The following is a 60,948-nucleotide window of genomic DNA, read 5'->3' on the forward strand; positions in this document are numbered from 1 at the left end:
GGGCGCCTCACTTCTGCTCTCCCCCCTGAACTCCTTTCAGGGCTGTTGGAAAGCAGCAGCTGCAGCAGCACATGTTTTAATCCTTGTAGAGGGAGATGGCAGGTGCCAAGTTGTAGTTGACACGACTTTTATTACCATTGGTTTCAAATCTGATTCTATGGGCTTCCAGTCAATTTTATTAGCTTCTGATAATGTTTCAGTAATTTCACACTAGATTTTGTCATTACTCTAAGGCTGTGTAAGAGTTGCCATAACTTTGATTTGGCGAGAAGCTGCTTCATTACCCAACCCTGCACATTTCCAACTCACTAAATTTTCTCTAAATTCTTGCAAACTGACCAGTTCTTTCCTCAGTTCAGCTCTTTTAGGTAGCACCTCAATAATGTAGCTAGTAGCAGTCAGCTCATCTTTCAACATTCTTCTACAAAACATCTTTGCTTAATGTTATAATTTTGGTAAGGAATTTTTTTTTTTTTTTTCCGGTACGAGGGCCTCTCACTGTTGTGGCCTCTCCCGCCGCGGAGCACAGGCTCCAGACGCGCAGGTTCAGCGGCCATGGCTCACGCGCCCAGCCGCTCCGCGGCATGTGGGATCTTCCCGGACCGGGGCACGAACCCGTGTCCCCTGCATCGGCAGGCGGACTCTCAACCACTGTGCCACCAGGGAAGCCCAACGTTATAATTTTGTTAATGACAGTTTCTGTCTTACAAATGATCACAGTCACAGTTTATGCCAAATGCCTTGCCTCTATATAATACACACCAGCATTTTTTCAGCTTCCACCAACAGTCTTCTTATAGCCTAAAGCTAATGCCACATATTCCAAGTTTTTGTTATGTCAGTAGCTCACATCTATGTTTCAATTTGTGTTTCAGTCAGCTATTGCTATGTAACAAACAACCACAAATCTCAATGTTATATGACAAGATTATGCAGTCTTCATCAAGTTCCCTTTACATCCTTGTGAAAAATAAGTCGATCATTTATGTGTGAGTCTATATCTGAATTCTACGCTTTTACATTGATTTATGTGTCTGTCCTTCCACCAACACTACACTGTCTTGATTAATGCAGTTTTATAGTATGCCTTGATATGAGGTAGTCCTCCAGGTTTGTCTTTTTCAAAATTGTTTCAGCTCTTGCAGTTCTTTCGATTTTTTTTCAATGTAAATTTTAGAACCAGCTTCTCAATTTGTACAAAAAATATCCCACTGTAACATTAGGATTGCATAGAATCTATAAAACAGTTGATGGGGAATTGACATCAAGACTCTCAACTCATGAACAAGGTAAATCTCCTATTTGTTTAGGTCTTTGATTTCTTTCACCTCTTTTTTGGAGTTTTCCGTACAGAGATCATAAACATATTTTGCTAAAGTTTTTGTGTTACAATGCACGAAATTATTTTGTATTTTTTGGTGTTATTATGACGTTGCTGTTTGCAATTTTCCAGTTTCCATGGGTAATATATAGAATATATACAGAAACATGATTGATTTTATACTATCAGTAAATTGAACTTATATTGGCCTAATATCCATTGACCTTGCTAAACTTACCTTCTAGCTCTATTAGCTTCCTTGTAAATTCTTTGGGATTTTCTCAGTATACAACCACGTCATCTGTGAAGAGAAACATTTTTATTTCTTCCATTGCAAACTGTATGTCTTCATGTCTTCAAGTCTCTTATTTATATCTACTTATTGCAATGAGTAGAACTTCCAGTATGATGTCAAATAAGAGTGGTGAGAGTGGACCTCCTAGCCTTGTTCCTGATCTTAGGGGTAAAACATTCGATCTTTCACCATTAACTATGATGTTAACAGGCCATTTTGTAGATGTTCTTCCTTAGTTTTAAGAATTTCCATTCTGTTATAAACTCCCTGAGAGGTTTTTTTTTGTGAATAGATGGTAAATTCTGTCAAATGATTTTCTGCATCTCTTGGAATGAGCATATGATTTTTTCCTTCTTTTGTGTACTGATGTGGTGAATTAATTCGTTAACTTTGGAATGTTCAGCTATCCTTGCATGCTGAGACAAACCTCACTTCATCAGGATGTCGTTTTTTACATATTGTAAATTGTTTGCAATTGCTAGTATTTTATTGAAGAGTTTTGGATCTTTTGTTGTGAGGGATATTTGGTCTGTAGTTTTCTAGTAATATCTGTTTTTAATATCAAGTGATGCCAGCCTCATAAAATGAGTTGGATAGCATTCCCTCCTTTTTTATTTTCTGGAAAAAATTTGTGTAGAATTGATATTGTTTTTTGAAATGTTTGAGAAAACTTGATGGTACAGCAGTCTGGCCTGAAGAGCTCTTCTTGGAAGGATTTTTAACCACATATTCTATTTCTAAAATACATATTAGATTATTGAATCTATATATTTCTTCATATCCATTTCACCTTTATAGTTATAAATGTCTGTAGGATCTGCAATGATGTCCCCTCCTTTGTTCCTCTAATTGGTAATTTATATCTTTTCTCTTTTTTTATCTTTGTCGATATACCTAGTCATTTAATAATTTTTAATTTTTTTCCAACGGAACCAGCTCTTTGGTTCATTGATTCTTTCAGTGTTTTTCCATTTTTTATCTGTTGCTATTTATATTATTTCCTGGGAATTCTGGAACAATTTCCATGAATCAACACTCTAGGTCACTGTGTTTAAAACTTAAAATAAATTGTGACTTATAAGAAATACTCTTTACATCATATCTTGATATGGGTACAAAAAGCCTACATACATATAATTACAACAAACTTTCTTGTATTACGTGTGATAAATTTCATTTTTCCCTAATTTAATTCCCTTCGGTTCCAACCTGGCTATATTCTCTTTTGTTAAGAAAAATCTGTTCACAGCCTGCTAACTATATTCACTGACTGCTAATGGTTAGTGATCTACAATTTGAGAAACTTTGCTGAAGATTATCCTGTTAACAGGTCATATATACCACACTTCGTGAAACTGGTTACTATTTCTTGATCCATGTCATTGATAAAAATAAAAAAACAAGATAAGATACATTATCTAGTCCAACAGCATATCCCTAGAAATCTATTGAGAGGTTGAAACAGAGCCATTAATGAATATATTGATACTTTGCATGTGTTGGTTTATATATCCATTTGACAAACACTGAACCCAGGTATCAATTTAGGTAATGTGAATACAGCAGTGAATAAAGCAGTCCTTTACCTATGATATTTCTATCTTAGTGGCTAAAGTAGTTAATAAACAGAATGTATAAATAAGTGTGTCAAGTGGTAATAAATGCAATGACGAAAAGTAAAGCAGGATAAACGAGAAAGACGTGGGATGCCAGGCTATTTTATCTGGCAGAATTAGTGACTATTTCTCTTAAAAGAGAAATGAAGAAATGAGAAATAGCTGGGGAATGAGTATTCTAAACAGGGGAAAGAGCAAGTGCAAAGGCCCTGAGGCAGGATCAAGGAGCTAGAGAGGAGAACATTGCGGGAGGAGAGTGGTAGAGATGGGAGCAGAGAGGTCGTAGAGTCTAGGCCATGGACGGCTTTACAGGCCTTGGCAATTACTGGATTTTACTCAAGAGAAAGGGGAAGCTACTGAAGTGCTTTTGCAGCTGAGTTACGTGATCTTTTAGACTTACATGCTAAAAGACTCAGACTGCTGTGGGGAGAGTAGAACACAGGGAAGATGGGGCAAAGGAAGGTATTGCAAAGGTCCAGGCAAAAGGGGGTGGTGACTTGCGTTAGGAAGATAACAACAAAGATGGTGAGAAGTGATGAATTCTGCTTCTATCTAGTAGGTAAGGCTGACCATACCTGCTGATAAATTGTATGGGGGTTCAAAAGAAGGGAAAAAGCCAACCCCCAGTCCCTATCATTCCATTTTATGTATTTTTATAACATTAGTTACCATTTATAATTACACTGTGTATTTTTTATTTCTTGTTTATTGTCTTCCTTAACCCGTAGATTAGGTATTGCATGAGATTAGAAGCCTTGCCTATCTGTTCACAGCCATATTCCAGCACCTAGAAGAGTGCCTGGCACTAAAGATGCTTATTACATATTTGCTTGTATGAACGAGTGAAAGGAAGGGAATTTGACATCCATATTGAGTCCTAAATATATTTTGGCCTTTTCACCTCTAATTTCACTTCTAGGAATCTATTTTGAGGAAATCTTCACAAATACAAAGACTTATACCCATAGACACTCATCAGAGCAACTGATGCTAATAGTGGAAAATCAAACACATCCTAATTGTTCAACAAGAAGAAAATCGGGGGCACTTCCCAAAGGTTTAAGGAAGACTTTGACCACTTTCAGGGCAGGACAGTGGATGGCAGGAAACAGCTGTCTCTGCCAGGGCATTAGCACCAGAGCCCAGCAGACCCGTGGACAGAGGACCATGCCAGCTGGATGGCAGGGTGATGTTAGTTCACTTCAAATCATGCATTCTAATCACAACTCTTAAAATCTTGAGGGTTTAATTTTAAAAGTTTTACAGCGGGCTTTGAGCCAGTTCCTGGGGCCTCACTGTTGTCAGCTCTCTTCACCATGGGCCTGTGTGGAGGGACTTAGGGGGAAGGAGAGAAGTAACTAAGGGAGGAGAAGTGTACATATAGAATGACACGAGGGAAAGTGAGTGCAGAGCTTCAGTTAAAACCCAGCTGGGCAATTTGCATCAGTGAATCTAACTCTGAGAAGGAAAAGGTAGTCTTAGGAAATGCTGTGGGAATATGGGTTTGCTTGGCCCCTCAGAGGTAACACTTCCCATAGACATTGCAGTATAGCTCATGGCAGGAACTCGGCATCTTCCTGTGGGAACTCGTGCTGCTGTGCTCAAACTTGACACACTGGCATGTACCATTTTACTAATTATTGAAACCTACACTTATTCTGAGTGCTGAGTGCTGGGGAAAATAAATGAGATATATAACCCCATTTTTTCCTCACCAAAGAAAGAATCCTCTTTTAAAAAACTTGCACACAACAGAGTTCTAGTATCCAATCTTCAGTATATTTATTCCCAAATCAAAGAATTTCTGAGCTGAAAGGTAATCTGAGCTATTTTGCCTCTTTATTTTACAAATAAGGAAAATGATGTCCAGAGAGTACCTCAAGGTAGTAGAGAAAAGAAGAGAATGCTTCGTTTTCTGACCCTTATTTCAGCTCTCCCTCCATGATTCTGTACTGTTTACTCATTTTTTAATGGATTTACTTATTCAACAAATATTTACTGAAAATTTATGTGCAATGCACTGGTTAGCCATTGGGGAAAGATAAAAAGGAAATGAATTATATTTTCCAGGGATGTGTACTCTGCATGTACATGTTCTTGTACTCATTCTTTCTCTCTTCCCTCTGCCTAACTCGAACACCAACTTTAGGTGCCCAAGACTTTGATCATTGGGAGCCAAATGCAGGACCTAATGCAAAGGGGAAAATGTAGTTACTATTTGGGCTTCCAGAGACTCTAAGATTTGGGTGGAATTCTTGGAGGAAGGGGCTGTGAAGTTGGCCTGGGGATCCTACAGTTGTGGGTATATCTAGTATAGCACTTGGGGATCTTGGCTGGATAGTAACAGAAAAGAAAGCCTTGGCTAAATTTTGCAGGAAGGAAATTTACTAGAAGCAATTTGGGTACTTCTCATAACTAATGTTATATATGGAGAACTGGGCCTGAATACCCTAGGCACCAAAATCTAGATGTTTGGAAGAGCAGCAAAAATGATGCCACAAGAAGAGTTTGGTTGACATGTGGCTGCTGTGGTCACTGGTCACTGGATGCCACCAACAGAATTAATTCCATACTTTACACTCCCTGTGTGTCAACTACTAGCTACAGGGTTGAGGGGAAATATATATGTATCTGGCATTTTTAGCACGTGTGTTGTGAAGAAGAACCTTGTCTTACACGGTGACTTGGACTATTTGAGAAGACCCACAACAAAATGAGGGTCCTAATGCTGAGCAGCCAAAAGAGAAAAAAACCCAAAACTCTAAAAAGTCTGTTTAAAATTGAATATAATTGAGTTGAGACCAAATAGGCAATCTGTATAAATTTAGTCAAATTTCCACTTTTTCATCCATAGAAGGTTTCTAGGTATGAATTAATAAATATTTTGTTAACAGGTTTATCCTAGATACCCAAAGATATATTGGGAAGTAAGGTGCTATGATTAGGGGGAAAGCTCCCAGATATTTTACTATAATGAAAATAATCTCTGAGCTAATTAGATATCTGTAAAAGAAAAACTATCTTTTACACATTAGTCTCTTAAATGTCAAGCATATAACAAAATTCAAATCCAATTGAATTAATAGAAGATCACTTAGGCTGACTTACGGATCATGTTCTATCTAATCTCTTTCCTTTTACTTGAGAACTACTTCATAATTTCCTATAGAACTAAATTTAATTTACTTGCCCCCCCTCTTTCAAGCACGTGTCAAAATTTCTCGCTCCATACTGGATTATTCACATCTTCATTGTAGAAATATTCTCTAGTATTTCATTATCTTCAAAAACAAATTTTTCTTAGTCCTTTATCCCTCTAGTTATCACTCTTTTTCTTTGCTTCCATACCAAGAAAAATGTGTCAAAAGTGTTTCGAATATGGGTTGTCTCAAATCCCTCACCTCCCATTCTCCTCGACCTGTTTTCTGACTCAGCCACCACCCACAAGGACCGACCCCAAAATTGTCTCCACGCTCGTTTTACGTGACTTCTTCACGAGCGTTCAGCAACATGAACTGTTGACATCTCCCCCCTTCTTTGCTATAAAAAACTATTTTCTTTTCCACAGTTCTGTGACACTGTAATAAATTTGGGCTTTCTTCTTATCTCACCAAAAGCTAGTCTTTCCCAATCTCATTTGCTTTCACTAAAATAGTGGCTTGCAGCGTACTAGTGTTCTTTTTCTTAAGGAATTCAGTGTGGCCTAAAGCTTTGAATACCGTCTATATTCTGATGAGTTCTAAATTTATATCTTCACACTGGACCTCTGCTCTGAAGTCTAGACTCATCTATCAAACTGCCTATCTAATAACTCCTCTTAATTTTGTACTCCAAACCTCTAAAGTCTAGACTCATATATCAAACTATTTCATGTTTTCTCTTAATCCCATACTCTCATTTCCCATCATCTCAGTTAAAGGTATGAAAAACACTGAGGGCTCATTTGCAGCAACGTGGATGGACCTAGAGATTTCCATACTAAGTGAAGGAAACCAGATGGAGAAAGACAAATATATAATATCACTTTTATGTGGAATCTTAAAAAAAAAGATACAAATGAACTTCTTTCCAAAACAGACGTAAAAAGCAAACTTATGGTTACCAAAGCAGAAAGGGGGCTGGGGGGAGGGATAGATTAGGAGGTTGGGATTAATATATATATACACACTACTATATATAAAATAGATAACCAACAAGGACCTACTCGATTGCACAGGGAACTATACTCAATATTTTGTAATGACCTACAAGGGAAAAGGACCTGAAAAAGAATCTATCTATCTACCTACCTACCTACCTATCTATCACCTATCTCTAAATTGGTGTGCACTAAACTTGAAACTAACACGGTATTGTAAATCAACAAAAAATTAAACAAATAAATTTCAACAAAAAATTAAAACAAAACAAAACCCACTGAGGGCTCAAGCCAAGAGCCTAGGTGTCATCCTCGATCTCTCTTTACCTGTCCCCATCACATCCACTTCATCACTATTCATCACTATTATATACAATCCCAAAATATAGAGGGTCATATTTTCTGAAAATAATGACTGTTTTCCCCTTCCTTTGCAGTCTGTTTTTCTTGTCCAAATGCATTAATAAAGACCTCCAAGGATATGCTGAAGGTAGCACTAAGAGTGAACATTCTTTTCACATTCTTGAGTGTAATGTGAGTGCTTCTGCTTTTTAACTACTGAGTATAATGCCTGCTAAAGGTTTCTGGTGCGTACACTACTTGTTATAGGAAGTTTCTACTTCACTGTCTTACAAAACGTTTAATCATGACTGTGTCTTGAATTTTTTAAGCTATTTTCTGTCACGATTGTAAAGTTTTTCTCTTACGATCTGTAAATTCAGCGAATGTATTAGGTATACTATAAATGCATCATTCTTGCATTCTTGAGATGGATCTGTTCCCCCAAGCTACCTTCTCTGGATTTGGAGAATTCCTGTGGTCACTCCTCTCTGTAAAGCACTTTGCACTGAGCAGGTTCTTGGTTTTCTTTTACCATGTGATACCATCTCCCTGGATCTTTTAGGGGATGCTGTGTTAGAATTTTAGAAAAGATCTGGTCTTCCTAGTAATCTAGGGCCAGGAGTCGAAAGAGGCTGGAGCCTGTGCTCAGTGTGCCATCTTGAGGACAGACAGGAAAGGACGGGATTACTTTGGTTGATGATATAAAAAGATTTGGGGATCATCCTGACTTAGAGGAATGCCCTTGATCCAGAATTTAACGGCATATAGCAGGACTAGGGGGAGTGATGATTCCGAGAAAAGAAAAACCTCTCCAAAATTAATGTTGGCTTGAAGTTCAAGTGAAGAGAGAAAAGAAACAGGTATGCGAAGAAGTGAAGACAGAGACCATAAAATGTCAAGACCTAAGAAATTTATTTTAAAAATGATTACATCCCTTGAAAGCTTCCATCTTCATTACCCACAAAAATTTTGCTAAAAACAAACATTCTCATAAGTACTGAATCTTGAATATATGAGTGGTTGGGAGGAGACCAATGGAAAGTTCCCACTCATCCAGTCTGACCACAAATATGACCAAAATTTTTGTAGCCGGGTATGAGGTGTAAAAAAATAGAGGAAAGGCTAAAGTCATATTACTGCTTCCTTCTAGAATAATGGAAGAATTTCTTTGAATTTCAGCAAATATCATAGGGCTCTATAAGATATTCATTGTGGACAGGCGTTGGGAGTCCTTAATCAGTCTTGTCAGCCAACAAATACCTATCCATAAAAAACTTGCGATGCGTCAGGAACTGTGCTATTTATTGGGGATAAAGTCTGAGAAATATAGACGGCAGCCTTGCCTTCATGAAGTGTGCAGTCTGGTGAGGGAAGAGAACATTAAACACACATTAAATGTGAATGTGATGAGAAGTATTGAGTGAAGCATGGGTGGTGTGGCTGCTGGTAAGCAGCGTGCATGGTCAGGACACAGCTGGGCATGGCGTTTCCTCTAAAAAATGACTTTTAGATTGAGACCCAAAAGAGAAGACAAAGAACCATTGTCAGCCTTTCCGACCAGATTCCTGTCTTTCCAAAGCTGGAAAATAAAACCCAAATTCTTTGTCTAGCCTCTCTGTCCAGCGGTACCTTTAAAAACAAGAGTGTATGGTTTCAGAATCATGGAATTCTAGAGGCGAAGGCTTTGGTGACTGTTGGTTATCTTTACCATCAGCGGAAAACTGGCTTGTGTTACCACTGTCTCAACTCATGTTATACTGCAGCTGCCCACTGTGAGTAGAGGAGAGGGATGTGAAAGCAGGAGGGTCTCTTCCAGGTAAATCCTTCCTGAGAAAAGGCAGGAGTCACATTGCTCCAATAGCAAACTGGAGAGGACTTAAAAACAGGGAAAAATTTTATTTGGACATTTCTGATGACAGGTAACAGGAACTCAGCTCAAACTGGTAGAAGCAAAAGGAAGCAATTTATTGATTCAAGGAACAGAAGAGTCTGGGTGTTGCCATGGAGCTTGCAGCACTACTAGATCTAGATTCTTGAACAATGTCCTTAAGGATATAGATCTTTGTCTTTGTCATTGTTTTTCTTTGTGTGGGTTTCATTGTCCGTCAGCCTCTCTTTATGCAAAGATGATATTACAAGGCAGCTCCTGGCTTAAATGGCTCATGGAACCTGTGATCTCAGAAAAAAAATTGTTCTTCCTCACCAGTGACTTTATTACTTATCAAAAAAGGACACTGCCTGGTTCTACTTAAGTCACGTGAACATCCGCAATCCAGTCAGTAGGTCCAGAGGATGGAGTACTCTGGTTGTCCATGGTCTTGTGCCAGCTCTATGGTGGGAATGCTGTGGTCCCTTGATTGACAACCCCATTCCAGTCATGGAGAAGGTAGAGGCAGCTCTCAAGAGGAGGCTTCACAGAACAGATGAAAAAGTGAGTAAGTCCACTAAAGAAAGGCGCATTTATGTATTTTTCTCCTTTGAGCTTACATTGGGCTCCTGTAACTAGAGGAAGAGTAGCTATGATCATATGTTCTTACAGTTAATCCAAATTAACTGTTCTTACAGTTAATCCTTGCTCTGCCACTTGGTAGCTTGTCACTTTGAAATTTAAGCATCCTTGTGTGCCAGTGAAGATTATATATGCATACATGGCTTAGCAGTACTCCATTCAGCATGGATTTGCAGCAGCATTAATCCTCCAGCACAGAAGATACCGACCAAAACGCAACCACGTGCCTTGCAAAGGTTTCATTGATATGCATGGAACAAGCCAATATTTCTTTTTTTTTTTAACATCTTTATTGGAGTATAATTGCTTTACAGTGGTGTGTTAGTTTCTGCTGTACGACAAAGTGAATCAGCTTTATGTATACATATATCCCCATATCTCCTCCCTCTTGTGTCTCCCTATCCCACCCCTCTAGGTGGACACAAAGCACCGAGCTGATCTCCCTGTGCGATGCAGCTGCTTCCCACTAGCTATCTATTTTACATTTGGTAGTGTATGTATGTCAACGCTACTCTCCCAGCTTCCCCTTCCCCCTCCCTGTGTCCTCAAATCCATTCTCTACATCTGCGTCTTTATTCCTGTCCTACCCCTAGGTTCATCAGAACTATTTTTTTTCTTTTTTTTTAGATTCCATGTATATGTGTTAGCATACGGTATTTGTTTTTCTCTTTCTGACTTACTTCACTCAGTATGACAGACTCTAGGTCCATCCATGTCACTACAGATAACTCAGTTTCGTTTCTTTTTATCAAGCCAGTATTTCTTTCGTTTGCTTGCCTTGGTCTATCTTTCTGACACTAACATCAGATTTTCTCAGATAACAGGTTTTGAATTGTCAGCAAATTGTTTGATCATTTCCCAAAGGAGCCACATGGGGTGTTTGGTAGGCCGTGTGGCAGCTCCCATCTGTAGAGGTGAAATGGATGTGCGTGGTCCTCTATGCTGCAGGAATAATTCTAAAGAATTTTGTGAAGTAGTAAATCAGCACCCCCTCCCCTATGCATATGAAATAGATCTTCATGAAGTTTAACCTATTATAACGTTAGAGCTTTAATTTCCAGGAACAGGTTTTCCTACTTGGAACAGGACCTGTAATAGTTCCTAACTCAGGGTCGCTGCAATCAGGAAATGACTTGGTCCAGTTAAAGCACTTGCTGGCTGGCACACAGTGAGTTCTCTATCACGTAGTTGTTGTTATTCATTTTCTTTTTCTTCTTCTTATTTATTTATATTTATTTTTAAATTTTAGTTACTAATTTTTGGCTGCGTTGGGTCTTCGTTGCTGCACGCGGGCTTTCTCTGGTTGCGGTGCGCAGGCTTCTCACTGCGGTGGCCTCTCTCGTTGCGGAGCATGGGCTCCAGGCACGCGGGCTTCAGTAGTTGTGGCTCACGGGCTCTAGAGCGCAGGCTCAGTAGTTGTGGCGCACGGGCTTAGTTGCTCCACGGCATGTGGGATCCTCCTGGACCAGGGCTTGAACCCATGTCCCCTGCATTGGCAGGCGGACTCTCAACCACTGCGCCACCGGGAAAGCCCCTATTATTCATTTTCATCAAGTATCTGTTGACCAACTACTGTGTTCAAACCATGCAGACAAAAGATATTTGTGAAACGTATGAAATAATTTTAGGATAAAGAGAAAGGTGCTCTAAAGGGATCCAAGGAAAGACATTCCTGAGGTTAAGTCTTTGGGTCTGAGCAGTTCCTGTCACCCAATAAAGCAAATGTAAAACACTAAACAAATCAAGAAAGAAATCTCTTAAGATTAAAAAATAAAACTAGAGAAAACATGGTTGAGTTATGCAAATTACTAATTTTGAAAAATCACTGTCTAATTTAATCTCTATGTTGCAAATGAATTAGGATATTCTGAACAAGACTGAGAAAAAAAATAAAGCTGAAATTTGGGTTGATTATGTGAGGATTAGATCTGTTATATCCAATGATCTGTTTTAAAGTGAACATTTCTACAATTCTTCACTCCTTTCTGTAGTGTGCATATGATTTCATGGGATTTTCTTGCTACTCAGGCAGACAGGGCAGGCTGTCAGCCACTTCTGGACAGGCCAGCCCCAGGCCTCAAAGGAAGGAGCCAGATTCTTCTGCCCCTTTTCAGAGAACTTCTTCACCACAGATTCATCTTGCCAGTGTTGTCTTTGGGGATGCCAGAGAGGGTCTGGTACTCAGGAAAGAGCTGGACAAATGCCTCCCACCCAAAGGCCTCCTGGAGCTGGGAAGAGAAGGAAGGGGCAGAATGAGGTGTTTGGTCTACAAAAGCCACGCCCCCCCGACACATACTCACATAAAATTACATGGTAATGCTTAGGTGTAAGCTATCTTTTAACACTGATTTAATTCTCAACAGTGGCTCTCTCCTTCTCCATTCTCTCATATGCTCATTCCAGTGACTGGTGTCATATCTTATTCTGCCTCACTCCAGTCTCAGAGATGGAGTCTGTGCTTGCACTTTACTTGGTCTCTAATAAATGGTAGTTACTTTTAGTATTATTATTTTTCTCCTAAGCTTAGAGGTAGATAAAGATTTTAATCTGACATAGGTGAGGATCATCTTGTGTAGCTGAAAAGTGGAATCCTTCCACTTGAAAACACAGATACCACCCAGATGTAAAGATATTTTTGTTCTTTGTTGAAGACTCGACTCTTAGTAAGTCTGCCACATTGTCTTATGGAGACAGGCAGATGTGTAAAAAGAATGCATTTTTTTTTTTTGTGGGTAGAGCTAGGATGAACTCAGACATAGGGAGAGATGTGTACTCAGAGTCAGTTCCTGGAAGGCCCTGTGAAATGGATAGTTGGGATTATAGAACTTGAGAGCTAGAAAGGACACAATCCTGGTCCATCATTTAGGAATCTATGACCCTGGAGAAGCACTGCCTTGAAGACAAGTTAAAGTAGAATGTCTCAGCCAACACCACTATCATTCTTTCATTATTGCTCAGCTGAGATCACAGACTGAGCCATTAGGAGATATCTAATACTAATTATAATCAACTTATTAAGTTAAATTAAATTTTAATTAATTGAATTGAATTAAATAACTGACAACCTGGGGTCACTTCAACACAATTGTAACATGGGGGAGCAAGTAACTAATATCTCAAAGGAACATATTCAGGGAGGGCTTCTTGGAGAAGGTGACAATGGTCTGATTTTGAAAGACGGACAGTTTTCTTGGTATATAAAGAAGGCAAAACTATTTCGGTGAGAAAGAGCAATATTTGCAAACGTACAGAAACATGGACCATGGCGATGTGTTCTGAAAACTGTAAACAGTTCGGATTTGCTGGCGAATGAGTAAGAAGGCAAGAATCTGGATCTCGAGGCAGGAGGAGAAGGCAGAGCCAGTTACTAAAGAGTGTGGCATTCTACCTGGAGGCACCAGGGAGTTACTGAAGTTTTAGTAGCTGAAATGTATGTTTTTTTTTGTCAGCACCTTTAGAAGACAGGTCAGTTGGGATCATGGATAGAAGCAGGGAGACTAGTGAAGAGGCTATTGGAATAGCTTGGATGACAGATGCCCGGGACTTGAATTTTGACCATGTGGTGGGAATGGAAGGTGAGGGGTCAGGGAGGTGGCCGCCTGGCCTGAATCCAGCCCCAAAGCTAGAGAGAGCAGTGAACGGAGTCTGCCCCCAAGGGCTTTGAATTGAACTTGTAGGTCAAGCTTCTGGGACACTGACTCTTTCATGCATGTGCTCAGACAGATTAGTTATTGCTAAGGAAAATGGAACAGTCCGGATTTATTGTGCGGCCTGAAGTAATCTCGGAATCTTTGGAATCGTGAACATCCAGAGACGGCGTGCGGTAGTGCCAAAGGCGCGGGGGTCTGGAGTCAGGACACCAAACCTGAGTTCTAGGTCTTCCCCTTTCTCTCAGTTTTAAGGTCGATGACAGACTGCTTATGCCCTTTAACCTTCAGCTTCTGCACTTGCCAAATGAGGATTGTGATAATGCATCCTTAATGTGTTTCATGAGGCTGGCAAGGATTAGATGGGGGAAACGGAAGGGAAGGCTTTGAAAAGCTGAAAAACACTACACATGTTACTTATTTTATAATGGAACTAGGACTTATCCACACTTGGGGTTTGAGTAAGAAGATACCATTTTGAGAAACTTGCTACCAGGTCACTTTCCCCAGCCTGTGTCCTCGTAATGCATTGTTGTAGTGAGGTGATGTTCTTGTCTTCTGAACTATAAAGATAACTCAGGAGAAACCACTCAATTTTGGATTTGGCAAAGCTGCGAGTCTACCTCAAGCTTTCATGGCCAGAACTCTGTTATCGTGCTATACTTTTCACAATGATTCCACCCACTTTCATTTATTTCCACAAAGTTCTGAGGTGGAGGGGAGGAGTAGGACACATATCATTATCCATTTTAGACATGTAAAACCTGAGCCACAGAGAGACACCACCATGCAGCCGTCTCCCATGTCCAGGGGGAGGCGGTGCACCCATGGCTGGTGGCAGTGTTGAAGGAGTTGTAGTGTGGTCCCCGTTTCCCTCCATTTCTGCTCTGTACCTGAAGATACGTTTCCAGAGCCGTCCACATGTTCCAGTCACTCAGGGGGGTTCCCTTGTCCATGTGCATTTTGATCCTCTGCTCCCGATTTTGAGGACTCAGACGAGAGTGGGCCTGATTCCCAGGGATGTCCAGCACTGTCTCACTCACATAGACTGACCAGAGGTTGCACATGGCCTCACTGGTATGAGAATGGATAATCCATCCAGAATGCTTCAAGTTGCGGCCCATCTCGTGGAAGAGACCCCAGATGCCTTTGGATCTTATGATCGTCTCATCAAGGAACACAGGCACTGACTGCACGTGGCACATGATGGGGTATCCAGACTGCATCCAACCTGAAGGAAGCAATAAGGAAGAAGAACTGAGGTGATGAACGATGTTCTTTGTAGATTATATCTCTCCCACTATCCCAGGAAGCCCAGAACATTTTAAGTAGTCCCAGATTAATCAGAAAAGCATCCGACTTTACCCTCTTGTCCAAGCTTATTTGTAGTCTAGCCGGTCTCCTTCCTAGTTTCTTGGACTTTTTCATTTTCATCCCTACTTGACCCCAGGGGTATACGTACATGTAATGTGACTATTAGTGTCATCATTCCTTTTTCTTTTTTTTCCATTTTTGCATGGGTGACTATTCCCGTGAATTGCTATGTGGGTGATGTGTTTCAGTGCCATGATGTCCTGTGTCTGCATTTGGGACTACGAGGGAAAACACTATAATTTCTCCCTTCTCTAATTTAGTCTTAATCCATTTTATGGAATCATTTTGAGAGCCTGAGGACGGCAATCAGACTTCCTCATTTTTCTCTAAATACCTACATTTACTCCAGGGTTGTTTTTTTTTTAACATCTTTATTGGAGTATAGTAGTTTTACAATGGTGTGTTAATTTCTGCTTTATAACACAGTGAATCAGTTATACATATACATATGTCCCCATATCTCTTCCCTCTTGCATCTCCCACCCTCCCAACCCTCCCTATCCCACGCCTCTAAGCGGTCACAAAGCACCAAGCTGATCTCCCTGTGCTATGCGGCTGCTTCCCACTAGCTATCTATTTTACGTTTGGTAGTGTATATATGTCCATGCCACTCTCACTTTGTCCCAGCTTACCCTTCCCCCTCCCCGTATCCTCAAGTCCATTCTCTAGTAGGTCTGCATCTTTATTCCCATCTTGCCCCTAGGTTCATCTGACCATTTTTTTTCTTTTTCTTTTTTTTTCTAGATTCCATATATATGTGTTAGCATACAGTATTTGTCTTTCTCTTTCTGACTTACTTCACTCTGTATGACAGTCTGTAAGGTCTATCCACCTCACTACAAATAACTCAGTTCTGTTCCTTTTTATGGCTGAGTAATATTCCATTGTATATATGTGCCACATCTTCTTTATCCATTCATCTGATGATGGACACTTAGGTTGCTTCCATGTCCTGGCTGTTGTGAATAGAGCTGCAATGAACATTTTGGTACATGACTCTTTTTGAATTATGGTTTTCTCAGGGTATATGCCCAGTAGTGGGATTGCTGAGTCATAAGGAAGTTCTATTTTTAGTTTTTTAAGGAACCTCCATACTGTTCTCCATAGTGGCTGTATCAGTTTACATTCCTACCAACAGTGGAAGAGTGTTCCCTTTTCTCCACACCCTCTCCAGCACTTATTGTTTGTAGATTTTTTGATGATGGCCATTCTGACCTGTGTGAGATGATATCGCATTGTAGTTTCGATTTGCATTCCTCTAATGATTAATGATTTTGAGCATTCTTTCAGGTGTTAGTTGGCAATCTGTATATCTTCTTTGGAGAAATGTCCATTTAGGTCTTCTGCCCATTTTTGGATTGGGTGTTTGTTTTTCTGATATTGAGCTGCATGAGTTGCTTGTATGTTTTGCAGATTAATCCTTCGTCAGTTGCTTCATTAGCAGATATTTTGTCCCATTCTGACGGTTGTCTTTTGGTCTTGTTTATGGTTTCCTTTGCTGTGCAAAAGCTTTTAAGTTTCATTAGGTCTCATTTGTTTATTTTTGTTTTTATTTCCATTTCTCTATGAGGTGTGTCAAAAAGGATCTTGCTGTGATTTATGTCATAGAGTGTTCTGCCTATGTTTTCCACTCAGAGCTTGATGGTGTCTGGCCTTACATTTAGGTCTTTAATCTATTTTGAGTTTCATTTTGGGTATGGCGTTAGGGAGTGTTCTAATTTCATTCTTTTACATGTAACTGTCCAGTTTTCCCAGCACCATTTATTGAAGAGGCTGTCTTTTCTCCACTGTATATTCTTGCCTCCTTTATCAAAGATAAGGTGACCATATGTGTGTGGGTTTATCTCTGGGCTTTCTATCCTGTTCCATTGATCTATCTTTCTGTTTTTGTGCCAGTACCATACTGTCTTGATTACTGTAGCTTTGTAGTATAGTCTGAAGTACAGGAGCCTGATTCCTCCAGCTTTGTTTTTCTTTCTCAAGATTGCTTTGGCTATTCGGGGTCTTTTGTGTTTCCATACAAATTGTGAAAATTTTTGTTCTAGTTCTGTGAAAAATGCCATTGGTAGTTTGATAGGGATTGCATTGAATCTGTAGATTGCTTTGGGTAGTATAGTCATTTTCACAATGTTGATTCTTCCAATCCAAGAACATGGTATATCTCTCCATCTATTTGTATCATCTTTAATTTCTGTCATCAGTGTCTTATAATTTTCTGCACATAGGTCTTCTGTCTTCTTACGTAGGTTATTCCTAGATATCTTATTCTTTTTGTTGCAGTGGTAAATGGGAGTGTTTTCTTAATTTCACTTTCAGATTTTTCATCATTAGTGCATAGTAATGCTAGAGACTTCTGTGCATTAATTTTGTATCCTGCTACTTTACCAGATTCATTGATTAGCTCTGGTAGTTTACTGGTAGCGTCTTTAGGATTCCCTATGTGTAGTATCGTGTCATCTGCAAACAGTGACAGCTTTACTTATTCTTTTCCAATTTGGATTCCTTTAATTTCTTTTTCTTCTGATTGCTGTGGCTAAAGCTTCCAAAACTATGTTGAATAATAGTGGTGAGAGTGGAAAACCTTATCTTGTTTCTGATCTTAGTGGAAATGGTTTCAGTTTTTCACCATTGAGGACAATGTTGGCTGTGGGTTTGTCATATATGGCCTTTATTATGTTGAGGAAAGTTCCCTCTATGCCTACTTTCTGCAAGGTTTTTATCATAAATGGGTGTTGAATTTTGTCGAAAGCTTTCTCTGCATCTATTGAGATGATCATATGGTTTTTCTCCTTCAATTTCTTAATAAGGTGTGTCACATTGATTGATTTGCGTATATTGAAGGATCCTTGTATTCCTGGGATAAACCCCACTTGATCATGGTGTATGATCCATTTAATGTGCTGTTGGATTCTGTTTGCTAGTATTTTGTTGAGGATTTTTGCCTCTATGTTCATCAGTGATACTGGCCTGTAGTTTTCTTTTTTTGTGACATCTTTGTCTGGTTTTGGTATCAGGGTGATGGTGGCCTTGTAGAATGAGTTTACGAGTGTTCCTTCCTCTGCTATATTTTGGAAGAGTTTGAGAAGGATAGGTGTTAGCTCTTCTGTAAATGTTTGATAGAATTCACCTGTGAAGCCATCTGGTCCTGGGCTTTTGTTTGTTGGGAGATTTTTAATCAGTTTCAATTTCAGTGCTTGTGATTTGTGTGCTCATATTTTCTATTTCTTCCTGGTTCAGTCTCGGAAGGTTGTGCTTTTCTAAGAAATTGTCCATTTCTTCCAGGTTGTCCATTTTATTGGCATATAGTTGCTTGTAGTAATCTCTCATGATCCTTTGTATTTCTGCAGTGTCAGTTGTTACTTCTCCTTTTTCGTTTCTAATTCTGTTGATTTGAGTCTTCTCCCTTTTTTTCTTGATGACTCTGGCTAGTGGTTTATCAATTTTGTTTATTTTCTCAAAGAACCAGCTTTTAGTTTTATTGATTTTTGCTATCATTTCCTTCATTTCTTTTTCATTTATTTCTTATCTGATCTTTATGATTTCTTTCCTTCTGCTAACTTCGGAGTTTTTTTGTTCTTCTCTCTCTAATTGCTTTGGGTGTAAGGTTAGGTTGTTTATTTGAGATGTTTCTTTTTTTTTTTAATTAATTTTTCTTTTCCTTTTTTTTTTTGTGGTACGTGGGCCTCTCACTGCTCTGGCCTCTCCCGTTGCGGAGCACAGGCTCCAGACGTGCAGACTCAGCGGCTATGGCTCTCGGGCCCAGCTGCTCTGCAGCATGTGGGATCTTCCCTGACTGGGGCATGAACCCACATCCCCTGCATCGGCAGGCGGACTCTCAACCACTGCGCCACCAGGGAAGCCCTGTTTCTTGTTTCGTAGGGTGGGATTGTATTGCTGTAAACTTCCCTCTTAAAACTGCTTGCTGCATCCCCTAGGTTTTGGGTCATCGTGTTTTCATTGTCATTTGTTTCTAGGTATTTTTTGATTTCCTCTTTGATTTCTTCAGTGGTCTCTTAGTTATTAAGTAGTGTAATGTTTAGCCTACATGTGTTTGTATGTTTTACAGATTTTTTCCTGTAATTGATATCTAGTCTCATAGCGTTGTGGTCAGAAAAGATACTTGATACGATTTCAATTTTATTAAATTTACCAAGGCTTGATTTGTGACCCAAGATATGATTTTAAAGTCCATTTTGTCTGATACGAGAATTGCTACTTCAGCTTTCATTTGCATGGAATATCTTTTTCAATCCCCTCACTTTCAGTCTGTATGTGTCCCTAGGTCTGAAGTGGGTTTCTTGTAGACAGCATATATATGGGTCTTGTTTTTGTATCCATTCAGCCAGTCTAGGTCTTTTGGTTGGAGCATTTAATCCATTTACATTTAAGATAATTATCGATATGTATGTTGCTATTTCCACTTTCTTAATTGTTTTGGGTTTGGTATTGTAGGTCTTTTCCTTGTCTTGTGTTTCCTGCCTAGAGAAGTTCCTTTAGCATTTGTTGTAAAGCTGGTGTGGTCGTGCTGAATTCTCTTAGCTTTTGCTTGTCTGTAAAGGTTTTAATTTCTCCATCAAATCTGAATGAGATCCTTGCTGGGTAGAGTAATCTTGGTTGTAGGCTTTTCTCCTTCATCACTTTAAATAATGTCCTGCCACTCCCTTCTGGCTTGCAAAGTTTCTGCTGAAAGATCAGCTGTTAACCGTATGGAGATTCATTTGTATGTTATTTGTTGCTTTTCCCTTGCTGTTTTTAATGTTTTCTTTGTATTTAATTTTTGATAGTTTGATTAATATGTGTCTTGGCATGTTTCTCCTTGGATTTATCCTGTATGGCACTCTCTTGCTTCCTGCACTTGATTAACTATTTCCTTTTCCATATTAGGGAAGTTTTCAAGTATAATCTCTTCAAATATTTTCTCATTTCCTTTCTTTTTCTCTTCTTCTTCTGGAACCCCTATAATTCGAATGTTGGTGCATTTAATGTTGTCCCAGATGTCTCTGAGACTGTCCTCAGTTCTTTTCATTCTTTTTTCTTTATTCTGCTCTGCTGTAGTTATTTCCACTATTTTTTCTCCAGGTCACTTATCCGTTCTTCTGCCTCATTCTGCTGTTGATCCCTTGTAGAGAATTTTTAGTTTCATTTATTGTGTTGTTCATCATTGTTTGTTTGCTCTTCAATTCTTCTAGGTCCTTGTTAAACGTTTCTTGCATTTTGTCTATTCTATTTCCAAGATTTTGGATCCTCTTTACTGTCATTATTCCTATTCTTTTTCAGGTAGACTGCCTATTTCCTCTTCATTTGTTAGGTCTGGTGGGTTTTATCTTGCTCCTTCATCTGCTGTGTGTTTTTCTGTCTTCTCATTTTGCTTAACTTAGTGTGTTTGGGGTCTCCTTTTCACAGGCTACAGGTTTGTCGTTCCTGTTGTTTTTGGTGTCTGTCTGCAGTGGCTAAGATTGGTTCAGTGGGTTGTGTAGGCTTCCTGGTGGAGGGGACTAGTGTCCGTGTTCTGGTGGATGAGGCTGGATCTTGTCTTTCTGGTGGGCAGGTCCATGTCCGGTGGTGTGTTTTGGGGTATCTGTGGCATTATTATGATTTTAGGCAGCCTCCCTGCTAATGGATGGGGTTGTGTTCCTGTCTTGCTAGTTGTTTGGCATGGGGTGTCCAGCACTGTAACTTGCTGGTCGTTGAGTGAATCTGGGTCTTGGCGTTGAGATGGAGATCTCTGGGAGATTTTCGCCATTTGATATTACGTGGAGCTGGGAGGTCTCTTGTGCACCAGTATCCTGAAGTTGGCTCTCTCCTCTCAGAGGCACAGCCCTGACGCCTGGCTGGAGCACCAAGAGCCTTTCATCCACATGGGTCAGAATAAAAGGCAGAAAAAAAGAAAGAAAGAGAGAAAGAAAGGACGAAAGGAAGGAAGGAGATAAAATAAAATAAAGTAAAATATATAAAATAAAGTTATTAAAAAATAATTAAGAAAAAAATTAAAAACAAACCAAAAAATGGACGGACAGAACCCTAGGACAAATGGTAAAAGCAAAGCTATGCAGACAAGATCTCACACAGAAGCATGCACATACACACTCACAAAAAGAGAAAAAGGGAAAAAAAAAAACATCTTTTCTCCCAAAGTCCACCTCCTCAATTTGGGATGATTCGTTGTCTATTCAGGTATTCCACAGATGCAGGTACATCAAGTTGATTGTGGAGCTTTAATCCGCTGCTTCTGAGGCTGCTGGGAGAGATTTCCCTTTCTCTTCTTTGTTCTCACAGCTCCGGGGGTTCAGCTTTGGATTTGGCCCCGCCTCTGCGTGTAGGTCGCCTGAGGGCATCTGTTCTTCGCCCAGACAGGACAGGGATAAAGGAGCAGCTGATTCGGGGGCTCTGGCTCACTCAGGCCGGGGGGAGGGAGGGGCACGGATGCGGGGCGAGCCTGCAGCAGCAGAGGCCGGCGTGACGTTGCACGAGGCTGAGGCGCGCCGTGCTGCGTTCTCCCGGGGAAGTTGTCCCTGGATCCCGGGACCCTGGCAGTGGCGGGCTGTGCAGGCTCCCCGGAAGGGGGGTGTGGAGAGTGACCTGTGCTCGCACACAGGCTTCTTGGTGGTGCCAGCAGCAGCCTTAGCGTCTCATGCCCGTCTCTGGGGTCCGCGCTGTTAGCCGCGGCTCGTGCCCGTCTCTGGAGCTCCTTTAAGCAGCACTCTTAATCCCCTCTCCTTGCGCACCAGGAAACAAAGAGGGAAGACAAAGTCTCTTGCCTCCTCTGCAGGTCCAGACCTTTCCCCGGACTCCCTCCCGGCTAGCCGTGGCACATTAACGCCCTGCAGGCTGTGTTCACGCCGCCAACCCCAGTCCTCTCCCTGCGCTCCGACCGAAGCCCGAGCCTCAGCTCCCAGCCCCGCCCACCCCGGCGGGTGAGCAGACAAGCCTCTTGGGCTGGTGAGTGCCGGTCGGCCCCGATCCTCTGTGCGGGAATCTCTCAGCTTTGCCCTCCGCACCCCTGTGGCTGTTCTCTCCTCCACGGCGCCGAAGCACCCCCTCCGCCACCCACAGTCTCCGCCTGCGAAGGGGCTTCCTAGTGTGTGGAAACCTTTCCTCCTTCACTGCTCCCTCCCACTGGTGCAGGTCCTGTCCTTTTTCTTTTGTCTCTGTTTTTTCTTTTGCCCTACCCAGGTACGTGGGGAGCTTCTTGCCCTTTGGGAAGTCTGAGGTCTTCTGCCAGCGTTCAGTAGGTGTTCTGTAGGAGCTGTCCCACATGTAGATGTATTTCTGATGTATCTGTGGGGAGGAAGGTGATCTCCACGTCTTACTCTTCTGCCATCTTGAAGCTCCTCCTATATGTTTAAGAAGTTACTTAGAATCAAATCCCAGCAGAGTTTATTGTTGTAGTTGTTCGCTTATTTGTTCCGGTGGAACGCAATGAGCTGATTCTAAAATTTAAATGAAAGCAACAAAGAACCAAGAATAGTTGAATGTTCCTGAAGGAAAAAAAAGGTAGAACAAATATCAAGATTTTTTGTAAGAATATTGCAAAAGCATAGCATTGTCATAGAGATAGAAAAATTAATCAACAGAAAGGAAGAGAGAGCATCCAGGAAGGCCCACCCATATACAGACACTTGACCCTGTAGATGAGAGGAGAGGGGGGGAGCTTTTTAATGAACAGTGCTATGATAACTGGGAATCCATGTTTTTAAAAACTGAAATTGTGTTTCTACTTCACACTACACACAAAACTCATTCAAAGATCTAAAATTGAAAGAAAATTTATAAAACGTTAGAAGGATACTGTAGAAAAAATATCTACATGAAGTATGGGTAAACAAAAAAATGAATCAAGATACAGATAGCACTAACCATAAGGAAAAGATTACTAACTTTGACTACATAAATTTAAGAAACAATGTTTATCAAAAGATACTCTAAGAAGAAGGGCAACCCAGAGTGGGAGAAGTTATCAGCTACACAAAGAACTGACCACAGTTATATACACAAAATATCATGACACAGAAAATCCAACAGAAAAATGCATGAGAGACTTAAATGGGCACTTCAAAAACAAAAACAAAACCAAAAAAAAAAACATCTAAATGTCTAATTAATGTATGGAAACTGTTCGACCTCATTAGTAACCTCTGTGCTGGATCTCTGAACATGTGAGATTTTGCATGAGTCGTTTAAAAGCAGTCTCTGTTTCCTACAGCTCTCTGGCTCTCCTGTGCACAGGCCCCACAGGCCTAAAAGCCAGATGTTTTGGGGCTCATCTTCCCAGTGCAGGACCCCTGGCCGCTTGAACCCCTCGCTCTTTTGAGAGAGCCTCTGCAGTTGTGGTTATCCTTTCATTCAGGGGTCTTCTACCCGGGGTGTGGGTGTTGACTATACTGCATCTCCACCCCGCCTCCCCATCCTGTGGTTCCTCTTTACAGCTTTAGTTGTGGAAAATCTTTTCTGCTATACTTAAGGTCATTCTCATTGATAGGTGCTCTGTAAATAGTGTAATTTTGGTGTGCTCATGGGAGGAGGTGAGCTCAGGGTCTTCCTGCTCTGCCATCTTGGCCACACCTCCTACAATTATTATTTGAATTGTGCATATGTTTTATGCAATTTTTTTGTGAGCATGATGCATTTCATAATAATAAGAGTATTGTTGGGTTGCTTATTGTGACTCTAAAAACTCCAAATTTAGTTATTAGAGCACATTATAACTTGTGTAGAAATCATGACAGTGTTCATAAAAATACTTTTCCCCCCATTGTTAAAGTCTGTATTACAACAACAGGATTATGGCAAGTAAAGATAAAAGTCCTACTTGCTTCTCAGTTGTATCTGATTGCTTCTTCATTCAAATTGTCTGTCCCTAGCACAGATTCAAAGAATTTCCATGTTTCCTCTAAATTTGATCTTTAAATGTCTTAAGACTATATCCCAACTCCCAGCCCCTACTCCAAGGTCTCATTATCTCTGGAGGGGTTCCCAAGAGGTTTGAGTATTTTTGATAGGAAATCATAATAGCCTAGTCAAATTAATTTAAATCACTGTTGCCTTAAACTGAGAACTGTGTACATCAAGGAGTCTTGCTTCAAGTAAAGACAAAGAAAAATAGAGTAGAATCTCCCTCAGTACTATCTGTTCTTCTTTGTCCTTTTCCACTTGAGTGTAGGATTTTGGTAACAATTAAAGGAATACATTGACTCAGATCCTTGTAAGGGCAACCAGCTATTCACATTCATACATCAATTTCTTGCCACTAGAGGAATAGCTAGAGCTCCCTAGAACATGAGTTCTGATTAAGATATCCACTGCATAATTCTGCTTAGAATCTTTTCATATATATATATACACACACACACATTTTTATGTATATTTGGTTGGTATCAATATATGAGACTAAAATTGTACTTAATCTGTATATTTGACCAGCGCTTTTCAGATTTACTTGTTCCATATTAGTTTGGATCCAGTATACTAATTGTCCCCCACACTAGCGCTTGACCCCAGGTCCCAGATCGTTGGAGGTGGTGCAGGAATTTTCTTTGCACCTAAACATTTGATTCTGCAGCCTTTCAAGATCTTTGGGCAGGACATAGATGTTGCTTTCAGTGCTGTCTTAAGCAGGGCCACAAAGTTCTTGACAAAAAGTTGGAGAACAGAGAATCAAAACTAAAGACCCATGAGGTCAGAACTCTGCTCTTAAGAGTAGTGTTAGAACTCCCTGGTCATGGATCCTGTTTTGATGAGGTGATGGATGACCGAGACATGGAGGAAACTCCTCATGAATTTATTTCCAGATGTACTTGGACATTTTTTTGGCAGAGGTCTCATTAGCCTTAATTGTCCTGTGGCTGGAGATATTTTCGTTACTCAATTTTTAAAAATATATATATTTATTTATTTTATTTATTTATTTTTGACTGCGTTGGGTCTTTGTTGCTGCGCGTGGGCTTTCTCTAGTTGTGGCGAGCGGGTGCTACTCTTCGTTGCGGTGCGTGGCCTTCTCATTGCGGTGGCTTCTCTTGTTGTGGAGCACGGGCTCTAGGCGCCGGGCTCAGTAGTTGTGGCTCGCGGGCTCTAGAGCACAGGCTCAGTAGTTGTGGCACACAGGCTTAGTTGCTCCTCAGCATGTGGGCTCTTCCTGGACCAGGGTTCGAACCCGTGTCCCCTGCATTGGCAGGTGGATTCTTAACCACTGCGCCACCAGGGAAGCCCCATTACTCAATTTTTAATAAGTAGTTTATAGCACTTGACGTCCTTCTGTGAGTAACTTTTTTCCCCCAAAAATTGGCCCTTAGAGGCACCAAGCGGCCAAGTTTCCTTTTCTGTGTGGCATGAGACAAATGGAAAGGCAGCTTGTACTGTGACCTGAAAAGCTTGTAAACATCTTACTACTTCTTTTCCCCAGTGGGAGGTCACTAATTTACACATGTCCCAAAGCATTAGGCTGGAGAAGCCTACCCAAATCTTGAATGGGCTACCACTAGTTATAAGGCTACTAATCTTTGTACCTCTTTCTTACAAGAGCTAGTGTAAATGAGAGAAAGGTAATGTTTATTTTGGGAGAATATTTCTCTGTGGTCTGGATGGCCCCAAAGGTATATTTTGGGAAGCCTCTTGGGCTTGTTCTGATAATCATTTATTTTATGAAAATCATAAATTTAGTAAAAAGTGTTAACTAAAACTTCATATGTGTAATTGATAACGGCAGTAACTCTTTTGTATGCCAAGAATCTAAATCCATTTTGACAACGTTACGAGCTAAAGAGTAGATGAGTTTGTTTCCATTTCAGTTGAAGCAAATTGATTTGGGTGGTTTTTTTATGGATTTTAAAAGTGGAGAGCATATTGACCAATCTGTTTCTTCATGGGAAGAGTCACATGAATATGTCTTTTAAACTAAAACTAAGACAGAAACAGAGTTTGCCTCCATGGGAATAATTACACTGTTACAATTGATGGTCAGGAGCTGTAAGGTTTTCTAGGTGGCCATAAGGGGGAGACAAAGAGCAACATAGGCGACCAGGGAATGTACAATGCCAGAGATTTAGTCAAGATAGAAGATCACTTTAATCCCCTTTAGAAGTGCTTGTTATTTTATTTCAACAGTATTTGCCACAAGTATGAGGTGTTGTGGTTCCATTTAGTGTGACCAACCACTAATGCTTTAATTTTTTGAAATTGTCCATTCTTCTAATAAGTTGCTGGTATCTTGTGCTCAGGGGAGATAAGATAGAGGTATAGTCCTTTTTAATCTCCTTTAAAACTTTAAGGTAGCCATTACTACTTCCCTGAAGTATCCTATGGTGATTTCTTTCCTTAGAAAATTATCCAATTTGCTAGAAATTTCGGTATTTCAGATATTCGATCTAGTAACCTATAAGAATGCATGGGCTCCTTTGTCTAATAACAGTCTCAGGCATGAGGATGGAAATTTGGGTATCCTTAAGAATGAGCAAAGGACACTTGGATACAAGCCCTGAGGTTAAGACAAGCTTCCTCCAGGACTCCACGAAGTTGTTATTTGAAGCATAGGATCTTTAAAACCTTTCAGACTTGGTAGGGCAGGGTCTTGGTATTGAGGGATGTGTGCCTTAGATGCATGACCCTTATGGTTAAATAATTCCTGTTTGAGTAACTAGAAGTAGTCTGTTTGGTTTTTAGTAGTTTTTATGTGGTCATTTGTGACGCAGTAGCCATACACATAGTTCCATGCACGTAGAGCTGCAGGCTGTGGCAGACCCAGTAATATAGTATACGGTAGTATATAGTGTGCGGGCTAAAGCGTGCGTCCTGAGTCCAACTTCCAGGGACGGAAATGTGGTTTCACAACTTGCTACCCCTGTATCTCTGCTTCTTTCTCTGAAAAATGGAGACAGTCATAGTACTTATTCCATAGGACTGTTGTGAGGATAAACAAATAAAAAGCACTTATAACAGTTCCCTGGCAAATGGCATTCACCGGACCTGCATAGACATCCTTCGGAGCAAGTTTGCTCTGGAATACAGAATACTCTGAGAGTGTCACAGGTACACGCAATTAATTCTGAACTTAGAAACAAGCGGCAGAGCCACAGTCTCTCTGTAAGAGGGAGAAGGGCTCCAACTTCCACTACAGAGAATGTGGGGAAAAGTCAGGTTTTGTCTTTGTCTCTTTGGCAACCTCTTAAACCCAGCATTATCCATTCATTTACTCATCCCTAGCATCACGGGTAAGAACACCAGTTCTGGAGTTGAGTTGCCTGGGCTCAAATCCTTTCTCTACCTATAGGGAAGCTAATCACATGCTGAGACAACCAGAAAATCAGGTACCAATATTTTCTTAGAGGTTACATTTTATATTTAATAAAAATTCAATAGTGAGCATGGCATAAGTCAGAACTTAGTTGAACTTCCATTTTCTTGGTGAATTTGTGTCTAAATTGAAAATCATTCTTGGAGACAAGCTCTACAGTTTTTTCATTGCTGTGGGCTTCGGTCAAGCCCCGACGCTTCCTCTTACTAGCTTTGTGACTTCAGAAGCTAGTTAATATCCTTAAGTGTTCATTTTCTCGTCTATGAAATGGGATAATAATATCCGTAAGATAACTCATAGGAAATACCTCACACAATGTCTGGGACATAAAGACTGTTCATTATGTGTTAGGTGTCTTTACTGTTCTTTCAGTTAACAAATATTTACTGAGTACTTTTCATGTGAAAAGCACCTGACGAAGGACACTAGTGAAATAGAAGGAAATTATCCTAGAATTGGGAGAAGGATGTGCTGATGGGATTCAGAAGAAGACATTCCCTAGGTTAGTTCTCCACCTGAGGAGTCTCTCTATTCTCAACAAAGCTAATGGAATGATATTGAAAACAACAAAAATATGGTTTAAAAGCGAGCTAGAGGAAAATGGGTAGATGTACACCCCATTAATCCTGAGGATGCATCTCTAATTGGAATGCCACCCAGCCAAAGAGCCATGAATATAATCTCAGAATGAGATTATGAGAAAGCTTGGGGATGCTGGTTTGTGGGGTAATAAGTGAGTGTGGGTTAATTCGGTCTGCTGTACTCAGGAATCCTGTTCCGTTGGAGCCTGTCCTGGCCATGGCCCTCTCAGCACAGTAGCTGTCGATAACTGACAGTGCCTTGATTCCAAGGTGACCAGAGGAGTCAGACACCTGTTTTGTGCTAAGAACCAATGGGCTTATGGAGTTGGTAGGGCTGCTGGAATGATTTTTTCCTTTGGTCGAAGCAAATGTACTCGAAGATGAAACTAACCAAGAAGACCAAACCCCAGTAGCTTTGTAACCTCCAGTTTGAGTTCATACCACATTCTTGGGGTTAGGTTATACCCAAGAATCTTTCCAGAGGCAGAAGAAAGGACACATAGGATGGGCTAGGATCTTGAGGACTATCATTGATACCATGTCTGGGAACAACACTGGTGTTCACTAAATACTCTCACACAAGGACTGAATGCTGACCTCAGGGAGGTTGACTCTGAAGGGAGATTCAGTGTTCAGGTTGTCCACACGAAAGTGGGCAGACAGGCTACTGTGGGGCCTGGTGAAAGCTGAAGAGCTCCCTTCTATGCGTCTGCAGGTTGTGTTCAAAGACGTTCACCATCATCAAACAATAGATTTTTATCCCATGTCATGGATAAGAATCCAAATGCAGACGGAGTTTAGTGATTTTCCATAGAACCGAAGCTGGTTCAGGGCTCTCTCCATTATACCAGCCTGTCTCGCTTGCTGTTAGAAAGCTTCTCAAAGCAGAAGTTAAGAGCTTTGTTCAGGGCTGGCTGGGGTGAGGGAGTGATATCAGATTATAATGGAATCCATGGTCTTTAGAGCTACCGGTCATAAATAGAAGCAAAGAGCCTGCAGAAACTCAAAATGCCAAGATGAAACATCCTCTTCTGGAGGATGAGGATGGTGAAGCAAGTCTCTTGATGAGAGCAAGAGTACCAGTAGAGAAACAATAAAAGCAGCACAGCAGCCTGAGAAAGTTGGTCCCGTTTTGTCTTAGGACCTTAAAGGCCTTCCTGAGGACAGGTAGGAAGTAGGATTCAGGCTCAAGGTACACTAGGCAAGAAAGAGGGTGGCAGAGTTGGTGAGTGATCACCCCCCGTCCTGCACACACACCCCTTTGTGCACATCTTTTAGCCCTCAGTCTGGATGTACGTCTGCATGGGGTTTTCCTGCCACTCAGGCAGACAGGCCAGGCTCGCAGCCACTTCCTTCTGGACAGGCCAGCCCCAGGCCTCGAAGAAAGGAGCCAGATTCTTCTGTACCCTTCCAGAGAACTTCTTCACCCACAGATTCATCTTGCCAGTGTTGTCTGTGGGGATGTCAGAGAGGGTCTGGTACTCAGCAAAGAGCTGGGTGAATGGCTCCCATCCAAAGGCCTCCTGGAGCTGGGAGAGAAGGGAGGGGCGGGATGAGGTACAAGTTTGTGAAAATACCTGCAACGTGCGTGTTCATGAGTGCATCTCATTTCTGGTGATTTCTTCCCCTTAATCATTCACCAGCTTCACTTCTTTGCTTGCCCTTATCTCCCCATCTCAACCCTGCACATAAACACAATCTTACTGGCTCATTCCACTCCTTGGCCACAAACTCTGTACTCCCTGAATGTAGTAGGGGACTACATGAAGACCCTAATGGCTGAAAAGAGGTAAATACTCAATAAATGACAGTTATCATTATATCCCTATTTAAAAAAATTATATCCCCAGTTCCTAAGTGTTTCCCGAGCATCAGACAGGTTTGAGCCTGACTGAGATGGGGATTTTGGGAGCCAAAATCTGGGAACTTCTGACACCTTCCAGACATAATAAAACCTTCCAGACAGAATAAAGCCCTTGTTTTTTTCTCTTTTTCAGCCGTCTCAGAGCTGTGACTATTTTCAAGGCTACTGTTTTTCTCTGTGGAACACTGCCTTTGGGACAAAACAAGGAAGAAGCAGGTATGTCACAAGGAGCTCAAAATGAGAGTGACTCATACTTTATAGGGAACAGCCCACCTGAAAGCCATGGGCAGGAGACTCTTGCCAAGATTATAGAGGTTTAAAAGTAGCAGGGATCTTGAGGTTTCCCAGACCACCCCCTTTTATGGAGGAGAATCCTCTGACTCTGAGGTGTAGAAGCCCGAGGACAGACGGCATTTTGATCAGCCTCCCTCTGACCTCACTGTTGTGCTCTCACTGCTTGGCCTTTGACAATCGTCCTGCTCGTCTCTCTTAATTAGTAATCCACAAATTAAACATTTATCACACATACAACATTAAAAAATATCTACAATGTGCCAGGTATTTCTAGGCAAAATGATTAAGGCTCTTGTTTATCTGGAGGTCACTGGTCAATGGGAGAGACAGACTTGTAAGTAAACAAATGACAAAAAAAGTTGGCTTGTCAAGGAGATGATGTCGGGAGAAGAGGACAAGAGAGCTGGATTTTGACAGGTGACTTGACAGGTAACAGACAAGGTGTTCAAGCACGTTGCAGCTGCAGGAAGGAAACGTGAGGAGGTATAGGAACAAAAACAGCAAGATGTGTTCATAGCGGGAAGCAGCTCGGTAAACTGCAGGATAATTATGGAGACAGGAAATTGGGAGATGGAGATGGAGGTGTTGGCCAAAGCCTGATGGTAAAGGGCCTTCTGCACCCAGCTAAGCAGCTTCCGTTTTATTCTGTGTGTGAAGGAGAACACTTGACGAGCTTAAACATGGAATATTCAGATTATTCTGGAAGCGGTGTGGAAGATGGATGATAGGTGGTTGAAGCGGGATGCTGGAAAAACTGAGGAGGCTTTTAAAACAGAAGAGGATCCTGAGGATCTACGCTAAGGCAACAGCAGGAGGAATGATGGCGAGCAGACCTCCCACAGGTGAAGAAAACAGAAGGTATCTCTCTGTCCTGGGACCAAGTCTCAGGCTCCAAGGTGAGGGGTCTCCCCAAAGCTTTTGCAAAATGATATTCATGGTGAGTGGGTCAGTAGGTAGGGTGGAATTAGAGCTTTGCCTTACACTTCAGTGGCAACTACCATGTAAGGTCTCTTTCCCTGTAGACCCTCAGACTGGCTCTAGAATCCTGGGCTGATGCTGCACAGTTATCTCATTGACTGGGGCTGTCTCACACTCACTCTTCAGAAAATGAGTGAAAAAAGAAAAAGAAATCAGAGGGAGGGTTCAGAAGTGCAAAAGCCTGGGCTTGTCATTAGCTCCTGATTTTAGGTTCTGGTTCCATCATTTAAATGTGTGACATTGGACAGGATGCTTAAACTCTCTAACTCAGTATGTGCCTGTAAAAAGTGGGCAATACCCACTATCTAAAGAGTCATGGTAGACAGTATAGGAGATCTGATAATGGGGAGTGGCTTTGACAACTTGAAAATATAAAAATTCAAAGCAGGATAGGGGAGGGGAAAGGGATTTATGCTTATTTCATAGGAAATCGACTCACTTTGGGACTTCGGTGTTCCTCTGTTGGGTTGGTTATTTACTTATTCATTCTAAAGACATTTTGGGATCAAATGGGTGATGGAAATTTGAGAATCATTGACAGATTTACCTCCTAAGAGGCCTTCTTGTAATGGAGTTGCCCCTAACACATCACTGTAATTATGAAGGGATGCAACACTCACTTGACGCATAAAACTAAGGTGAGGGAAAACAAAGCAAAGCAAAATGATCACAGCATTTCCAAGGCACCTACTTGGGGACAAAGGACGGACGAATGAGTGGGAGCGCTTTGACTCAGTCTCAGGAGTGTCTCACTCAGAGCTTCTGCTCTTGACCGATATACCCAGAGACTACATTCTCTACTTATTTTCTTTTCACAGTAGTTTTCATTTCCTCTTACATATCATCACAAAACCACAGTACGTGAGTGGGACAGGCATCATTATCTCCATCTTAGAGGTGTATGACCTGAGAAGCACCGCCATGCAGCCAGGGGAGGTGGTGGGCCCAGGCTGATAGGGGTGGTGAAGGAGTTGGAGAGCTCCTGGGGTCCAGGATGCTACATGACTGAGGGTCTAGTGGCCCCCATCTCCCTGAATTTCTGTTCAGTACCTTTAGATACGTTTCCAGAGCTGTCCACACATTCCAGTCGTTCAGGGGCGCTCCCTTTCCCAGGTGTGTTTTGATCCTTTTCTCTCGTTCTGGAGGGCTCAGAGCTGGGTGGGCCTGAGCCCTGGGGATGTGCAGGACCGTCTCGTGCACATAGACTGACCAGAGGTTACAGGTGGCCTCGGTGGTGTGTGGGGGGAACTCCCACCCGTGCCGCTGCTGGTTGTGGCCCAGCTCGTGGATGGCTCCCCACAGACCTCTGCTTCTCATGCCCATCTCACTGATGAGCTCCTGCACCGACTGCAGGTGGCACATGATAGGGTATCCTGAGTGCATCCAGCCTGGGAACGCAAAAGGAAGAGTGAGGCATGGTGGGCGTGGTCCACCCAAACCCATCTCACTTCATTCCTCTCCATGGTGTAACTTTTTCTCGCCATCCTGGCTGCTACCATAATTCCAGAATCTCCATGCTGATTGGAAAGCAGATGCTTTCTCTGACTTGGTCTGAAGAGTCCCGACCCTTCTTCCCGGCCTCCACACTGGAGTTATGCTTCGCCTTCTCTCTGGCCCCCCAAATGTTAACACTTTATATAGTCATTCTCACTATAATTCAGTGCTTCCTTTTGTGTGAGTTTTCTTTGCATGTGAGTCTACGACATTAGGTCCTGTGTCTGAATTTGAGATCCCTGAGGCTAGGGCAGTGCCGTTTCTTCTCCTGTGTACGCTACTGTTGGCCAGAGTTATACTTTTTAACAGTGAAAATCTTGTGGTTTTTTGAAGATTAGAAAACAGGTCCAGAGGAATTTTCCACATGTTGGAACCAGATATCCGTGTTTTTTTTTTTTTTTTTTTTTTTTAAGATGGCCTTCTTTCCTCTAAACCACTGAATACTTAACATAAACCTCTTTACTCTCTCTTTTCATTGCCAACACGTTTGAAGGAGATATTTCTGTTTTAAACTCTCCTTGAAACAACGCTCACTGCCATCTTGAACTCCTGGTACCAATTTTTCTGAGACTGTTCTCCCTCCTGTGAAATCTTACGCTTTAGATGAACATGATTTACCTTTTCACATGTAAACATCTTTTCATCTCCATCAAAGTCCATGTCTTGAACATCTTTTTTTCCCTTACTTTACTGGTAAAATTATGCCTTACGCATATTGGACGTTTAAAAAAGGCAAAATAGATGTCAGCAGAAGGAAGGAAATAAAGATCAGACAGGGAATAAATAGAGATTAAAAAAACAATAGAAAAGATCAGTAAAACCAACAGCCGGTTTTTTGAAAGGATAAACAAAATCAACAAACCCGGGCCAGGCTCACAAGAAGAAAAGAGAGGGGACTCCAATAAACAAAATAATAAATGAAAGAGGAGAAATAACAACTGATACCACAGAGATACAGAAAATCACAAGAGGATACTATGAACAGTTATATGCCAACAAATTGGACAACCTAGAAGAAATGGATGAGTTTCTAGAAACACACGGCCTGCCCAAATTGAGTCAAGAAAAAACAGATAATTTGAACAGACCAATTGCTAGAAGTGAAATAGAACCTGTAATTTAAAAAACTCCCTACAAACAAAAGTCCAGGACTGGACGGCTTCACAGGGAAATTCTACCAAACATACAAAGCAGAACTTATACCAATCCTTCTCAAACTCTTCCAAAAGATGGAAGAGGATAGAACACTCCCAAAGCCATTCTATGAAGCCGCCGTCACCCTGATACCAGAACCAGACAAAGACACTACAAAAAATAAAAATAAAAAACTACGGGCCAAAAAAAGGCAAAATAATAAATAAATGGTGTCCACAGACTAGGAGCATTCCTCTGGAGCACCCACCGGCTGAGATCTGCACATCAGCAACAATCCTCTCTGGACGGAGGAAAGGAAAGGGCTGGGCTGCCAGCCTGGCTATAGCCCGCATCATCTCATCCCAGAGGTGGAGTAAAGATTCGGGGTCCTCCAGGGCCTGGAGGTCTGCAGTTGGCACCGTCAAGATGATGTTGTCTGTTGCCAGCTCTCCCCAGGGAGCTGTGCTCTCCTGGATACGCCTCTTCCACTCCTCCAGGGATGTCTTACCTGGGAATAAAGGGCATGGAACCTGTCACCCACTTCCTCAACTTTCCTTGAGCTGAAAAACACAACTGGAACTCCAGGAGGAGGACAGTGAAATGATGAACTACTATCATGTGGGTCTATGTGCTGTGAAGTGAAGGACAGGCCCCCAGACCCTTCCCTCTGTTCTGCCCGGACGTCTCCATGGACACAGGGAGTCCCTCATCTCCTACCTCCACTGGCACCTCAGACAGTCCCTCCTCCTCTTGTCCACCAATCCTCTTCCCTCCCCTCCTTCAACAAGCCCATCAACACCACAGCACCCCCGGCTCTCCCACTCCCCTCCACGTTCAGTCCACTCACCCAGCCTGTAATATGGGGCAGGCACAGCCCTCTTGATGGTGACGGACACGGGGCCCAGTTTACTGCCCTTGGGCACGATGACATAGAGAAGGCCACCCCAGAGGCAGGAGACTGACAGTTTGGTCCTATCCATGCAGCACTGGTGAGTTACCACAGGGGCTCGAGACAGCTTGCTGGCACTCGTCAGGTCATCGGTGTGGCAGCCAATCTGTACCTGGAGAGGCGATTCCACCATGTGTGCTGTGGGTGTGTGGTACTGTGAGCTTTTAGCACTCCAAAAACCATATGGACTGAAAGGTACGCAGAATCATTTTTCTAGGGATTTAAGCAGCTCCACAATGGACCACGATCAGGCAGACCAGGCATAACCCCGAGGCTGATATTGACTAGGGTCCCGTGGTGCCTCTGTACCAGGCAGAACCTGGGCTCTCGCTCCAGGGTTCAAGCCCCTAAGGTGATTCCGATGCTGGGAATGAGGCAGAGGGAATCTTCATCTGCCCTTTGTGCACAGACTGGAGGCCTATCCAGAGGCAGTGGGATATGGGGTGACGGGGGAGAACTGGTTCTGTCTTCCCCCTTTGTCTCAGCCTCCCCTCCTGGTCAGGTAGATGGAGTGCATTTTGTCTGGAGTCCTGTGACTGCTTTTCTTAGGTTTAATGTAAGTGAGCTTGAGAAAGGAGACGAACCCAAAAGAGACCCTTACTATGGTAGGAAGTGACCCTCAAAATTGAGGCGGGAAGAATTTTACTTCTGCATGACGGCCTGTTTTTGTGAGTGACGGGGTTAAGTACACCCTTCAGCAGTCAGGGTGAAGAGGTAAAACCCAGAAAGGCCGCGTTGGAGAAATGAGTGAGGTTCCGAATACGTAACAGGCGCTCCTTCGCCTCACAGCCCTGTCGGGAGGTGGAAACCTGAGGGCTTGTGTTTGAGGACTGGATCTGATGTTAGGAGCTCTGGCATCTTCAGTCACTCCCTTAGGCTCCCTGAAACTTAGCTGTTTCATCTGTGAAATCTGTAACGTGGGCAGAACAATGCCTTCCTGCACTCCTGGAAGAAGTGTCGCGAGCTGGATGAGAATGAAGCCCTGTGGCTCTGAGATGTGGCAGTGGCGTTCTGGCCTTACCTTCAGGCCAGCAAAAACCGCAGCTTCAGACAAGGAGACTTCTGCATTTTGTCCATTTGGGAGGTAGAGCCCTGTACTCACCCAGGAATCACCGCTGCCTGACAAAAGCCATAGGAAGGGCTGAGTTATTCCCCCACCTGACTCCACCCCACCTGGAACCTCACAGCCCCTCCCAGAGGTGCAGCCCTGCCCTGCGCACCTCATCTCATCCATGCTTCTTGCATCCATCCCACCTAATCCCTGAGCAGAACCCCAACCCCCGTCTCCTGGGAAGTACCTGTTAGAGAATGGAGCTGGCCTACCTGAGCTTCAGCACCTGCAATGTCCTGCAAATCTCGCTAGCCCCACCTTCCCCCAGGTCCCTCATTCTGTACCTGGGTTGCTTCCATCGATCTCCACTGTGATGGCATGTTCTGAGGGGTACGAACTGGAGCTGCAAGACCAGGTTCCAAGCCCCTGTGCCAGCTGAGAGCAGTCTGTGCCGGAGCGTGCCAGCTCCGTGGCCAGGCAGAGCAGGGCAGCCTCATAGGAGTCACTGGCAACTGGCTTTTCCCTGCTCACAGCTGGGAGCCCCGACAGATGCAGCATCTTCCTCAGGAGCCGGTGCAAGGAAACATAAGCAGGGACCCCCTCTGCGGGGATCTGCAGGAAGCCTGCTGCATCTGCTCCCAGTTTGGCCAGCCAGCTCTTTTCCAGGTTCCCACCCCCGTGGTTCACGATAAGCTGGAATTCAGACAGTGCCTTGCGGAAGTGGTAGCTCTGCTTCTCAGGGGTAGGGACAGGGAAACAGCCTGGGTCCAGAGTCCGAGCTAGGATACTGAGGCCAAAGCAGTTGAGTATGACGTTACCAGGGAAACTAGCCAAAGTGGAGCGGCCGGGGTTCTGGGAGGCCCACCACCAGGCCTGGCCCCCGATCAGCAAGCCCCCACCCTCAGCCACAAACTCCTGCAGCTGCTTAGCCTCCTTGTCACTGTAAGCCGCACAGCAGTAGACGCTCAAGTCAGCAGTCAGGTGGGGCTCCAGACTGCATTCCAGGCCATGCTCTGACAGCAGGGCACACAGATTTTTTAGACACGTGTTCACCCCAACTTTGCTCGTCTGGCCTCTGGCCAGCCAGCGCACAGCATTGAGCAAAAAGGGCCCCATCTTGGGCGTACAGAGCATGCCCTCGTGGGCAGCCAGAACCACGCGGCCCCGGCCATAGCGGGCAGCTGCCAGGAAGCAGCCGAGAGAGGCATCTAAGCCCAGGGGGAAGGCCAGGGCCCCATGCACCAGCAGCTGCGAGGGGATTCCCCCTGTTTTGATGTCCAGCTCTGAGATCCCTTCCAGGAGCTCCTGCTGATCCTGCCCGAGATTCTCCCCAAACCTGGAAAAGAGACAAAGGAAAAGGAACAAAGGGGCTATAGTCAGTGAGTGAACCACTGAAATGAGCTCACTGAATAGAGCAATCTGTGTGGGTACAAAGATACACAGTTCATGCCAACCTTCTTATTCTCGCTAAGATTTGAGATTTGAAATCACTCGTGTGACTCGCTTTACTGCAGTGGTCTGGAACTGAACTCGCAGTATCTCCGAAGTCTGCCTGTTACTGAACGTATAAATGAATTGTTAGAAAAATGGATCTGTTATTCTTAGAGAAAGTAGTCCTACTTAGACATTTTTCAGAGTAACATTTCTGTAAAAGAAGGCAGTAAAAATCAAATCCCCCTCTCCACATGCTAGCACTGATCCAGGAACATGTTACAAGTAAACTATTTAATACTACACTTGAAGATTTATACAAACTCACTCCTTTTAAAAACTGTCACTTAGGTGATTCTAATGTGCAGTGCAGAAGGACAGCCACCGCAGGCCACCGCCTCCGACTCTGAAGGCACTCCCGCCGTGTGGCTGACAGGGTCTGGTGCTCCGGCCGGGTGTCAGGCCTGAGCCTCTGAGGTGGGAGAGCCGAATTCAGGACATTGGTCCACCAGAGACCTTCTGGCCCCACGTAATATCAATCAGTGAGAGCTGTTCCAGAGATCTCCGTCTCAGTGCTAAGACCCAGCTCCACTCAATGACCAGCAAGCTCCAGTGCTGGACACCCCATGCCAAACACCTAGCAAAAAGGAACACAACCCCACCCATTAGCAAAGAGGCTGCCTAAAATCATACTAAGTTCACAGACACCCAAGACACACCACCGGATGCGGTTCAGCCCACCAGAAAGTCAGGATCCAGCTGCATGCACCAGAAGACAGGCACCAGTTCCCACCACCAGGAAGCCTACACAAGCCACTAAACCAACCTTACCCACAGGGGGCAGACACCAAAAAAAAATGGGAATTACGAACATGCAGCCTGCGAAAAGGAGACCCCAAACACAGTAAGTTAAGCAAAATGAGAAGACAGAGACATACGCAGCACATGAAGGAGCAAGGTAAAAACCCACCCGACCAAACAAATGAAGAGGAAATAGGCAGCCTACTTGAAAATGAATTCAGACTAATGATAGTAAAGATGATCCAAAATCTTGGTAATAGAATGGAGATAATACAAGAAATATTTAATAAGGACCTAGAAGAACTAAAGAGCAAACAAACAATGATGAACAACACAATAAATGAAATTTAAAATTCTCTAGAAGGAATCAATAGCAGAATAACTGAGGCAGAAGAACGGATAAGTGACCTGGAAGATAAAAGAGTGGAAATAACTACAGCGGAGCAGAATAAAGAAAAAAGAATGAAAAGAATTGAGGATTGTCTCAGAGACCTCGGGGACAACATTAAATGTACCAACATTCGAATTACAGGGGTCCCAGAAAAGAAGACAGAAAGGGACTGAGAAAATATTTGAAAAGATTATAGTTGAAAACTTCTCAAACATGGGAAAGGAAATAGTCAAGTCCAGGAAACACAGAGAGTCCCATACAGGATAAATCCAAGGAGAAACATGCCAAGACACACATTAATCAAACTATCAAAAATTAAATACAAAGAACAAATATTAAAAGCAGCAAGGGAAAAGCAACAAATAACATACAAATGAATCTCCATAAGGTTAACAGCTGATCTTTCAGCAGAAATCTGCAAGCCAGGACGGAGTGGTAGGACATACTTAAAGTGATGAAGGAAAAAAACCTACAACCAAGATTACTCTACCCAGCAAGGATCTCACTCAGATTTGACGGAGAAATTAAAACCTTTACAGACAAGCAAAAGCTAGGAGAATTCTGCACCAACAAACCAGTTTTACAATAAATGCTAAAGGAACTTCTCTAGGCAGGAAACACAAGACAAGGAAAAGACCTACAATAACAAACCCAAAACAATTAAGAAAATGGTAGTAGGAACATACATATCGATAATTACCTTAAATGTAAATGGACTAAATGCTCAAACCAAAAGACCTAGACTGGCTGAATGGATACAAAACAAGACCCATATATATGTTGTCTACAAGAGACCCACTTCAGAACTAGGGACACATACAGACTGAAACTGAGGGGATGTAAAAAGATATTCCATGCAAATGGAAATCAAAAGAAAACTGGAGTAGCAATTCTCATATCAGACAAAACAGACTTTAAAATAAAGACTATTACAAGAGACAAAGGAGGACACTACATAATGATCAAGGGCTCGATCCAAGAAGAAGATATAACAATTGTAAATATTTATGCACCCAACATAGGAGCATCTTAATACATAAGGCAAATGCTGACAGCCATAAAAGGGAAAATCGACAGTAACACAATCATAGTAGGGACTTCAACACCCCACTTTCACCAATGGACAGATCAACCAAAATGAAAATAAATAAGGAAACACAAGGTTTAAATGGTACATTAAACAGGATGGAATTAATTGATATTTGTAGGACATTCCATCCAAAAACAACAGAATACACATTTTTCTCAAGTGCTCATGGAACATTCCCCAGGAGAGATCATATTTTGGGTCACAAATCAAGCCTTGGTAAATTTAAGAAAATTGTAATTGTATCAGATACCTTTTCTGACCACAACGCTATGAGACTGGATATCAGTTACAGGAAAAAAACTGTTAAAAATACAAACACATGGAGGCTAAACAATACGCTACTAAATAACCAAGAGATCACTGAAGAAATCAAAGAGGAAATCAAAAAAATACCTAGAAACAAATGACAATGAAAACATGACGACCCAAAACCTATGGGATGCAACAAAAACAGTTCTAAGAGGGAAGTTTATAGCAATACAATCCTACCTCTAGAAACAAGAAACATCTCGAATAAACAACCTAACCTTACACCTAAAGCAATTAGAGAAAGAAGAACAAAACAACCTCAAAGTTAGCAGAAGGAAAGAAATCATAAAGATCAGATTAGAAATAAAAAGAAATGAAGGAAACAATAGCAAAGATCAATAAAACTAAAAGCTGGTTCTTTGAGAAGATAAGCAAAATTGATGAACGATTAGCCAGACTTATCAGGAAAAAAAGGGAGAAGACCCTAATCAATAGAATTAGAAATGAAAAAGGAGAAGTAACAACTGACACTGCAGAAATACAAAGGATCATGAGAGATTACTACAAGCAACTATATGCCAATAAAATGGACAACCTGGAAGAAATGGACAATTTCTTAGAAAAGCACAACCTTCCGAGACTGAACCAGGAAGAAATAGAAAATATGAACAGACCAATCACAAGCACTGAAATTGAAACTGGGATTAAAAACCTTCCAACGAACAAAAGCCCAGGACCAGATGTCTTCACAGGCGAATTCTATCAAACATTTAGAGAAGAGCTAACACCGATCCTTCTCAAACTCTTCCAAAATACAGCAGAGGGAGGAACACTCCCAAACTCATTCTACGAGACCACCATCACCCTAATACCAAAACCAGACAAAGATGTTACCAAAAAAAGAAAACTACAGGCCAATATCACTGATGAACATAGATGCAAAAATCCTCAACAAAATACTAGCAAACAGAACCTAGCAGCACATTAAAAGGATCATACACCACGATCAAGTGGGGTTTATCCCAGGAATACAAGGATTCTTCAATATATGCAAATCAATCAATGTGATACACCATATTAACAAATTGCAGGATAAAAACCATATGATCATCTCAATAGATGCAGAAAAAGCTTTTGACAAAATTAAACACCCATTTATGATAAAAACCCTCCAGAAAGTAGGCACAGAGGGAACTTACCTCAACATAATAAAGGCCATATATGACAAACCCACAGCCAACATCGTCCTCAATGGTGAAAAACTGAAACCATTTCCACTAAGATCAGGAACAAGACAAGGGTGCCCACTCTTACCACTATTATTCAGCATAGTTTTGGAAGTTTTATCCACAGTAATCAGAGTGGAAAAAGAAATAAAAGGAATCCAAATCAGAAAAGAAGAAGTAAAACTGTCACTGTTTGCAGATGACATGATACTGTACATAAGAATCCTAAAGATGCTACCAGAAAACTACTAGAACTAATCAATGACTTTGGTAAAGTAGCAGGATACAAAGGTAATGCACAGAAATCTCTTGCATTCCTATACACTAATGATGAAAAATCTGAAAGAGAAATTAAGGAAGCACCCCCATTTATCATTGCAACAAAAAGAAAAAAATATCTAGCAATAAACCTACCTAAGGAGGCAGAAAACTATAAGACACTGATGAAAGAAATTAAAGATGATACAAATAGATGGAGAGATATACCATGTTCTTGGATTGGTAGAATCAACAGTGTGAAAATGACTCTACTTCCCAAAGCAATCTACAGATTCAGTGCAATCCCTATCAAACTACAGACTGGCATTTTTCACAGAACTAGAACAAACAATTGCACAGTTTGTATGGAAACACAAACGACCCCGGGTAGCCAAAGCAATCTTGAGAAAGAAAAACAGAGCTGAGGGAATCAGGCTCCCTGACTTCAGACTATACTACAAAGCTACAGTAATCAAGACAGTATGGTACTGGCACAAAAACAGAAAAATAGATCAATGGAATAGGATAGAAAGCCCAGAGGTAAACCCACGCACATTTGATCACCTTATCTTTGATAAAGGAGGTAAGGATATACAATTGAGAAAAGACAGCCTCTTCAATAAGTGGTGCTGGGAAAACTGGACAGCTACATGTAAAAGAATGAAATTAGAACACTTCCTAACACCATACACAAAAATATACTCAGAATGGATTAAAGACTTAAATATAAGGCCATACACTATAAAACTCTTAGAGGAAAACATAGGCAGACACTCTATGACATAAATCACAGCAAGATCCTTTTTGACCCGCGTCCTAGAGAAATGGAAATAAAAACAAAAACAGATGGGACCTAATGAAACTTAAAAGCTTTTGCACAGCAAAGGAAACTATAAGCAAGATGAAAAGACAACCCTCAGAATGGGAGAAAATATTTGCAAATGAAGCAACTGACAAAGGATTTATCTCCAAAATATACAAGCAGCTCATGTAGCTCAGTATCAAAAAAAACAAACAACCCAACCCCAAAATGGGCAGACGACATAAACAGATATTTCTTCAAAGAAGATACACAGATTGCCAACAAACACATGAAAGGATGCTCAACATCACTAATCATGAGAGAAATGCAAATCAAAACTACAATGAGGTATCACCTCACACCAGTCAGAATGGCCATCATCAAAAAATCTACAAACAATAAATGCTGAAGAGGGTGTGGAGAAAAGGGAACCCTCTTGCACTGTTGGTGGGAATGTAAATTGATATAGCCACTATGGAGAACAGTACGGAGGTTCCTTAAAAAACTATAAATAGAACTACCATATGACCCAGCAGTCCCACTACTGGGCATATACCCTGAGAAAAGCATAATTCAAAAAGAGTCATGTACCACAGTGTTCATTGTAGCTCTATTTACAATAGCCAGGACATGGGAGCAACCTAAGTGTCCATCGACAAATGAATGGATAAAGAAGATGTGGCATGTATATACAATGGAATATTACTCAACCATAAAAAGTAACGAAATTGAGTTATTTGTAGTCAGGCGGACGGACCTAGAGTCTGTTACACAGAGTGAAGTAATTCAGAAAAAGAAAAACAAATACCATATGCTAACACATATATATGGAATCTTAAAAAAAAAAAGTGGTTCTGAAGAACCTAGGGGTAGGACAGGAATAAAGTCGCAGATGTAGAGAATGCACTTGAGGACATGGGGAGTGGGAAGGGAAAGCTGAAACGAAGTGAGAGAGTGGCAATGACATACATACACTACCAAATGTAAAATAGCTAGCTAGTGGGAAGCAGCTGCATTTCATGGGAGATCAGCTCGATGTTTTGTGACCACCTAGAGGGGTGGGATAGGGAGGGTGGGAGGGAGATGCAAGAGGGAGGGGATATGGGGACATATGTATACGTATAGCTGATTCACTTTGTTATATAGCAGCAACTAACACAACAATGTAAAGCAATTATACTCCAATAAAGATGTTAAAATATTGTCACTTAAATCTGATGAGCATATTTACTACTTCTTATTGAGAAATGGTCAAAATGTAATGAATTGAGGAAAGATTTTGTATTTCAAGAATTTTTAAAACCCATTTGTAGATACTTTGTCAAGCGACAGGAGATTGGTTAAATAAGTTATGGTTAACTGTAGATAGCATATCATATGGCAATTAAAATAATTACTGGAAAATGCTTCATAGAAAAAATTTTAAGTCAGATTCTAATATACTATGCTCTAAATAAGCCACATTTTGCACAACAAACTGCCAAGAACAAACAAACAAACAAAAAACAAAATCCACAAGACCAGACAGAGAAACATTATCCAAAGTATGTTTATCAAAATGTCCTCAGTGATCGTCTTGGCTAGTGGGATTTAGATGATTTTAATTACCTTTATAAAACTTTGTCTTATAATAAAAATCAAATGTTAATAAAAAGGTTTAGTCACTCAAGTAGCAGAACATTACTGAAGAAAATTCCTCCTGTACAGTTTCTCCTAATTTCTCTTTAGCATGAAAATGGAGACACACGTTTTAATTTTGTCATTCCGTTTTCAACTAACATGGCCAAATGTCAAAAGGTTTCTGGCATCAGTTTAGCTTGTACCTTTTTTCCACCTGTAGAGGCTTAAAGACTTACTTTGTGGGGCAATGACGTTGAGCCACAACACTTAGTTTATAGGCTTAGCTTCCACACTAAGTGTTCTGCCAGAATCTTCTGACGGGCACTTTGTGAAGTCCAGCTACTGATAAAACACCTTCACTATGGAGAGGTGTGATAATGAGACCGGGAACCTGAAGGTTTACACTCATGTGCTTATGAAAATGTGTAACTGCCGCTGTCCAGCTGAGCAGGTCATTGGTGGACTCTGGCTCTGATTGGTCAGGATGATCCTGCCTCCTCCCTTGGCAGAGTAGCTGGAAGAGCCTGTGAAATCTACATCCCCTCTCCAAGCCACCACTTGCTTACCACCACTTGTGTCTGGGAGTATTCAATAAAGACGACGTCCCTAAGTTGGCTAACATAGTACCTGATATATAGTAAGTCTTCAACACGTGTTAGTGGGTATATAAAACACACAAATACACACAGAATATTTATCTGATAATGAAAGACTTCATATCTGATAGACAGGGACCTTACTACCTAAAAGTATTAAGGGTATACAGGGTTATGGGTTGAGTTGTGTCTCCTCCAAATTCATTTGTTGAAGTCCTAACCCCCAGGACCTCAGAATGTGACCTTATTTGGAAATAGGATCATTGCAGATATAATTAGCTAAGTTAGGATACGGTGGGCCTAATCCACCATGACTGGTGTCCTTATAACAAGAGGAAATTTGGACACAGACACACACACACATAGGGAGAACTCCATGTAAAAATGAAGGCAGAGATCTGGGTGATGCTTCTACAAGCCAAGGAAGGCTAAAGGTTGCCAGGAAACCACCAGAAGCAGGAGAGTGGCCTGGAGCTTATTCTCCCCACAACCTCAGAAGGAACCAACCCTGCCAACCCCTTGATCCCAGATTTTTAGCCTTCAGTGGTGTGATGACAAAATTCTGCTGTTTAAGCCAGCCAATCTGTGGTACTTGGTTATGGCAGCCCTAGGACGTTAACACAATCACAATTCTGAAAACTGATCCACACAGGACACTCTGGGGGTAGGTGATCTGTAAAATTGGTCTGGATGTATCCTAACATTCTTGGACTTATTTTTTTGTTTTTAATTAATTAATTTTTGGCTGCATTGGGTCTTGGTTGCTGCGTGCGGGCTTTTCTCTAGTTGCAGCGAGTGGGGGCTACTCTTTGTTGTGGTGCGTGGGCTTCTCATTGCAGTGGCTTCTCTTGTTGCGGAGCATGGGCTCCAGGCACGCGGACTTCAGTAATTGTGGCTCGCGGGCTCTAGAGCGCAGGCTCAGTAGTTGTGGTGCACGGCTTAGTTGTTCCGTGGCATGTGGGATCTTCCCGGACCAGGGCTTGAACCTGTGTCCCCTGCATTGGCGGGTGGATTCTCAACTACTGCACCACCAGGGAAGCCCCTTGGGCTTACTTTAAAAACACTGATAACTGAATCAGAAAGTTACCCAGGGGTAGGACCATATCTTGTGTGTCTCTAGTTCCAACAGCACCTAGTGTGGTGTCCGGTGGGAAGCACTACCTAGCGGTAGTAAGACATGCCACAGAAGTGAGGGGGCAATCATGTAAAATTAACATGCAATGGGCTGAGAGCAGCCCTCTGAACTGCAATGCCTCTCACCTTTCTTCTGAAAAAGGACTCACCCTCTCACTTATACAGGAGTACATATGTGTATATGTATTTATATGTGTTTATATATACACATAGGCATGCATATGTACACAGAGACATGTGTGCACACCCATATATGTATACATATACTATATATGAAATGATTATATGGGCCTGAGGAAAACTATGGAAGATGACATCCTGGGTTGTCAACATGGTTCCTGGGGAAGGGGTGGGAAGATGGTGTGCACAGTACCATGAAGGAGGAGCAAATAAAAGCCTGGCATTTAATCATACTACAGCTTACTATTTATCAGTTACAAACAACAGGGCGACCTCTGAGAACTAACGTGGTCAGATGTTCCAAAACATTTTTTTGAGTAAAAATTTTAAAAATAAAAGCTAACAATTTGGTGATACAATTTATATAAGACAAAAATAAAACAAAATAAATATATGTCAATATATATGTCAAAAAAGTCAGGACAAAAATCACAAGAGTGTAAGAAGTATTCTGAATTGTGTGATGGAGACAAGGGGTTGGTATTGAAAGAGCTGCTCAAAGGGGACTTGTCTCATCAGTATTTTTTTTTCAAATACGGAGAATGTATGAATATATTTCTCAGGTAATTAAGAATTAAATTTTAAATGTTAAGGTAACTGATGGAAAAATAGAACTGAGAAGCATAATCTACAAACATGCTGGGAGAATTTAAGGAGTAGAGAAAACTAGGTCAAATACTGTAACGAAGAAAAAATGTAAAAAGAAAGTATAAAAACAGAACCGGGAAACAACAAGGCAAGAGTAAGAAATACACTTGAATTATCACTACCTAGAACTGGATTACATTTGTATACAAAGAGACAGATGCTCTCAGACTGGGCTAAAAACATCTAGGTATAAGTTGCTTACAAAAGACACAATTGAAACTATCAATAAATGGTACACAAAGATTGAAATGAGGAAATCAACAAAGGTATATCTGGAAGATACAACAAAAAGAAAGCAGAAGTGCCGGTATTAATATGAGATGCAGTTGATTTCAAAGAGGAAAGAATTAAACAAAAGATGAATATTTTCTATGAATAGAAGTTAAGCCTTCCAAAGATATAATTTTCATTAATTTTTATGGGCCTAAAAACAAAGTGCTGAAAGCAAAAACTGCTACAAAGAAAATTAAAATTTGATGAATTCATAATCACATTTGAAAATAGTAACAGATCTCTCAGCATCCAATGGATCAATTAAAAGAAAAAAAGGATAGAGATGATTTGAGCAGAATGACTGACAAACTTGATTAGAACCAGAACACAATGGTGCAATATCGCCTGGAATCTGAGGGTGAGAAAGTGAGAGCCTAGAATGCTGTGCTCTGTCAGTTTGTTGTGTAAATATAACAAAAATGAAGACAAACGTGATACATTAAAAATATAATTTTTTAGAACACACACACAGGCATAGACAAGCAATTGAGAGGCTCCATATCAAACTTCTAAGAGCGGCTACCTTAGTCCAGAGGCATGAGACTGGGAACGGTGGTGTGGGATGAAAGACAATTTGCCACTCTCCTCTATACATTTTTTAATTGGAGTATAATCGCTTTACAATGTTGTGTTAGTTTCTGCTGTACAATGAGGTGAATCAGCTCTATGTATACCTATATCCCCTCCCGCTTGGACCTCCCTCACCCCCCACCATCCCACTCATCTAGGTCATCACAGAGCACCGAACTGAGCTCCCTGTGCTGTACAGCAGGTTCCCACTAGCTATCTATTTTACACATGGTATCTATGTATCTTATTTATTTCAAACCTAAGCTCCCAATTCATCCCACCCGTCCCCTCCCGCCCCCCGACCCGTGTCCACACATCCATTCTCTACATTGCGTCTGTATTCCTGCCCTTGTATTTTTCATTATAAGCTTGAATTCATTTTGAAATATTTTTTGTAAAACGGTGAAATGTTTCAGGACTTCCCTGGCGTTCCAGTGGTTAAGACTTTGCCTTCCAGCGCAGGGGTTACGGGTTCAATCCCTGGTCAGCGAGCTAAGACCCCGCGTGCCTCGCGGCCAAAAAACCAAAACGGAAAACAGAAGCAATATTGTAACGAATTCAATAAAGACTTAAAAATTGGTCTAAATCAAAAAAAAATCTTTAAAAAAATTTTTTAAAAAGGTGAAATGTTTCTCAAAAGAAAGGAGCGAGAGAGGGAGGGAGGAAGGGAGGAGAGAAGGAAGAAGGGAAGGGAGGAAGGCTGGACAAGCAAGCATAGAAGATGGGATGTCAAGGAATTCTCAACAGATGTTTCTGTTTACCAATATTTGAGTCTTGTATACTATCTATTTACAGTATTTAAGTTTGTATAATAACATAATGAAAGTAGCTATTATTTAACGAGGTTTAATATATTCTAGGCATTTGCACATACAGATCATCTCGTTTAATCATTATAATAAACCTGAAAGTTATTATTCTCGCTTTATAGATAAGACAGAAAAGTTAGGCTATTTGCCCTATGTTTCTTAGCTAGTAACTGGAAAGGACAGGAAACAAATCCAGGGTGGTTTGTCTCTAAAGCCAATGATGTTGTCCACACACCAGTAATCTCTCAACTACTGAGTTTTGAATGAAGACCACAGTTGGGTATGTGGCAATCAACAGGTATATTTTGTGCAAAAGAGGCTTTAAGTAGACACGAAAGTGTGAATATACTGCATTTATGGAAAAGGAAAAGCATGTGCTCCTTCAGAGCTGGAAGTGCAAGAGAGGGCACTGAGGAAAGGAAGGGAGAGGTGGCAGTGCTCAGGTACAAAATCACACCTGAGCAAACAGGTGATACAGGAGATGGCTTTCTCATGGAGATTTAAAACCTGTCATAGTAACGACAGCAATGATCAGAGAGTTCAGTGTGAGGCGAGCTGCTGTCATTGTCACCATGCATTGGCCTTGTCTCTTCTCTCCCATGTGCTGGCTACTAGACCTATTTCACGTGGGGTGTTTGCTTCTTAATTTGTTTTCTTCACTCTGAAATTCCCCCTTTTCATCTCATTCTGTCTCTTGTTTTATATAACGTACATTTTTAGAAAGTTCTGTTAGAGCGTGAAGCATTCTCAAGGAGCGAATGTGTCCTCATTCATGTATTTATTCACTAATTATATAGTCTGCAAATATTCTGTTCTGTTCATTGGGTCATATTTTTCTTCCAGCCATGATTGATTCTGTTGTCTTTCCACACCAAATTTCTGTCGAATATTTCCCTTTTAAGTTTAATGTAGCCTTTTTATATAGTTATTACATAGTTTTTTTCACCATGGGAGTGAGGAGACCTTTTGCATGTTCTGATACCGTGTGGGTGAGGTCCTCTTGATATTCTTTCTGAGTTACCCCAGGCCAGTTTGTTTGTAGCCACGTACCACATCCACCACCTTCTCAAGTCATATTGGGGTCTGTATAATGCTTCCTTCCACTTTCTTATTGCTTACCGTCTGTATCTCTAACTGAAGGGCAAAGATCAGCTGGGGCCTGTTGCTGTCCTTACTGGGGGCGTGTCCCTCCCCTCTTTAGGGACCTAAAGCAAGGTCTGCTCCACCCAGCCAGGCATGGAATGCACTGGAGGTGTTCAGCCCACCATTGTCTTTGGAAGATGGCAAACTCCAGCATCCCTTTCTGCCTCCACCAAATTCTGAAGGAGCTTTGCTGCTTTTACATTTGAGGGTTTTTTCCCTTAAGTGTCCACTCACCCAATTTGTTCATTCTTCTACAACATGAGAAGGCATCAGTGATAATTCTTGGATTTGTTTCAACTTTTTCCTGTGGTTGTGCATCGTGGGTAGGTACAGTCTCAGGAGATGCTGCACACCCGGCCACACATCAGTCACCTGGCACTCCCACCGACTGTGCTTTAGCAGTACGTGGGATCAGCATCAGAAGCCCCACGTTTAGTTGTTTGCTTACTATTTTTCATTCACTTGGTCAGATTTGGTGGAGAGGGCAATTCTGGGATCTAGGCTCATTTCACACTACCTTTACCTGGAAACTCTCTACATTTATGGATCTTGAAGGTGAAAACAGAGCAGTGCTGCTTACAAGCTGAGAGTCCTCAGACGAAGACCTTTGCACTCTATGGGAATGTGGTGATGATCAAGAGAGAGAACACGTAATCTTTAAGAGAGGCATACACCTAAGCTACTAGTTTGTATTTACTTTTATATGAGCAGCTCCTAATACACTCTAGACCTTGTAGGTTATGCCATGTGTAAGAGTAATGAGCTGCTGATCTGAGATTAATTTTTCCCCAGACTCTCCCGTGTCTTGGTATAAAAGCAGCAAATGCCTTTGGGTCTGGCTTTGCACGTTAAAGTACAGGCAGGACCTCCTCAGGTGTGTAAAACTAGGTGTGCAGGCAGCTTTTGCCCTTGGGGATAGGACCCTTGAGAGGATCTTTTGTTGGTTTTATGAGACTGCTCCTCCCCTGGGCAGACAGGGCAGTTCCCTTAAGGAGCTCCAGAGCCTCCTGCAGCAATTTAAAGTCAGCAAACCTGTTCGGTCAGCCCAGGAGCCATTGACCAAGATTTGTTGGCAGGAAAGTTCACTGAAAACCTCAAAGGAGACATGCGTGAAGGCGGCAGGAATCTGAGCTGAGGGCCTGGGCACCATACAGGCCTTTTAAGACTTTAGAGTTGATGGGGTCAGTCAACTCCAGCTCGGTTTTGGGCTGAGGCTGGAAGCCTGAGTCACAGCACATTCTATAACATGAAGCTGTCTGTAGGCTCAACCCTGGTACCCAGGCCACCCTTTCCTTTCTCGTGGTTTAGGATGTATATTCGTTCATATATTTATTCATTACTTTACACAGTCTACAAATACCTGTTTCTCTCTACCATGTTTCACACATCAGGCACTGAGAATAACGCAGCACATGTGACAGGCAAGATCAGTGCATCCGTGGAACTTTAGTCTTTGGTTGGCTAGACAGGTACCAGCAAGCACACATGGCGGGTATTTACAGATTGTGATCACTGATGTTCAGGCAAGAGATGGAGAAAAGTGAAACTGGAAGTTTAGTCTTAGTTTCAAGAGAGTCATTGAGGAAGACTCCCCTGAGGGGAGGGTGTTTGAGCTGAAACTGAATAAGGAAAATAAATTGGCTTTTCAGGAGCTGAAGGAAGATCCAGAATAGGAAGAGAAATTTGAAAACCAAGTCTTACATTCAGCTTTGCCAGAGCTACCAGTGTAATTTTTTCGATTAACTGAATTTCCAAATATCTGATATTTTGTAAGACAAACTGTAAGGAAAAAATGTTGCCTGCCATCCCAGTTCTACAAGGATCAAGCCATTGGCCAGTGCGGTCACGCACTGACTTATATAAAATTCGAACATGAATCTGATCAAGCCTCTCAACCAGGAGGTGGGAAACTTTTTCTTAGCAGCCCAATAATAAATATTTTAGGCTTGTGGGCCACATGTTTTCCACTGACACAACTCAACTCTGCCACTGTAACTCAAAAACAACCACAGGGCTTCCCTGGTGGCGCAGTGGTTGGGAGTCCGCCTGCCGATGCAGGGGACACGGGTTTGTGCCCTGGTCCGGGAGGATCCCACATGCCGCGGAGCGGCTGGGCCCGTGAGCCATGGCCGCTGAACCTGCACATCCGGAGCCTGTGCAAACAACCACAGACAATATGGACACAAATGGACACCGCTGTGTTCCAATAAAACTTTATTTATGTAGTAAACAGGGGGCTGGCCCACAGGCCATAGTTTGCCAATCCCTGCTGTAGAATCCAGATCTAGCTAACAATTTACAAGAAATATAGAGAACAGAGGAATACATTTAATGCCACCACAGGGATTCAATCAGCAAAACTCAGATTGTTTTGAAGGAAACACATTCTGTACTGTGGGGAAACTTCATGACAAAGTACCTAGTTTCTTCAACAAAACAGCAAGAGATAAAAAGAATTGGAAAAGAAACAACATTATATGAGACATAAAATTCATATCAAGCAATCAAAATATTTGGGTTTTAATAAAAGACCAATTCCAACAAACTGAAAAAATAAGACAGTTATGGAAACGAATAATGACATTAAGAGTATTACTTCTTTTGGGTATGATAATGGTGCCTTGTGGTTATGTTTTCAAAACGATTTACATCGTTAGGGATACATATTAAAAAACAGATGGAATGATATGATGTCTGTGATTTGCTTCAAAATAATCTGGGGTGAAGCGGGGGTGTGGCTATAGATAAAATTAGATTGACTGAGTTGGCTGTTACTGAGCTTGGGTAATGGCTGCATGGGGGCTCTTTGTACTGTTCTCTCTACTTTTGCATATCTCTGAACTTTTCCATAATTAAAAGTTAAAACAAACATAAAACATACTTCAGATTCAGTGGCAGAGATGAAAAATGTAGGCGTGGATGAAGAAAAACAGGTTTAGTTTGATGGACAGGAGTCCTTTGGAACAATTAAGAGCAGTTAGGTTGATGGGATTTAACCTTGTTTGTCCCTTCGAATTAAAGAGAAGTTGGAGTGAATCAGATCCACCCTGCCTCTCTGAGTAACTCATCACCTCCCAACCCTCTCAGAGGGAAGGAAGACCAAGGGAGCCAGGACTTGGGGCTGAGGCCACTGCTAAATGCATACTAAATATGTGTACACCCTTCCTTGTAGCAGAGTCTTGATTTCTTCAGAGATGCCAGGGCGCATTTAAAAATATTTGGCCCTTCAGACCCTCTGGCAGCTAGAGTTGGCCAGGTGAGCTAATTTTGGCCACTGAAATATAATAGAAGCCTAATGGTCAGGGCTCCCAGAAAATATATTCTTTTCTGCATTAGAAGGGACATATTCAGGTGTATTCATTCTAGCTTATTCTTGCGGAGGTGTAATTATAGTGCCTGAAGCAGTAGTACCAATCTTGTAACCATAAAGATAAAAGTGAAACATTGTGATGGGAGGGGTGGGGGCCATGGGGGTGGGGAGAGAGCAAGAGAGAGATGGAGGGCGAGGGACGAAGGGAGCGAGAGAGGGAGAGAATGGATTTGCATGAACGAACTTGGTCATCATGAAGCAGGGACTCAGTGCCCCAGGCCTGATTATCTTGCCTGCACTTCGTTACATGAGAAAAATAAACTCCTGCGTGGTCAATCCGCTACCATAAGGCTTCTGTTACATGTGGCCAAGCACAGTGAGTCACTGACAACAAGTTACCTAGAACCCCAGATATCCAAAACTAAACTTCAGACCTCCTCTAATCTGTCTTCTCATAGACTTTCACAGCTCCTTACGTGGCAACACACTCACCTTTTTTTTTGCGATAAGTGGGCCTCTCACTGCTGTGGCCTCTCCCGCTGCGGAGCACAGGCTCCGGACGCGCAGGCTCAGCGGCCATGGCTCACGGGCCCAGCCGCTCCGCGGCATGTGGGATCTTCCCGGACCGGGGCACGAACCCGCGTCCCCTGCATCGGCAGGCGGACTCTCAAACACTGCGCCACCAGGGAAGCCCCAACACTCACCTTTAAGTCATTCGACCACCAAAATGCTTGACTTCTCTTTTCCCCCCCTCACTCCACATTCAGTCCATCAGCCAAGCCCGAAGGCAGGAAGGAGGAAGGAGCGGAGGTATGTGTCTCTCTCAGGCTGTGTCTCTGGCCATCACTGTGTCTTCTCTTAGGCTCCAGGTCCCATCAGACAGCCCCCGCATCTGGGGTCCCGGCTGCTGCTGGACAGGCCTCCACCAGGTGGCTGCAGCCCCTGGGCTGCTGGACCGCCACTGCCTCTGCCAGTCCTCTGCTGCTCATCTCCTGGCTACCTCGCTGCCTCCTGTGCAGCTTTCGGCTATGTCGCCTGCTTAGTCAGCTACCCATGTTAAATCCCTTCTGTTTGAAACACCAGTTAATGCTGACCAGGCCTGATTGATAAGCCTTCCCTGATGACCCTAACTAAAACATTCTCCACTCCCCTCGCGGTCACTTGATCACTTATCCTGCTTTACTTTCCTTGTAGCTCTTATCAATACCTGCTAGAGTATGTATCTGTTTGTTTCCTTAGTTGCCTAATTTTCCACTGGATTGTAAGTGTCAAGACAGCAAGGGTCTTCTGCATGGGGCCTGGCACATGGTATGTGCCTCACACAAAGAAACAAATGCTTTTCCATTCCTTTAAGAGATACTGACACACACTCTCCAAGTCTCAGGCGCTAGACAGATTGATGAATAAGACAAGTTTTAGACTGTCGCTTTGGCCACAGGTGGGAGTGGCAGTGAGAACCCAGCCGCTCTTGGGCTTCAGTGCATTTTAATTGTCCTATTTTCTATTTGTAGTGGTTCTGAAAAGCAGTGGAAAATCATGTGTATTTGGAAGCTCACCGAAGAGGGGGATCAAATCTATTGTGAACATACATCAGACTCCCCATAGGGAAACACCACTCACCTGACCTGGAGAGGGATCTTGGGCACCTTTTTAGAGACCTTGAACCGGCTTCTGTCCCCACAGGTATCAGTGAAGTACACACCAGCCACACTGGTCACCTGGTTCCCTGGGAACTTGGACAGCACCTTGTCATGACCATGCTGACTGGCCCAATACCAGGCTTGGCCCCCCATGAGCAGGCCCCCTCCACGTTTCACAAACTGGATCAGCTCTGCAGTCATGGTGTCATTGTAGGCATTGATGCAATAAACCCCCAGGGGTTCTCTCGGTTCTGGCTGAATCTGTGCCTCAACCCCAGAGCCCTGCAGGATGTTCGCTAGTAATGCCAGGGATGGGTGCACTCCAACGGGAGCCCCAGGAGAGGGACAGAGCCAGCCCACTGCATTGAGAAGAAATGGGGCCAAGCCGGCGTCCAGCAGGTAGCCCTCATGGGACACAACCACAAGGCGGCCTCGGCCATAGGAGGACGCAGCAATGAGGACCTGGCCCTGATCATTCACCATCACCGGGAAGGCAGCCTCTCCAGTTAGAAGGAGTTCACTGGGGATGGGGCCTTTAGGGACATCCCAGCTTGTCACTCCATTCATGAGGGCCTCAAAGGCAGCAGCAGGAGTTGTCGCCATGGTTCAGTCAGCTGCAGAAGAAGAAAGCAAAGACTGAGCTTGGTCAGAACAAATGAAGGAATGAGTGAAAACAAAAACAACTAAATGCATTCAGATGAAAACTACTTGTCAGGTCCCCCACTGTGTGCCACGGCCTGGGGTGCAGCAAGGAACACAACAGACAAGGTCCCTGCTTTCACGAATTTAATATTTGAGAAGGGGAAGGACAATAATTAGATAGGTAAACAGATAAAATGCAGCAATTAATAAGTGTTAGATGAAAATAAAACATAATGATGTGATATCGAGCAACCAGAAAATTACTTCAGATTGGGTGACAGGAAAGGCCTACAGGAAAAAGTGACCTTGAAGCTGAAACCTGACATTTAAGTTGAGGCCTGAAATGCTGCAAGAGAGCATTTTAGCAGTGAGAAGCCCAAGGGGTGGCTGGAGGAACACACAGGGAGGAGCAGGACCTGAATGGAGTGAGGGCGGGGCTGGATCCCACAGAGCAGGTAGATCAAGGTGAGACCTGAGCTGACTTAGCATTTTCTTCTCTGGAAGAAAAGGTCAGTGGACCTTTCAGAAACTAAATTTCTTCTGGTAGCTTTGACCAAATGAATTGGAAACGCCTCCCAATTTATCATGTCTGCCCTAACCAGGGAGCTCCCCGCCTCTACTTGGGGAGCATGCTGAGGTTTGCCAGGTCTTTTAGAATTTGGTGTGCCTAGAACTGAGTTAATCACTCCCTTCAGAGCAGCTCCTCTTCGATAAATGACTTACACTTTAGTCTCTCCACTTACATAAGGAGAATAGTACAGCCCATGGAGGATTGTTTTTGAAGATGAAGAGAATGTGAATAAAAATGCCTTGTCCAGTGTCAGGTGTACAATGAGCACTGAGAAAACACTAGTGTCTGTCCCTCTGCTGTCTTTTCTAGCTTCCTAAGTGACAAGAGCCATGTAGTAGGTGCTCTGGGGGCCCCGGACCGCCTGTGACTCCAGCAACTGCCCTGGAGGACTTTCCTGGGCACTGGGAAACCTTTCTCACCTGGCAGGTGCTCTGAAGTGGCGGTGAGCTGATACAGGGTAAGCTTCACCCGGGGGAGGGCGTCACGGATAAATGCCACAGGGCTGTCCTAGGTGCATTCTGGAGCCCCTCACAAGGTCACCCAAGGAATTGAGTTCCAGCTGCCCACAGCGGTAAACAGCTCAGCGACAGCCCTTCCCTGCTGGCTTCCCCTCCTTCCTGGTCTCTTCCTCCCCATGTCTTCACTGTGCAGTACTGGGCTCACTTCCCAGATAAACCACCTGCACTCAGGTCCTTCTATCAGGTTTTGCTTTGGGGAACAATCTAAACTGACAGACACCAAACCCTTCCCTTCCACTACATCTGCCTCTGTCCTTCCTCCCTCCTGCTTCCGTACACCGTCAGCCACCTCATTTTGTTCATCTTCTTTCACGTATCTCTCAAATATCAGTCCCTTCAGTTTACATTCATATCTAGATGAAACCAATCTGGTTTCTGTCCCCAGGATACATTCCCACCAACAGTCTCCCTCAAGCCATCCTACTCACACGTCTTCCTAATCAGATCTCTCAGGTTCATCCACTCCCCCAGGTAAAAACTGAGTGGCTCACCCTGGATTTTAAGCCTCCAGGATACGGGCTCTCCACAGATTTTTAGACTTCTTCCTTCACTTTCTCCACCAAATCTCTGGTACGCTTGGCTCCCTGAGCATGCCCTGTATTCCTTGTAAAGTTCCAGCTCCTTTTTTTTTTTTTTTTTTTTTTTGGTTTTAAACTGCCGTTCCCATCTGCCACCTCTTAATATTGCCCCCAGTAAAGTGAGTTCACAAAAAAGCACCAGTTCCCAGCTGGAGTATGGAGCCCGTGAATAAGCTCAGCTTGCGGGTTTGGGGTAGGAAAAGGCAGCGAGAGATCAGGAAGCCTGAGGTCGAGCCAACCACCTCTGACAGGACAAGGGAGGGCTTTCACGAAACCGGGCCTCCCTAGTTTTACAGGAAAAGCACCAAAAAACCCAGGAGATGAGTAATACGTTCTCAGAACTTGGCCCACAACTCTCCATAACTACATGCCCGCGCGCGCGCACCCAGAATCACACCCACACACGATCACACATCTGTCAAATTCTTGGCTCACAAATTCAAAGAGGCGGGAGAAAAGTGTCTTGAGACAAACAGCAAATAGGGAAAGAAGGGCGAAACGAAACAGGGACGTGAACCTAAGAAGACAGACACCCCGATTGCCGGGAACCTTCTCGGATCTGTAACTGACACCTTGGGGCGTACCCGTGTCCCCAGGTGCTCGGCCCCCGGTCCACCCTACGGACCCGCTCGGATCGGCAAACTCACGCTGGGGCGGCCGGGGTGCGCGGTGCAGGCCAGAGCGTGGAGGCCGGAGCCGAGGTTCGGCAGGCGGTCCCGGCGCGGCAGGAGCTGCGGGGCGGTGCGGGGCGAGGGGGCGGTGCCCGGGAGGCTCCTCCCCGCCGCGCCAGGGGCGGGGCCGGGCTCCTGCGGGGTTCGCAACCCGTCCCGTCCCCCCGGGAGGTGGGGCCTCTCGGCCCTCGGGTGTCCGGGCCGAAACCGGCTACCCCGGGCTCTCCGAGGGTCGCGTCGGAGTGAGAGGGAGCTCCGCAAAGTTGCTGTCACGGTTGGTGAGGAAAGCACACGCCAAGTCTCCAATAAGGCAGACTCGGGGCGAAGAATCCCCCAATAGCAACGTAACCCACGGCCGAGGTTCTGCTTGGGCCCCGCGTGGAACTGGGCCCCCTCCCCTCCGGTCCGGGGGTGCGGCGCCGGAGAACCCAGGCTGTCGTGTCGCCGCCTCAGGGCGGCTCCTGAGTTGAGGGGCTGCCCCCTGGTGGCCAGCGACCGGCCTTACACCCCCGTGCCGGGCGGGATTCTCGGCGGTCCACGGAGCTCCACCAAGAGAACTGAGTCTGGGAGTGTAGGCGGAAATGCCGCCCAGTGATGTGCTTGCTGGGAAGGAAACGTGCCCGTTACAACACCAGACACGTCCGTTCCAGCTAAAGCTGTAGAGTGGCTGCTGCTTGGATTTCTACCTAAAACTGGTGGGAAGGTCAAAATCAAGGTTAAAGAGTTCTAAGTTTGCCGCGAATCTGATTTTGTACAGCTTTGTGCAGCAGATGCGCTGTTTTAACTTTTATGGAGTTTTTGTTTTGCTAAAGGGGGAGAGAGTAACAGGTAGGGGTGGGGACACGCGTGCGTACTTGAGAGTGATTATGGAGAAGGGGGCTTTTTAGATCCCTATTTTATAATCCCCCCACCCCCGTTTGGGGCTAACACTGGTTATACGTGTAAATCATCGCACTGTTCATAAAGTTACCGGATGTATCTATTTTTCTTAAAGGTTCATGACTGTCTTTTTATAAGCATGAATTAAAAGTAGCAGTTAATCTTACATCCTCGTTGATTTTAACATGTTGTGGACACTTCACTCATATTCTCTTCTGTCTCGGGGCTTATCAAGGCCAGTGCCTTCACCAGATCTCGAGCCCATTCTCTTTGTAAAATAGGTAGCACCTCCTCCAGGATCTTGCTGTCGAGTTCCCTTTTTTGTATTTTCATTTTTTAAACCTCTTTTGACTTCTTCCTGAGTAAAAATATACTTTGGTAGACTCCATTTCTTGCCTATCTGTATAGAACATGTCATTTATTTCCTGCAGCTCACCCTCACCTTTGCCAAGAATGAAGTTCAGACCTTGCAATCCAGCTTCTGCTTCTTCCACTTCATTCCCTTCCCAAGTCCAGGCTCCACCCCTGCCTCCCCTTAAGTGTACACTGGGTAGTGCTGACTGACTCTTTCATTTTCCCTCTTTGGTGTTAAATTAACATAATGCTAATTATTATTCTATTTTTCTTTGGATCTTTACGAAAATATACTTTCAGGATTTTAAAGCAGTTTTTTTTTGTTTGTTTGAGAGTGGGGGCAATCAGGAATGAAGTGCTGATACTTATTTTAATATGTTGTGAAATGCTTTTTGTTATGGGCTGAATTGTGATTGAGTTAAAATGAGGCCAGTGAGGTGGGGCCCTAATCTAATAAGACTGGTGTCCCTGTGAGAAGAGGAAGAGACACTAGGGATGCCCTCACAGAGAGGACAAGCCATATGAGGACACAGTGAGAAGGAGACATCCCTAAGCCACTGAGAGAGGCCTCAGGGAAACTGACCCCTGCTGGCACCTAGATCTTGAACTTCCAGTCTCCAGAACATGAGAAAGTAAATTTCTGTTCTTTAAGCCAAAATTACCTAATCAGTAAATTCTAACAGTAAGTTAGTGGTTAAATTAAGCTACATCATACAGTGGAACACTTTTCAACTGTTAAAAGGAATGAAATAACTCTGCAGGTACTAGTATGGAAATGTTTAAAAGCTTAATGTTTAAAATGTGTTGGTTAGTGTGTGTAATATTATCTTGTTTAATATAGAAAAAGATTTTATAGAGACACACAGCTTCTTTGTGTGTGTGTGTGTGTGTGTGTGAAGAACTTGATAACCATAGTTACCTCTGATAAGTGATTCCAGGGTGTTTGGGAATGGAGAATACTTTTCATCTACTGTAGTTCTTTTTTAAAAAAATATATTAATTATTTTATTTATTTATTTTTGGCTGTGTTGGGTCTTTGTTGCTGTGTGCAGGCTTTCTCTAGTTGTGGCGAGCAGGGGCTACTCCTCATTGCGGTGTGTGGGCTTCTCATTGCGGTGGCTTTTCTTATTGCAGAGCACGGGCTCTAGGCATGCGGGCTTCAGTAGTTGTGGCATGCGGGCTCAGTAGTTGTGGCTCGCAGGGTCTACAGCGTAGGCTCAGTAGTTGTAGCGCACAGGCTTAGTTGCTCCGTGGCATGTGGGATCTTCCCGGACCAGGGCTCAAACCCGTGTTCCCTGCATTGGCAGGTGGATTCTTAACCACTGAGCTACCAGGGAAGTCCTTCTTTTTTTAAATATAACTTTTCTTTTTCTTTCTGTCTTTTTTCTTTTGGTTTTATTGAGTTATAATTGATGTACAGCACTATATAAGTTTAGGGTATACAGCATAATGATCTGACTTACATACATAAGGAAATGATTATCACCGTAAGTTTAGTGAACGTCCATCGTCTCATATAGATGCAAGGTTAAAGAAATAGAAAAAAGTTTTCTTTGTGATGAGAACAGTTAGGATTTACTCTCTGAACTGCTTTTGTATATCAGGTACAGCATGTAAATTATCTTTATCATGTTGTATCTTACATCTCTAGAACTTATTTGTCTTATAACTGGAAGTTTGTACCTCTTGACTACCTTCCTCCAATTCACCCTCCTCCCACACCCAGCCTCTGGTAACCACAAATATAATCTCTTTTCCTAGGAGTTTGTTTTTGAAGTATCATTGAGCTACAACACTGTATTAGTTTTTTTGTTACATAACACAGTGAGTTGATATTTCTGTACGTTTAAAAATGATCCCCTTGATAAGTCTAGTTGTTGTCTACCACTGTACAAAGATATTACATAATTATTGACTGTATTCCTCACACTGCACATTTCATACCTGTGACTGATTTAGTTTGTAACTAAAAGTTTGCACCTCTTAATCTCCCTCACCTCTTCACCACCACCCCCAACCCCTCGGCAACTGCTGTCTGTTCGTTCTCGTGCCTATGACTCTGTTTCTGTTTAGGTTTTTTTTTTTTTTTTTTGTGGCGTGTGGGCCTCTCACTGTTGTGGCCTCTCCCATTGCGGAGCACAGCCTGCGGAGCACGCAGGCTCAGCGGCCATGGCTCACGGGCCCAGCCGCTCCGTAGCATGTGGGATCCTCCCGGACCGGGGCACGAACCCATGTCCCCTGCATCGGCAGGCAGACTCTCAACCACTGCACCACCAGGGAAGCCCTCTGTTTAGTTTTGTGTGTTCATTTGTTTTGTTTTTTAGATTCCACATATAAGTGAAATCATAAAGTATTTGTCTTGTCTGATTTATTTCAGTTAGCATAATACTCTCTAGGTCCGTCCATGTTGTCGAAAGTGACAAGATTTTATTCTTTTCTATGGCTGAGTAATACTCCATTGTGTGGGGCTGCAGGGCCTTGGTGGTACCAGGGCTAGTGCTGGCCTACTGGCAGGTGGGGCTGGGTTCTGGCCCCTCTGGTGGGCAGTGGCGTGTCCTGGGGTGACTGGGGGTTCAAGGGGTCCTATGGTAGCTGGCCTGCTGTCTGCTGGGGCTGTGTTTCTACCCAGCTAGCTACTTGGTCTGGGGTGTCTCAGGACTGGGCCTGGCTGGCTGGTCGGTGGGGTCAGGT

At 42.8% G+C, this 60,948-nt stretch overlaps 1 protein-coding gene across 1 annotated transcript; it reads right to left on the minus strand.

The window, feature by feature from the left end:
• Window positions 1-29,383: 29,383 nt before the first annotated feature.
• TCAF2 (TRPM8 channel associated factor 2) lies at window positions 29,384-54,647 on the minus strand. The gene is made up of 7 exons (XM_065883603.1): window positions 54,025-54,647; window positions 36,218-37,209; window positions 35,844-35,941; window positions 34,721-34,934; window positions 34,142-34,381; window positions 32,296-32,633; window positions 29,384-29,638 (listed from the first exon to the last, which is right to left on the minus strand). Exons 1-7 carry the CDS (start codon window positions 54,645-54,647, stop codon window positions 29,384-29,386), a joined length of 2,760 nt encoding a protein of 919 aa, XP_065739675.1.
• Between the last annotated feature and the right edge of the window lie 6,301 nt (window positions 54,648-60,948).

The sequence above is a fragment of the Phocoena phocoena genome, chromosome 9 (genome assembly GCF_963924675.1).
Source record: "Phocoena phocoena chromosome 9, mPhoPho1.1, whole genome shotgun sequence".
NCBI lineage: Eukaryota > Metazoa > Chordata > Mammalia > Artiodactyla > Phocoenidae > Phocoena > Phocoena phocoena.

Coding starts and splice junctions, on each gene's coding strand:
- TCAF2 (XM_065883603.1), bottom strand. CDS start 54,647: ATGGCGACAACTCCTGCTGCTGCCTTTGAGGCCCTCATGAATGGAGTG. Junction 35,942..36,217: donor GATCGATGGAAGCAACCCAG/GTACAGAATGAG, acceptor GGCTTTTGTCAG/GCAGCGGTGATTCCTGGGTG. Junction 32,634..34,141: donor TGATGTGCAGATCTCAGCCG/GTGGGTGCTCCA, acceptor TTGCGTTCCCAG/GCTGGATGCACTCAGGATAC.